Consider the following 65986-nt stretch of genomic DNA (forward strand, 5'->3'; position numbering starts at 1 on the left):
CCTTCAACATTGAAAAAAATTTCCTCTGGTAATGGCGATGAGCTAGTGACTTGCACACATGCACGCGCAAATGTAAGACGAGTTTTTGCTGCAGTTGGAGCATCCACAGCAATAGGTATACCGATACAACTAGCGAGTTTAGATATACCTTCCGGTGTCCGGAGAGATAGGGGAAAGTTCAGGATTTTAACCCACAGAGGAATAGATGGAAATTCCTCACGCTTTGGCACAAAATCGGGTGACCACTTCTGCTAGATGAAGGGCTTACTGAAGAAGAACCATGGGCCTCTGGTCCACGCGAACTCGTAGTCTTCTAGCGCAGAGAATTTAAGCAAGAAGAAACCGTCATCCATGGTAAGAAGAGAGATTTTTCCTTTGAGCTGCCAAGTCCTTTTGATCATCGAGAGCAAGGCTTCGTAAAATGGTCGTTTCCCAATGGAATAACCGACCAGCAACAGTGTCCATTCCGGCACACCTGCGACAAATTGCTCCTCAGTGAAGTTGGTCGTGAAGTTTTGGGTGGGAACAAAGCCAAGCGAATGGGAGAAGTCAGTAAAAATTTGGGGTGCGGAAGTCAGAAGGTTCTTCCAAAGCGGCAAAATGGAAGGGATGTGGTTTGATGAAGGAGTAGCGGAGGGAACTCTTCAACGGACATGGAGGAAAAGCCTCCCGCCGGAGGTGGCGGCTGAAGGGGAGCAAACTAGGGTAACCAAAAACCCTAGCAGAGCGAGCACCTTTAGGTTTTTTTCAATTCAGATTTGTTAATGGGTTAAAATGTTTTGTACGCAATTTATTTGAATTGAGTTAATAAAATCATGTTGTTATTTTGATTAAATTTTAAAGTATATAAACCAAAGAGATATAAGTTTTCTCAAAAAAGTATTGAAGGGTTGTATGATTTGACGAAAAATGAGTATAAGATATTCAAAATATATACAAGAGTTTTAAAATTTTGATGTTTGTTTTTGGGAAAAGAAATGAAAATTAAAGTTTTGGTGTAGTCCAAATTTACTCTGTAATTATTCATTTTTTATGAATTCAAAACTCATATGCTTTTAGCTAACTCTACTCTCATCATAAGCTATCGTCTGTTGTCATCTCCTGTCACCACCAACCCCTAGCCATCACTAATGGCCACCAACGACAGCCACTATTGCCAACCATCTAATGTGTAATGCCATCAATCTAAATTGGAAGAATTGATTCATATTTATTTTCTAAATTCTAATGAATTCAAAAATCTTTTTTTTTCTGTTAAAACCCACAGAGGGGCCTACGTGTTAATTTCAAAAAAGATGTTACACAGTCCTTAGAAGAGACCTCCAGCTTGCTAAGGCTCAGAAGAGCTACAAAAAAATTCAAAATAAAACCTAAAAGCCGGTGGTCCCTTTTTCTACAAAACAAATAAGAGAAAAAGCTAGGGCTGCGAGTAGACAGCACCCAAAAAAGGAATAACATATTAATGAACTCGTTCAGCGCAATCTTCATGCAAAAATAGAAAGCAAAAAGCCAAAATTTATGAAGATAATAGGACGTATTCACCTTGCTAATCTTGAGCTTCCAAAGGTCAGTGAAGAACCACCTGTAGAAACAACTCCAAGACACGATGTTAGCAGGAACATGATAATTGCAGCAATCAAACCAGTCATTATGGACCCTTTGGAGATGGATGGCAGAACTAAACAAGATAAACCCTCTAAGATAAAGCTGAGAAGTCTTAGCAACAGAAAAGTTCCATTTAATCGCAGTGATAATCGTAGGCAAATCATTCATAAAAGCTTTTTTATAACAAATACAGAACCTCATAGGTAACCCCCAAAAACTCAGCTCAAAGATAAGCTTACTGATATTCTCCTCTATTATATGAAAATGAAAAGATTTAAAGGAAACATTATGATGCAAGATCGGGTAAAGCACCATAAGAAACAGAAAACCGTTGATCAGCAGCATGCAAAAGTTCCACCTAAATAGCGCCCCTTTAGAACCATAAAATTGCTCCAGAAAACCCGTAAAAAATAAAAACTTATGAATCAAAACAACCTGAAGCATCCCAAAACAGAAACCAAAATACACCCTCACACAGGAGAGACAAGTGGTAAGCAACTCGGACCAATGAGAATTCCAATGAAACGCCCAGAAATTCATAACAAAATACAAATTCAGCCAAGCTTCAAAGTCAGAATAGAGGGTAAGATTAATACCATCTTTCCAATAACAATTACGAAAACCAAAAATCTTCCAGTCGTTCATGTTGAAATACATGGGAGTAGAGGCAGGATACAAAATGTTAACAAATAACCAAGTAGTATCCAAAGTAAAATAATCATTTAAAACAAAATGAATAACATAAAGAGTAACAATGACAGTAATGATAAAAATATAATCCAACAGACAAGGAAAATCCCAATTCACCATATGGCAGGTAATCATAAAGAGATAGAACTTTGAATTCTTAAGATACAACAGAGCAACAAGACACCTAACAGAGCAATGCCAAGCCAAAACCAGAACAGGACACCAAAAATCAGAAGGGCAGAGTGATACAATCATGAAATGAACATCAAGACAAAACCTCTAAAGAAACAGATAAGAAAATCCACAAAACCTCCATAAACAGATTAATGATTACGAAGATAGGGAAGACCCATTCGATCAAGTCTAACAAACCCTTTTGTCTCTTTAGGAATAGTTCGTTCATCATAATCAACAAACTGGTTAAGAGAACAACCCAACTTGGCTAACGAATCCGCAGTATCATTCCCTTCTCTGTAAATATGAGTAATTTTAAAATGAATCCGGGAGAGGACATTTTTAATGTTTCTGATAATGTAAAAACTTTTTGGATTAGAGGAAGTGTTACCATTGAGATAATGAATAATAAGCATGGAATCAATTTCAATCCATAGATTAGAAATACCACTAGAGATTGGCTAAATGGACACCAAAAAATAAACTTTCTAGCTCAGCTAGAATAGCATAAGAGGCATTCAAATGGCCGGCAAAAGCAATGATAACCATCCCCTTAGAATCACGAATGATACCACCACAACCCGCAACATTAATACTTATAGAACCATCAGTATTAAGCTTAAACCAGCCCATATCAGGTTTCTTCTAGTAGATAATTCTATCACAGCACCTTTTAGAAAAGGGAGTTACAGTCACCCCAAACTCACTGGCTAACTGATGATAGCCTTTAAAAGAATCAGAAGTTAACAAATTGGCAACAAAAAGTTGGGTCACCTTAAATTTCACTTTAGATATTACAATACTAGCCTCCATTTTGATGTTCTCATGCTTGGAATTGTTCTACTACTCCAAATAAACTAACATATTAAAACAGGAATAATGTTGCAAATATGGCCTTTAGTAGTAGTGAACCAAATCTTAAAAACGTCAGCCATAGAAGTGATTTGAGAATAAGTACAAATTTTAAACAAGCTATCAAAATAAAGCCAAACTTTCATAGCAATAGACCCTTGTTAAAAAATATGAGTAATATTCTTAGTATGACAAGAGCAATGGCATTTAGAAACAATGTAAAGGCCTTTTCTTATAAGAATAGAGTCCATAGGCACATAATTCTTTAAAATCCTCCACATAAGAAAGGAATAAGTCGAAGGGATACTAAGATTCCAATAAGCAGCAAATAAATGATTTCTGGGCAATTGATTTTTAATGGAATGCCAAAGTTGTTTAGTGTTAAACTTACCATCATTGGAACAATTGAACAAAATACAATCTTTACTCTCCATATTAATAGTAATTTTGCAAATAAGAGTGAGAATAAAGTTAGGAACAATATGCCATAATAATTCAATGTTCTAACCATCGTTACCAAAAAAATCCTTCACCTTACAAGTCGAAATAGAACGAGTATTTAATAGATTATCAATGGAAAAATTACCCAACCATTTGTCTTGCCAAAAGTAAATGTCACCAGCTCTCAACCCCCATTGTATAAAATCTTCAACTTCCATTTTGATTTTATATAATCTTTTCAAATTGAAAGTCTCCTTGTTTAAAAAAATAGTTCACAGGATGTTTGCCCACACAATACTTAGAATGCATAAATTTCGCCCATAAACTCTTTTTAGCTCTAAAAGAGTACCACAATTTATGACTAAAAGTCACAACCATGTCATTAAGGGTTTTAAAACCTAACTTGCCTTCTTCCAACGTCCCATAACACTTATGCTAAGATCCCCAAATGATAGACTTATTATCATCCTTAGTGCCCCACAAAAATTTATTGAATAAAACTTCCAGTCTCCTACAAACATTTAAAGTCGAGCATATAGTATGAAGCAAATAAATAGGGATAGAACTGAGCACATGCTTAATAAGGACAAGTCTGCCACCATAAGAAAGATAATTGTAAGCCCAAGAATTAAGCTTGTTTTGAATAGAATCAAAAATATCATCAAATAAATTAGATCTCTTCTTTCCCTTATAAAGAGGAGTACCTAAATATTTTAAAGGAAGAGACCTTTTTCTTAAACCAAATTTTCTTTCAATCCTTTGAGCACGAACTGTATTAATAAAATTAGCAGGAATAAAGCAGCTTTTAGACATATTAAAAGTTAAGCCACTAGCTTGCCGGAAAACTTCAAAAAACTTAAAGAGAATATCCAACGATTTAATAGAACCATTAGTAAAAATAATGAAATCATCCTCAAAGCTCAAATGAGTTAAAGGAAAACCATCACCAGTTCTGAAATTTAAGTTAGGGTTCATCCTGAAAAGGTGATTCATGCCACGAGATAAATATTCCATCGTTATAATAAAAAGAGCAGGAGATAAAGGATCTCCTTGTCTAAGACCATGAGAGGATCGAAAAGAAACCATGAGAATTACCATTAATAATAACAGAGAAGTAACTATTCTCAACACAGTTCTTAATTAAATTAGAAAATTATAAGTTAAAGCCAAAAAGATTAAGAATGCGATAGAGAAAGTCCCAATTGAGATTGTCATAAGCTTTGGTAATATCCATTTTAAAGATAATGTTACCACCAACCAACTTCTTGTTTAAGTCATTGACTAATTCTTAAGCAAGAAAAACATTGTCAAAAATTGACCTACCTTTCACAAAACCAGATTATTCAGGGGAAATAAGGTTAGGTAAAAATAAAGCCAGCCTACTCATAATAATTTTAGCAATGAGTTTATAAAACACAGAACATAAACTAATAGGCCGAAAATCATTCCAATAATTAATATTCTGAGATTTGGGAATAAGAGCAATAGAAGTAACATTAAAATATTTAGGAATTGGAGATCCTTTAAAATAATCCACAGCCGCATTAACCAAATCCTCCTTAATGAATTCAAAAATCTTTATTATTAATTTAAAAATTCTATTGAAGGTCGCTAAAATTATATACATTAAAATATAATTCTTTATTCATTCATTCATTTTAACTATGGTTTACAATAGTCATAAGATCATTCAATACAATGATCTATCTTTCATCTCTTGATTACAAAAGAATAAAATAAAAAATATAAAAAAATCAAACATGGAAACCCTAATCAACCCCACTTTGCAATATCATGTATCTTTTCCTGACCTAAATATGATAAAATAGATTCTGCTAGGGGTTTTTTCCCAGCCATGCACCTTGGTGGCACCGCCCGTCGCACCTCTAGACGTTGATGTTGCTCTCAAGGAAGCTGCTCCTCTTCTTTTTTTTTTTTACTATTATTATGCTTTCCTGTTAGATTTTGCGGTTGTTCTCCCAATTTCTCCACCTCGGTCGTTCTTCTGCTAGATGGCGGCCAATTGCTTGAATGATTTGGGAATTTTGAATGGGTCAATAAAATCTCGTTTATTTTTAGATTCCCTTTTTGGGGTGTCTTCCTCTATTGATTTTTTTGATCTCAAAACCACTACACATCGTGGTATGCCTTCATTGTGGATTTTGGAGGAGGAGATATTGGTTCTTGCGGCACCTTTTGAATTTTCTTTAATCAGAATCTTTCTTGCTCGGAGACCTCACTATAGGAAACTCATCAAATACCGGTGGCATTTCTGGTGTCCAAGTGGCGGCCAAAATTATCGGGAGTTATTCAGACGATAATCATGACTACCGATAATAAGTTACGGCATAACTGCAAGAATTTATGGCTTTCATTTGGCCACCGTCAATTGCCGCTGAAAATTTACATGTATGACGTAGTTATCGGCTACTTTACCTCCTATTTTAAGTTACTAAATTTTGGCGGCAAATGCCACCGGTATGTGACCTACTTCCCCAACCTGTCCACTTCCTCATTTCAATTCATCTGCTTCATTTTGTTCCGTCCATAGAACGCCCTATCATCGCTGCAGCTCCATCACCCTCCATCCTAGTCGACGTTGGCCTTCAGCTCCTTCTCCTTAGCCGTAGGTGATCTCCTCTCATTCCTTGTTATTCTTCCTTACTTTTATTACTTTACCTCTGCCCTTGTTGTAGGAATAATCAATTATATAGATGATGGTAAGTAGGTTTGTTGCAACTTGCTAGTTGAGGTTTCAATTAGGCATTAGACTCCACACTAAGAACAATGGATGGTTTCAACATTTAATTTAGGTTCATTAGATTTGGGTTTTTTATGCTATATGTGCAATGCTAGGTTCATTAGATTTAGGTTTTGTATGCGATATGTACATTTGATTTTTGTATTGGCTCATTAGATTTAGCTTTTCTAAAATATTATTAAAGTCAAAATTGCATAATATTATATTGGGACCAATAAAATAATGGAAATAGGATTGGTTTAATTGGTAAAGAGTTATAACTTTCAATCAATTAACTCATCCATACATCTATGCATGTCATTTAATCAAATATCATTCAATATGACATGTCATGATATCATGCAATTATGCAGTAAATATTAATCAAAATCAATTAAATCATAAATTATTTGGATAAGTAATTATACTAATGATTCCTCTAGGTGCATTCCTATCATCATGCTCAATCAAACTGTAACTCTAGGTCATATTGGTTATAGTGTTGGCATAACATAATGTGTGGATTCTCTCTAACTTTCACTAGTTTATTCACAGATCATTTATGGTATCCTTTAAATCAAATAATCTCTATTTATAGCCCTGTCTAGACTGCTCCAATGTAGACACTTATCTTCATTCTTCAAATCTTTAAGGATAAAAATCTACAATCCTATGTATTATCCACACTAGAAACACTATTTTGTCAAAGAAAATGCTGACATGGATGTTTTTCTTTCATAATGAACACACACTAGAGAATTGAAAACAGATACCGTGGATCCTACCTGATCACTGGATCTAAAACTCTTCTTTTCACTAAAACTCCCTCACTCTTATCTTCTCCTACTCTCTTCCTAATCATGTATTACTTAAATTGATAAATTGTACATTAGATCATTCTCCACTAACCTTACTCTCTCCACTAACAACATATAGAATATTTATCCTCATATTGAGTCAAATTATACAAATGTGTCTGAAATAGAGCTGGTGCAACTGGACCACTAGACTCTCTCTAACTTATGAGCGATCTCCTTGTTGGTGAGCCCACCACAAAACCAGAACAACTGCATATACTATAAGAGATATAAAAATATACGTAGGGGTATTATCCTCTATCTCTCTATCAATCTAAAGGAACTCTCAAATTTGGGCTCAGATCATCGATCAACTACTATCTGTGAACACTCAGTTATCATGTGTTCAACCTTCCCACACTAGAAATACTTCCATATCATTCGATAGTACTGACCAAAATAATAATTGTCACAACTTTGACACACAAGTGCCCAACTAACAAATCTCCTCTCAACTGATCAGGGAGTTCAACCTCCCTTGAAACTTTTTCTCTTGCTAGTCCATCCACTAGCACTCAGTCTCTCCGTCTAACAAAAAAATGCATGCAAACATAGATATAATTATGAATAGCAAGACATGACATCCAACTAGTTACATAGTGTTTTCATGTTTTTTGTAAGAATTGTCACTCATGCCCGTAGATGTATTTTGTCCCCTTATGATTCCCCATATTGTATCTTGTATTAGGATTACACCTCACCCCAAAATTTAAATGAAAGCTCGTTGGTTCACCCTCCCGTATAAGATATCCAACTCATGCCATCCTAAATTATTTTACAACTAGCCAATCGTTCTTATAATGACGCATTTATCTTATATCAATCATATTATTTTCTATATAAATTCAATATCATGTCTAAAATGCAATAATCTAAAAATGCATGCAAATCTATACACGATATATTTATTTCAGCAAATCATAACTATTAAATTACTCAGAGAAATTCAATAATAGCATAGTTAAAATGCTCATAAGAATTATATTTGTCATATTCAAAAAGTTACATGATGAAAATTTGATAAATCAAGAGAAAAATACATTTTCATCAATTTGGAGAGATTAAAAAATTCATCAAACATAAAATCATTGAAAATAAAGGTATGATTCATGTCACCTACCACGATTAAAAGAAGTCTCGGGATAGAATCAATGGAAGAAAATAGCTCGAATAGCACTAAATGAAAATCACATATTAGCGATAGAAAATTGTTAAGTTTTCGACAAATTTGAAAAGTTTTCTACGGATTTCTAGTGAAAGCTTTTTTTATGGTAAAACGAGTTGAACACAGCACCTATGAGATTTCATGTACTCAACAATTTTGTTGTGGAACAAAATGTGTTATATATTTAAATAGAATAAAACATAAATAAAATTTTTAATAAATTAAAATAAAATACTAACATGAATAAAAATTTAAAATAAGTTATTAAATTAATAATTAATTATTAAAAAGTTATTAAATTAAAAATAAGTTATTTATTAATTTAAAACTTATTTTAACTATTTAAGTTAATTATTCATTTTCTCTCCTCCCTTCCTCTTCCTTTTCCTCTCCTTCTTCCGCTTTACCCGAGAAACCAAGAGAAAAAAAATGAAGGGAGAGGAATGGTTGAGTGGAAGATTTATATTAAAAAAATATAATTATGTGCCTAGTGCCGCAGTGCTTTGAACCTGATGCCACAGCAGTGCATGTCACTCTTAAAGTTATTATAGAACAATGAGCTAAGCATCACAATAGATTTTTCTCGACGCCGCTGCACTCTCAAGCACGGCGCGTCGCAATGCTTTAGCCCAATTTTTTAATTTTAAAATTATTTTCATAAATGTTATGTCATTACATAATATCACATGTTGCCCAACGTTGCCTACCACATGCAGCCACCTCCATCGTTCAGTTTTAGAATTCTTTCATTTTAATTCAAACTAAAAAAAAAAAAAAGATCATCTACATTATAGAATAACTCTTTAAGTATGTTGTACCCCTTTTTTTGGTTGAAATATATTTTGGTTAAAAAAAAAAAAAAACCAAATTAGTCACTGCTAATTCACCACACAAAAGCTGATCCAACCAATTTCACGCCATAAATATACTCACATTTGAATGATTTGTACTGATGATATTTTCAACCAAAAATTAATTTCACAGTTTGAATCCGTTTGATATCTGGCCGTTTATTATTGTTGAGTGCTTTGAGATTCGTTATTCACAACTAAATTTGTGTGCAAATTTATACCTCCCTTTATAACTTTATTCAAAGCTTTAAAAAAAAAAGGAAAAATAAATAGATATTAATTAACCACAAATGTATATGGTGTTGCCGCGTGGGATGCCCCCCTCCACTCTCTTTTTTCATGTGAAAGAGTGGGGTACGGGCTTTGCATAAAAATCTCCCATAAAAAAAAGAGTGGGGCCCTTGGGCTGTTCTAGGGGTGAATTATTACGTCCGGACATTCAATTCAGACATGCCCCGTCACCCAAATACACTGGAGTCCGGTGTATTTGAGTGACGTGACTCATCTGAATTAGTGTCCGGACAAATCTGAACACCGGACGTAATAATTTGCCGTTCTTAGGGCTATCATAGATGGCGGATGATCCTCTTCTGCTTAGCTATTTTGTTGATGATCATATTAACCAAGATATTTAGAGAGAGAAAGGGAAGGTTTCTTGTAAAGTGGAGAGGTAGGTCTAGCCATGAACAAGTGTAAGCGTGGGCCTTGTAAGAGAGAGCGAGAGAGAGAGAGAGAGATAAAGAAGAACTCTAATAGTGGACCAGTTAGTATATATCTCTCTCATCACCTTTCTCGCTCTCTCGTCTCTTTCTTTGCTGGTCATCATTTATTATTCAGATGATGAAGAAAGGGCTTGGTGCCCAACAACAGGAGTGGTGCAAGACCATTATTAATATTGTTTCTTATTACATCTTAATAAATGGAAAACAATATCATCAATCTTCACAGGACCACACCACATAAAAATATCCAACTTCTTCATTACATTTCTCATAATTCTCTCACCTCCTCACAGCCTTCTTTCTCTTTCTATCTCCATCTCTATCTCTGAATGAATGAATTCTGACAAGCTAAGCCTTGTTTCTTTTTATCCTTTTCTTCTCCCCCACTTACAAACCTGACAGAAAAGCACAAAGCCAGCTCCCCTCTTCCAATTCCTTCCTCCCACCTACGATTTTAATTACCAAATATGGGTATATGAGAGATGAAATAACTCAACCCGGCTCATATTTATAATCAACCTCGCCTCCTTATGCACATTTATTTATTAATTCTACCAGGAGGAAGCAGTGATATCGGTTGCAGGGCGATGCCGATCGACCAACTCCTCTTTTGAGATGCTTCTCTGCCTTCTGCATGCCTTCTGCAGTATTCCCATTGATGAAAGAGAAACATGCTGAGAGAGAGAGAGAGAGAGAGAGAGAGAGAAGTAAATGATTCTTCAAATGGGAACGAAATTCTATAACGGATTTCTTATGTTTTATTGGGACTGTTGGGAAGTATAAACCCACAGCCGAATAAATAAGAAAAAAAAAGCAGCTAAGAAGAAAAAAATCAGAAATCGAGAAACAGCACACCAAGAAAATCTTTATAAAAATAGTGAGAAATTATACAGATGTTTTTTCTCATTTCTCTTTGAGTTCAAGTCATCAAAATTTTGAGGTGGTGAAAGTACATGGAGATGAAGGAGAATCTTTAACATGTATATTATAAATGTTACTTCTACCACCACGGCAATCCTCTACATAGCAACGACACATTGAGGGGAAGGTATGAGACTTGCTAATTGAAAGTGTTTGTAGTGAGAATATAATTTCAAGGACAATTATTCAAGAATTTCACCTTAAGACAACTAAAATTCCTCAACCTTATAAAATCAATTAGGTCAAAAAAGGAATGGATATAGTGGTCGCTGAAATGTGTCATGTTATCTTTTCTGTTAGCAAACATTATATGTACGAAATTATATGTGATGCATTAGATATGGATGTGTGTCACATCATCTTTGGGAGACCCTGAAAATTTGCCATAGGAGCTATACATGATGGATAGGCTAATGTGTATTCCATTAATTAGAAGTGTCAAAAGCTATGATTTCCACAATCAAGCAATTTAGGTGTGTTGTTAGAGAAGGGTTGAACAACATCTTATATACTTACTCGGAAGGTTGTAATTTTGTCTAAGCACAATTCGGAGGTACTATTGCCACTTGTGGTGAAGGCTTGTAAAGAAGGAGCATCTCAAATACTTCTATTTGGTCTCTATAGATATATGAATTGTTGATTAATTTTACAGACTTGAGAGACTAAGACAACAAATTATTCCTTAATTTATCTAAATGTGAGTTTGCTACTCCTCGCATACATTTTTTTAGATTTCGTAATTTCACATGAAGGGTTACATATGGATCAACGCAAGGTTGGTACAATTGTCAATTTGCTTTCTCCCCAAGTCATTATTTGATATTCACAGTTTCCATGTACTCGCTAATTTTTATCATCGATTTATTAGAGGATTATGCATTTTGATGAAACTAATAACAGATTGTTTGATGGCACCTATTCTCAAGTGGACCAAATACCAACAACATTGTTTTGAATCAGCAAGGCTACTCTTAGCAATGCCCTAGTTATTTCCTTACCTGATTTTGAAAAGCCTTTCCAAGTGGACATGGAAGCATCCTCCGTTGGAATTGGTGTTGTTCTTTTACAAGGGAATCAGCCTGTGAAAATTTTTAGTGAAAACTTGAGCCCTATTTGCAAGAAATAGTTTCAACGTCTCTTTCTCTACTTTCCCTCGGGTGATTCTGAGGCGATTCTAGAGTCTGGGCTTGGCGCTCGTCTGCCGACGATCTTATTGCTCTTATGGTGATATTCTTCCCCGATTCTCATACGTGTGGTTCTTTCCTTTCCCTGGGGTTTTTTTTTTTTTCCTTTTGGCTCGACTGTTTTCCTTTCTCGTGTTCTTATGTGTTTTCTTTGGGAGCTTGTGGCTTCTCTGTTTCGGTTTGTTTCTCTCCGGGTTTGTTTGTCTCTTTCTTGGTTCTTCAGAAGACTGGTTTGGTTGGCCTACGGAACTCATTTTAGGTGGGGGGAGGTGGGGGTGGGGGGGGGGGGGGGGGGGGGGGGGGGGGGGGGATGACGACCCCGTCGTCATCTATCCCTTCGGTAGCTTCTGTCCCGAATGGTAAATCTCGATCGAGCCTCTTGTGTCTTGATAAAGATGATAGTAGGTGCGCCCCTAATCTGTTTTACATCAGGAGAAATATTAAAGATGAGTTGAAGTCTTTTTCTTACTCTTATTCTTTCATTAAGGTGAAAGGGAATGCTGTTGCGCAGGCCTTGGCTATTTTAATTTGGGTATTATGCTTAAGGATTATAATTATCTTCCTCTTGATCAGTTGTCTGTCTATGTTCAAGGCCTTGTCAAATCAGATCAAATTGGTTTATCTTATGTCTGCCATTAATTTTGAGTTATTTTTCGGGTGATTTTGTTTTGTTCTAGATGCTCTGTTTCTCTTCTTATGTGCGGGCTTGTGCTGTGAACCAGTTATCCTTTTCCTAGTTCTGCTCGCTCAATCTATTTCGGTTGTTCTCAGGTTTACTATTATTTTCTTTGTGCTTTGTCTGTGTTGGGTTGTGCTTTATACTAAGTTCTGTTGGTTGGTGTTGTTGCTGGAGCCTGGTAGTCTCTATTCTTGTCAGGTTGGTGTGAATTTTTTGTTTTGTGGCCTGCAGTTGGTGCGGGTGTGGAGTTGGCATTATCTGGTGTATTACATGGTGGTGTAGGGGATTTACTTGGGGAATCTGTGCAAGAATTGGCTTTCAGTTAGTTGGCTGGGTGTGGTCGTCCGGAATTACACTGTTCTCCTCTCTTATGGGAGGTTGTATTTCTTTCCCTGGAAGCCGTAGTATGGTTTGCTGGTGGTACCGTTGGGCTTTTAATGCTTTTAATGTTTTCTATTGCAGTACTTTTTGTTGTTATTTTGTGGGATTCCTGTTATTTTTGCAGGTTTTCTGTGCAGGTAACAAGAAATTCAAGATTTTTGCTGTGAAGCAGTTCGTGCAAGCTCGTTTTTTTTTTTTTTTCTTCCCTCTTTTTGGGTGCTCGTTCTTAAGCACCGTAGAATATACCTAGGTTGTTCTATATTTTTGTGTAGTAAGGACCTTGTGCTCGTAGGTTTTTTATTTTTTATTTTTGTAGCTCTTATTAGCAGTAGAGAGCAAGAGGTCCTTTTAAGGACTTTGTATTATTTATCTTTAATTAACGCGTAGGCCCCTCCGTGGGTTTTAATTTAAAAAAAAAAATTGCAAGAAATAGTTTGTATATCTGATCAAAAATTTTATGCAGTTGTTTGCGGTTTAAAGCAATGAGAGCATTATTTACTTCACCAATACTTTCTACTTTGTAGTGGTTATCAAGATTTACAATATATTAATAGTCAAAAAAAAAAAGAAAAAATCGTATGCATACTAGCTGGATTGTCTTCCTACTTAAATTTAGTTTTGTATTCAAGCACAAGTCCAACACGTCAAATTGGGTAGCAAATGCATTGAGTAGATGAGCTACACTGTTGGTCTAACTACAAGCCGAGATCACTGGATTGGAAATTCTAGCTGAATTATACATAGATAATGATGATTTTGTTGAACCATGTACACAGTACTTACCAGACCAACCTACTAGTGATTTTTCTATAAGGTATGAGTATTTATTCAAAGCTATTTGTTTATGTATACCAAGTCCTCCTGGAGATAGCAACTAATTAAGAAAATTCACTGTGGTAGGCTTGCGGCTCATGTGGGTCAATATAAAACTTTTTGCTTAGCTTCAAAATTGAGTTTATTGGCCACATCTTTGATGTGATGTCACTTGATTTGTAGAACAATGCTTCATTTGCCAAATTTATAAAGGGACAAGTGAAAATTTTGGTTTGTATTCTTCACTTCTTATTCTTATTCTATTTGTAAGGACTTAAGCCTTGATTCTATGTTGGGATTACCTAGAATCAAACATGAAGCGAATTCGATTACTGTTCTTGTGGATCGGTTTTCCAAAATGAAATATTTTGTATTGTGTAAAAAAATGTTTCATGCTCTCAATGTAGCACAATTTTTTTAAAAAAAGTTGTGCGTCTTCATGACTTACCTAGAAGTCTAACTTATGATCATGATGTGCGATTTATGAGTCACTTTTGTCATGAATTATAAAAGAAACTAAACACAAATATTAAATTAAGTTTGGCTTACCACCCACAAACGGATGCTCAAAAAGAGGTTGTAAACAAGACATTTAAAAATATGAGTTAACAGTACAACCTAATTAATTGTACAATCAAATTTCACTCCAAATTAACAAAACAGAGACAAATAGTTATTTTTGGTTACAACTCTTACTAATGATTGAGGAAATAAATTCACAAATATAAACATGAATGTTAATTATAAGCCATTCGAAAAATTATTTTTGCTTTTACTAATTACATACATAAAAGTAAAATAGATGCTCCACGTATAACATTATCCTAGCATCTGAGATTTTAAGAGATTTTAAGGGGACCCGAAAGAAGTTCTATGCTAAGCTGGATATCAAAAAGGCCTTCGACACTGTTTCTAGGGAATTTCTCATAGCTAGGCTCTTGCAGAAGGGTTTCCCTCAGACTTTATTAGTTGGATCAAAGGTTGCATATTTGTTGTTCATTTCTCAATTTGTTTAAATGGCTCTCTTGAAGGCTACTTTAAATCCAACTCGGGACTCCGATCAGGGTTGCCCTTTATCTCCTCTACTTTTTTGCATCGTTATGGATGGTTTATCTAACATCCTTACAAGATCTTCTGACCCCTGTCATTTTAAAGGAATTAATTGCAAAGACACCTACATCAATCATTTGATGTATGTTGATGATCTTTTGGTTGTGGGTGACTCATCTAGAGAGAATGCAGCTAATCTTGACAGATGTTTACAACATTTTGGCTCTATATCTGAACTTCATATCAATGCCAATAAAAGTGAAATAATCTTCTCCAACAACTTTCTAGAAAATCAATTAATCTGTGATGAGCTTGGAAATCATAACATCAATACCTATCTAACCTATTTAGGTATTCTGATATCTCCAAAAAGGCTTAAATCCTCTCACTTCCAACCTCTCATGAGCAAAATTCATGCTCTACTTGCTGGTTGGAAAAACAAGATTCTTTCTTTTGCAAGTAGGGTTCAATTCATAAAATTTACTATCATCAAAATCTTAGCCTACTGGATTAGGGGATCCATCATACCAAAGGGTGTGCTACTATCAATAAATTATGCTCTAGATTTTAATTCCATAACAATATGGTGGAAAGGAAGTTGCATCTTATATCGTGGTCTAAAGTCACTCTTCCCAAAGCTGTTGGTGGACTTGGCATTCCTTTCTTTCAAGCCCTATATTTTGGAGTTTTATGTTCCATCATTGGTAGATTCTACAACAATCAAAATCTTTTGAGCCTCTGGTATAAGGCTAAGTATACATCTCCCTGGAAACCTCCCCCTATCTCTGCCTCCAAATTTTGGCATAGAATTACTGATGCAGCACACAGAAACTTAAATGGTTTCTAATACATGGGCTTCACGCCTCGAGTTTTCCCCAAAAAAAAAAAACAAATAATTTTTTTTTTCTTTTTGGGGTGTAACTCTACATAATTATTGAATTTTAATTAAGGAAATATATCTAAGATAAAATGGTTGAAAAAAATAAAAAGATATGTCATATGTGGCTGCAGCCTGCAGGGAAGCCATTGTTGGCGGGCGGGAAACCCGAAATAATTCCTGCCCGAAGAAAGAAAACGGGCACCTCGGGCAGCAGTCCCACCACCAGCCCCTGCATTCTGAGAAAACCGTTGAATCGTCGCTGTTCAGTCGCTTTCTGTCCATGGCATAAGAGAGAGAATCTACAGCTTAACCATGCCAAAAAGAAGCTCAGAACCTCAAATTTATTGCTGCTACACTTTTTACTGCTATGTCACCTTCCACGCCCCATACTTTCGTCACAGAACCATATAAAAACCATTACTATATATAAACTTTTCCAAGCAGCCAGTGCTTAATTAGCAGCTGCTCCAAACAGCTGGCCACGTTTTCGAAATCCGGATCCCATCCGACCTTCACAAGAAACTATCAAAATTTGATTTTTTTTTCTAAAATTTATCTCCTTGATGAGATTTGCATAAGAATTCATATAGCTCTGCATGAAAATTTGTTTTTGGTCGTTAATTTGCTAATAACAGTAGCAGATTCCATTCATGCCTCCATTTAAGAATACATAAGCAGCTTACATATTATATTGCTTACGAACTGAACAGGTAATGCTTCTTTATAAAGCCTAAGCAGCTCTCGGCTTTGGGTACGGCTGCTGGGTACAATAATTGCAATAAAGAATATAATAAAATGAGGAAATATGCTCAGATCTTTGCTTTATAGGTACTATCGAGAAAATAGGAGGTAGAGAGAGAAACAGATATCGAGTAATCGAGATAGAGATGGAGAGAGAGATAGGGTGGGGTTGACGCTGTAATCGTCGACTTTTAAAAGAGGTAAGAGAGAGAGAGAGCAGAAGGGGATGGCTGACACAGGTTAAGAACCATGGGCTTTACCTATATAGATGGAAGCCTTTTCTGCGGGAGCCGTTCAGATACTGACACGGCTGAATCGAAAGCAATTAAGTAAAAGCAGAAGAGTCTCATGTGCCATCAATGGAGCATTTGATATACGTATATATGCGATGATTTTAATCCTGTCAAAAGTAGCTGGAGATGTAATTATGCCAGCTAAATTAATCACTATATATGAGAGATAATAATTCATTTCATGATTATTTCTTAAATTTTGTCGTGCTAATTCTGAAATATTTAATATAATTTTTATTTGAAACCGACAGATAACCACAGTGTTAAATGATAAGAAGCCTTTTTTTTTTTCATCTGTAATTTAATTATTAGAGAATTCACCCATTATGAATGATTTAGAGAATATTTTTTAACTTGTGTGGGTGTAAATAGTATTTCTTATCATACTGATTTACTGTTTTTTTAATAATAAAATCATGAAAAAATCAGTTGGTTTCATCATAGATTTGATGGATTGGATTCAGATCTCATATAATAATTTGAGCTTTTATCTTAGATTTAAATATTTGACCGTTATGGTTTAAATTTAATATTGGTTAAATCATGTGTGGGATTTACTATTTAGCCTATTTTTAATTATTAGAATATTTGTGATGTATTTCTATTTAGGAAAATTGGCATTGTAGTTCAGGGCCCAACAGCATAATGGGCCGTAGCCGAGAAAGCTTTGTAGGATAAGCAGATGATCTGATGAAAAAATATTGGGTTAGGGTATTATAATATGATTTTATCAGGTTTGCTATTATATTTATTTTTTCATTAATATTATAAATATATATATGTTTTATATTATACTAATTTGATATAAAAATATATATTAGAATACTGTTGAAATATTATAATTTCAATATTTAAAGGTATTCTAGGATATGAGTGATATATAATTAAGTTGAGTAAGCTAGTTTAATTTTAAATTAAATATTCTTATTTTGATTGATGCTAACTTTGAATTAATATTTTTTTTTAATTTAAATTGAGTTTCAAATTGATTGATTAAGCGCATTAACATATTAAAATAAATTTTTAATCCTAGTCAAAACACTTTTTAAGGAAAAAAAACTTAAATTTCATATATCCAAATTCCACTTTTAGTAAATTTAAATTTAAAATATCCACATAGACCAGATGAATTTGATAAGCCCAATATCAAACAATTTTGATTTCATTAAAATACTCAAATGCTAAAAAAAAAATTAATGTTATGGGATTATATTCTAGACTGTTTAATGGAGTGCCAAAGATTTTGACATAAATAATTAAAATCTTCAAATCAAAAATCCATAAATAGGTCTTTATTCTACACTTGAAATGAGACTTGAATGTGAATAAATTTTTATAACTTAAAGAATCCTAAAGTAATATCCATTATAAAGCACATACGATCAAAATTGACCTCTCACTATTGACCAACATCAATGACCATCGGCTTTTGTCAACTAACATTATCAACCATCAACCGACAATCTCAATAGTCTCCTAATAGCCTTCACTATCCATCATCACCCAATATGGATGTCAATCACTCATTATTCTTCCTCTAATATTTCTGACTACTCTCAAAGGAGATAAAAAAGACAACATAGAATTCTCAATCCTATCTCCTCATATTGAACTAAAAACTTTTGTAGTAGAAAACTATTTTAAAAAACAATAAGAAAGCTGCCCCAAACAAAACCTAATTACAGAATAAAAAATATCAATCCCGACAGTAAAACTCAAATAAAAAAAAAAAAAAAAAAAAAACTAACATTAGGAGCTTGTAGTTGAAGATCAATGTCCTCTTCGACACAATCATTCTAGATCTCTACCCAAAAGTAACAAAAACTCCCAAGTTATTTTCACTTACTTGGCCTTTGACATTGCTTATTCAATTGACATTAGGAATCTTTTATCTGATAAAACAAAGGTATTTTTGGTTTCAGTTAATCACATAGTTTGCCTATAATCACATAGTTTGCCTATAAACAAAAAATACTAAAAACTTTTTAATAGAAAAATTAAATTTTTGTACTAAAAACCTGTTTTAAGAAGCATTAAGAATACCGTCCCAAACAAAGCCTAAAACTTTCCTTTGAGAAAGTTGCTTGACAAGGGAATAATTACCCCATTAGTTTCTTAAAGTAACATTAAGTTTAGCTTAAGTGAGAAATCCAGCAGGTTCTGTTTGCCAAAATGAAGAATTCAATCAATGCATTATACTTAATTGCAGGAGATATTTCTTGGCCTAATATTTTTTTCCAATTTTCCTTGCAGAAACATAGACAAACCAAGCTTTTATGTGTTCAAAGAACCATTTTGACCTGCTTCTGCCTGCTATAGAACATTTAGGAGGAACCGAAATCCTTTCATGTAGTTCAAATTGTGGGATATGTTTTTTAATGCTTTTAAAAGCATTTTTTAGTATTAAATTTTCTGGTTAAAAAAAATATGATAATAATGATTAATTAGTATGAATATAATGATATGATGAATAAAAAAGAAAAATAATAAATACTAAAATTAAAATCACAAGAAATAAGTTCATACAAAGCAATTGAACAGAACTGGAACTCATTAATGCAAAACAGTGAAAGTACCAATATTTAGGCCTAGGTGTTTATTGCACCTTGCAAATAATGCTCAGCATCAGCAAAGACAACAGTGTAAATCTGTCCAGATGATCTCACTACATGGCACAGGCTCAACCAACCAATATGAGTCATGAAATTAATTTGCTCATGACAATGGTTTTGACCCTCACAACATAGATACAAAAGTCTAAATAAAAATATAAAAAAAAATTACTCACGCAGTTGCACAGAGTTAAGTTTTGTTTGGAACGGTTTTCTTTCTGCTTCTTAAAGAAGTTTTCTAGTAAAACAAAAATTAATTCTCTACTAAAAAGTTGTTTTAAGAAGCAGAAAGAAAACCGTCCCAAACGAAGCCTAAATTTACACGAGAACTTTTACCTTTTCTATGATCTATCCCAAGCTTCAAGAAATTTACTTCATGCATCATTGAAAATAGTGTAACAACATATTTAATCCACAGGTTTTGGGAGCCTCAGATCTATTCCAAGCCTAGCTTAAGAACTTAATGAAGACCTAAGAGTTAAAAACTAAAAATTAGAAGGTACATCAGAAGGTTTTATGAATAAATTTGCTATGCTCCAGGGTATCGTTCAATCAATTATCCAAATTTAGCACAAAAATATTTCAGAACCAAATGTTCATGTTTTCAATTCTAGTTTGTTTCTAGTGTTAGTCGGATTCTTTTGATTCTGTAAGCTGGGGATGGGTAGCTCCAGCTAGCCCAGGACAACAAGAGTGAGAGCTGCAGTTGTGATACCCTGGAGAAGAAAATATAATCGATAAATGTCAAGAATTAAATGCCGATATACAGTAATGCAACATGAACAATGGCACAAAATAGTATCATAGAAATAAATGCAAGGATTATGCAGTCCCACAAAGAAGAGAATCACTCAATCCATAAGAAGACATCAGCCCATTGACAAGTAGCAAATATCGGAACAGGCATTATACTATAATATCATAATTCATTAGATATTGTAAATGTCAAATACTATATGCAAAAGGTCTAGCAGATATTGTCACAGGATGGGAAGTACAGGACATTGAAAGAATGGTTTTGAAATTTATAAAGGACAAAAGAATCCTACAAATCATGTATAATATCTTCCAAAAGCAAACAAAAGCAGTATAGCGCAAACAAAAGGAAATCGACATAAAAATAAAGAAAAAGAGGAGAACATGCTATAGCCACCACATTGAATTGCTTCTGTATGGTTGTCAGCAGATGTCATCACCATATTACCACTGAATAGCACCATTGATCGATTTTTTGCATGTGATGCCAGTAAAAATACTACCTGGGCCAGGAAAATAAAGGAATAGGTCATGCAGATTTAGGTTTCATTTGAGACAACTTTCTTCCTGCTTCTTAAAGTCATTTTTTAATATAAAATTTAAAATTTTTGCATTAAAAAGCTACTTTAAGAAGCAATAAGAAAGTCGTATCAAACGAAGCCTTAATTTGCAAAAGGAGGGGTTCTTTTATAGAAATCCTTATAATTTGATTTTTTAAGGACAATAATTTCAAAACTTTGCAAAAAAAGACAATAATTTGCCCTATTTTACAAATCAGAAGAACCAATCCTCACAGGCATGCCAAGTTATCTAAACTATGGCATATACGCATAGGTTTCTTGAAACCCTGGAATTCCCATATTACCATTAAAGTTATACCTAAGTTGCATATCAAAATTTCATAACAAACTCTAGAAGGAATGCTAGGGTTTCAGGAAACCCAACATTAAGATAAGTTTTTAAGAAACCCCAACATGTACGCTATGTTTGGTTGTCAGTATTTGCAAAAGGAGCAAACTACTACCCTTGTAAGGCAATTTTCAAAACTATAGTCCTCCACAAAAAGGACGAAAGAGTTGGGAGTTTTATACAAATATCCCTATAGAGGATTGAAAAGATGAAATATGGATTAAACTAAATATGGATTACTAAGAAAAATGATTGTATTAAAAAGCTCCAAGTCCAAACAAGGAGACAGCTAATCAATGATCAAAATCCTAAGATTTAGTTTTAAGGTTTAGCATGCAAGATGAAAAGTAATATACTACAATGAATATGTGCTGAACAATAGGTTCAAATAAGCGTACATCACTTATGGGAAGATGTTGAACCTTAGTAAAGTCATATTTTAGATTAACATATGTGTGCACTCCTATTTTTCACACCACACATAATTTTATATGTATTCTTAACTGACTTTGATTTATGCTAGCATAAATATTTTCACCTTCTGCCCAACAAAATTAAGTCTACCAACACTTCATTTCATATATCAATTTTGAAATGCTACAGGTTCATTTCCATGAATTATCTTTCTTCATTGTTATAAATTAATTGCTTTAGATGCGGAGTGATAAACTGATAGGAAATACTCCCAAGAGAAAGTGACTTTCCTTGTCCAAATTTGAATTTTAGTAAGGTTCAAACCAGAAATTAAAAAGAATTTGGTTGAAATACTAACGAAAAAAATAACAAGATACAATGGATCCTCAATTGGAGAGGAGGATCTGGCTCTCACAAATCTCTAGATGCCGCTAGAACTCAAAAAAATCCAAAGAACTCTTCAACTTTTAGAAAAACACCAGATAACCCTAACCCTAGGGACAATAATCTACTTAAAGCAAAACAACAAACTTCAAAATCCCTAAACAGTCCTTTACTTCAAATTTTTCCTCCTAAACCACCTCTTAATTTTTTGCATTAAAGTGTGGGACCTACCCCCAAAGGGGACGAACACTTGTGGAGCTAGGTGAAAGGAGTCCGCTTCCTATAGACCTGGACCATTCCAGGTCCAACCGATCTATCATAAACCTCTTCAAGTGTAGAGGTTTTAAATGATATTTATTAACTCTAGCAACAGTGGAAATATCAGCAAAGGTAGAGTCTAAATCCCAGTGAATGCTAACTCAATTTTTTATTTTATTTTTTTTATAAGTGATGAGATGCGCATCTTAAGTGAATGCTAACTCAATGTTTGCACATTTGATTCAATATTAGGGAATGTGGAGCATCAAGAAGACAATTTGAGAATATGTCAAAGATGAAGAAACTCATATAGACACATCTTTGATGACGATGAAAAATACGAAAGGGGAGAGAATTTTTAGAGACCATCTAATATTTGGTGTTACAAAGAGAGAATTGAGTAGCATAATGGGAGCAAAACATATGAAAATGATGAACAACCAGTTGACAAAAGGGCCTGGCCACATATAAGCGACAAGCATGAGACAATTACTGAGAGTTAAGAGGATTGATTAGATAACGATTCATAATAAGGAATTCATGGGATTTTATGGAGTGCTAAAATTTCTAATACGATTTATTTGAAGGGATGGGGAAAGAGATCTTATAGATTTGAAGACCAATTCAACTTGTCTAAACTCATTAAAAGGCCCATAAAAGCTTTTGTAGTTATATATATATATATATAAGGGATGATTAAAAAGATGTAAACTTAAGGGATCAATGTTGTTGAATAAAAAACAACAATATACAGAAGTATCAGCATAGCCTAAGAGATGGTGGGAGATGTAAATATCGTCATTATCAATAACGTTGGGTGGGACGCTTGAATTTTTTTAGTTTAGTTTTCTTTTTTTAAACCATCCAACATCACTTTGATACTTAACACAACTTTTTTTAGTACTTCTTAACATGATAGGGACATTTTGAACAGCATTTACATCTTTGCTTATCTTTTTAGCTGATATCCGCTATGCATTAATAACAGGTTTTACACTCAAAAATCATGATTTTCCTGTTGTGGATTGAGGATTGTATGATTTCCTATAATTTCAGATACAATCTAATGAGATGTGTTAAAATCAAACAACAAATACATAAAATTTAAAGATTGCAAACTTATACTCTATTAACAATTATTCATTATCTTTAGTGAAAATTTGTAGCCATAAAAGTTCACAAATTCTTAATGACATGGATCAAAATTCAGCTTCTCTACTATTTTGCTTTTTTACTTCTTCAAGTCACGAGATTGCCTAATAAGAATACTCAATATCATTAAGTTGACCTCCTACCAATCATAAATCCTGCATAATTTGCATCTGTACAGGTTTCCCCTTTTGAATAAAGTTCTTTTGCCTGAAGTTCCTTTCAACAATAAGCCTTTATCCCACTACATGGGGTCGGCTACATGAATCATTTTTCTTCATTATGTCCTGTTAAGGGTCAAATTCTCATTTAAATTGTGGGCTCCAAAAAATTCGCGACCTCCCCTCACAGCCAAAGTCTTAAGGCCAACTTAATTAACTCCAAAGCTCACATCCCTCTAACCTTCCTACCCTCCAAGGCCCAACGACCCACCCTCATAAACCCAAACCTATAGCAGCCCCTTTGTTTTTTTAATTATTATTTATTATATATGATTTCTATTATTATTATTATTTTATTATTATTATTATTATTTAAGAGAAAAAGAAGAAGAAAAATATAAAAAGAAAAAAAAAAGAAAAAAGAAAAAAAGAAGAATCCTCGTGTGCACATTTTTGGACGCCACCTAGTCGCCGTTGCCACCTCGCCGAAGGTACAAATGCTTTCTCAAACTCAAAATCCTCTAAAATCATGTTCTTGGTGCTCGCGACACACTAGAAAATAACCTAAATATGCTTTTCTCTATGGTGGTGGGAGGGAACCCAATGCGATGCTTGCGGTGAGGCAAGTATATATTGTACGTGCTTTTCTCTAACATGGTGGGGACAACTTTAAGTATCCGTGTATGTGTCATCATGCCTACGAGAAAAGAACCATGTATCTCAAACAGGTACCCCCGAAGACCCATAGACGCATTTCTCTGGCATGGTGGGATTGAAGATCACGACCGCGGTGTCGTCTGACACCTACCATACACGTTTTTCTCTAGCATGGTTGGAAGACCCAGCTCCCAAATGTTGACCTCATTATTTGAAGTCAATTTACTCGGAATCCATCTTTAACTCCTAAGTCTTCGTAACATAGCATAAACGTCGCCTATAGGATTTCCCTTAGGTGGATACCCATTGACGTAACATTGACTCATCCTTCTAATTTGAACTAATTCGACTCATCTTAAATCAATCAAATTCATATCGTTATCAATTGAAATTCTTCGATATAAATCTACGCAATATCAAGTTTAATCAGCTTGATTCGAGTTTGATTTAATGTAGATGGCTCTAATAAGCGCAAATTGACTCATCGCAAGCCAATCAAACTAAAATAACATTGGTCAAATTAAATAAATGCATTTAAATTAATCCAATTTAAAATGTCAATTAACTTTCTAATTCCATTAAAATAAGTTCTTTATATACATTTTGAAGCTAATTAACTAAAAATTTGGCATTTGAATTTAAATTAAAACAATTTTATTTTTCGTCAATTGAATTAAAATTTAAGTTAAAAAAGAGGTGGTTTTGGGTTCGGTTGGGTAAATCTAACCGCCCCTTCCACGTTCACCTCTCCCCCTTTTCATTCGCAAAACCAAACCCCCCACCTTGTCTCCTCCCAGTTCGTGAAACCTCCTCTCCCATCCCTTCTCTCTCGTGTGAGAAGCTCCAAGAGAAATCCCCCTCTCCCATGGCCTCTCTGTTTGGCATGACCCCCTGCCCTAACCAACAGAAACCTGTCCCCCTTTATAGGCTCTCTCGCATGAGGACAAGGTCGGAGCCCTCCTTGCTTCCATCCCTCACTGATTCGAACCAAGCAAAAACCCTAGCTGGACTCCTAAATATTGTTTTCTTGAATTTTGGAAAAATATATGATATGATATCAAAGGTGGAAAGTTCAAAAGGCAAAAGCCAACCGAGCCGATGTGCAAGCCCGAAAAAAAGATAGTTTTGATTTAGATAATATTTTTCAATTATTTCAATGCTAAATTATTAAATGTACTATAATCCTTTAATTTTTTTATTTGCATAAATTGCAAGTAATGGTACCGATCAAAAAAGGAAGTTGACTAAAGGCATCAGTCGCCTCTATCCAACCTGGTGGAGGTGCTACAGTCGGATATCACCGAACATTGGCTCTAATTTATATGAGTATTTTGAAAACTTAGATAGTCTTAAGACTCAAAACACTTGTTGTGTTTTGTGATCTCCCAACCATATGCCCCTGTAGAAACCCTAATTTTTATCTTATTATACATTTTTAAATTGAATTAAATTGCAAATTACTTTCATTATGTAGCTTCAGCACTGATTTTATTAGGCATGGGTAAACAAGTTCGGTCTAAAATATGAGGAATAGGCTGGCCATAAATGATTTCAAAAGGGGTCTTTCTAGTAGATCAGTTAATAGAATTGTTGTAAGCAAATTCGGCTTAGGGTAAAATCAAATCCCATTGAGAAGGTTTCTCACCAACAAGACATCTAAGCAAGTTTCCTAAACTTCTGTTGACATCTTCAGTATGTCCATCTATTTGTGGGTGATATGCACTACTGAATTAGAGAGTAGTCCCTAACTTTGACCAAAGTGTTCTCCAAAAATAACTTAAAAACCTAGTATCTCTATCAGAGGTGAAAGTCCTGGGTATGCCATAGAGTCTCACAATTTCTTTAAAAAAAGATCAACAACATGTGAAGCATCAAAGGTTTTTTTATAAGGAATGAAATGTGTCATTTTACTAAATCGGTCAACAACAACAAACACAATCAAATTTTCGAGCAGTAATTGTAGTCCTAAAATAAAGTCCATGGAGATATCCTCCTAGGGTTTATTCGGAATTGGAAGAGAAATATATAAACCAATGTTTTGAGTTGTTCCCCTAAAAGATTGACATATTTTACTTTTTACATTGTTTTACAAATTTGATGATTTGTTTTCTCATATGGGGTCAATAATATTTTTCTTCAACTAAAGCAATGGTTTTTCCTTGGACAAAAAGTCCCCCCTAATCCTCTACTGTGAAGTTCTTAAACAAGTTGTTCTTATAGTGAGCTTTGGGTGATACAGAGTCTAGTTCCTTTAAACAAAAATCCTTGTTGAATGATAAATTGAGAAGAAAGATTAATTCCCGAAGTGCGACATGATTCTCAAATATCTTTAAAATCTTGATCAGTGGCATAATTTTCTTTTAAGGAATCAAATGAAGTTATGTTTGGGTAAAGGGTTACCGTCTACTTAAAGCATCAGCAACTTTATTGACCACTCCAGCCTTGTGTTTTAGATGAAAAGAATATTCTTGCTGGAAAGATGTCCATTTGACATGTCTTTTACTTAAGTTCTTTTGAGATCCTAAAAATCGGAGTGCTTCGTGATCAGTATTTAACATAAATTCCCTTTGAATAAGGTAACATCTCCAAAATTTCAAGGCCTGGACAATTGCATAGAATTTCACATCATATGTTGAATATCGAGACCGAGAATCATTTAACTTTTCACTAAAGTAAGCAATGGGTCGACCTTCTTGACTAATTACAGCTCCTATGCCAATATGGGATGCATCGCAGTCCACCTCAAATATTTTATCAAAGTCTGGTAAACTAAAAATGGGTGATTAGCTCATTTTCATTTTAATTAGTTGAAAGACTTGTTCAACTTCAGGTGTCCATTTAAAATTTTCTTTTTTTAGACAATCAGTGATGGGTGCAATTAAAGTACTGAAGTCTTTCATAACCCTACGATAAAAGGATGCTAAACCATGAAATCCTCTAACTTCACTGATATTCTTCAGGGTTGGCCAGCTTTGGATAGCTTCAATTTTGACAGGATCTACCTTAATACCATCAGCAAAGACAATATATCCAAGAAAAGTTAACCTTTGGGTCATGAAAGAACACTTTTTTAAATTGATGTACTAATTTTGCTCTCTTAAGGTTTATAGGACTTATTTCACATGTTCAAGAGTTCATTAGGGTGTTTACTATAAATCAGGATGTTGTCAAAACAAACTACCACAAAATTTCCAATGAAAGGTCATAAAATATGATTCATAGTCCTCATAAACAAGCTAGGGGCATTTGACAATCCGAAAGACATGACTAACCATTCATACAGACCTTCTTTCATTTTGAAAGCTGTCTTCCACTCATCACCAGGTAGAATCGATCCTTATTTGGTGATATCCACTTCACAAATCAATTTTGGAAAAGACTTTTGCACCACTAAGCATGTCTAGCATGTCATCCAATCTAGGGATGGAAAACCTATATTTGATAGTTATCTTATTTATAGCTCAACTGTCTACACATCCGCTAGGTTCCATCTTTTTTGGGTGTAAGCAAGGCTGGAACAGCACATAGACTCATACTTTCCTTGATCAAACCTTTATCCAGAAGTTCAGTCACCTGTTTATGTAATTCCTCGTGTTCATTAGGACTCATCCGATAGTGAGGGAGATTGGGTAAAGTTACTTCAGGAATTCGGTCGATGTGGTGTTGAATATCTCTCATGGGTGGCAATGATTTTGGTAACTCATCAGGAGTTATATCAAAATATTCTTTAATCAATGGTTGTATTGCTACGAGAATTTCAGTAGTTTGCTCAAATTCTTTCCCTAACACTAAATAAACTATCTCAAAATTTTTTAGCTCATTTGTGTTGAGAAGTAATCTAGGAGTGGTTGCTTTTATTGTTGATTGGGTAGTTTTGGTAGGAGGGTCAGAAATATACTTCTAGGGGTACAAGGTGAATTCTTTGTTGTTTCAAGTGAGGGTGTAAGTATTCTTTCCCCATTGTGAATTGTCTTGTGATCAAATTGCTAGAGATGACCAAATAAGATATGAAATACTTCAAGGAGCATGATGTCACACACTACTTGATCTCTATAAGAGTTTCCAATTGAGAGGTTAACAGTGCATTGTTGTGTGACAGGGACCTCTCCTCCTCCTTTAAACCAGTATATCTTGTAGGGTTTAGCAAGTGGTTTGGGTTTTAGCTTAAGTTTGACTACCATCAATTGTGGTACAAAGTTTCCTGAGCTACTACTATCAATCATAAGGGTACAGAGTTTTCCTTCAACAATGCAAGTGGTTCGGAAGATATTTCGCCTAAGCCATTTGTCCCCGGTGTCAACTTTGGTAGTTAAGACCCTTTGAATAACTAAATATTGGTCCCCTTGATCACCTTTAACATCAATCTGTTCTAACTCTATCTGATTTTCTGGTTCAGATTCAACTTCCTCCTCATTTTCTAAGTCATCCTCTTTCTCAATATAATTGGTCCAAGGAGGGATATTCTTTCTACAGTTGTCGAAAGGTGTCCATATAAGCCACATTTGTAACATGGTCCAATTGGCTTTGGTCCTATTACACCCTTTCCTTTATCAACGGTTTGAGTTTCATTAGATTTTGTTCGCAGATTTGGATTTGAATAAGAAGCTCCAATGGAGGTTTGTGAAAATTTGATTCTAATCTCACTAGATTGTCGAAGCTTAGTTGATTCAATTGATTTATTATTATCTCTTTGTTGTTATTTTTCAATCTTTAGTGCCATTCGATAAGATTCATCGAGTTTAATTACATGATGTAAGTTCAATTGATCTTGAATAGACCACTTTAATCATTGATGTATCGAGTTATGGTTCGTTCTTCAGATTCATTCAAGTCATTTCTTGATTTTAGTTTGTAGAACTTTTTAATGTATTCTTCTATGGGTTGACTCCCTTGACGAATATTATTTTAATCTTGAAACAGAGTTCAGGAATGATCAAAAGGGAAGAATCTCCTAACCCTATTATTTTGAAGATTTTTACACCATGTTAGAGCATGACCCATCAGTTTTAAACTAGCAAACCTAACTTTCTAGTTTTAAGATTTTTTTTTATTCAAAAAATTGATCCATTTTTTCTATCAATTCAAGAAATTGTTCAGGTTGCATCTTACCTTCAAATTCGCTTACATCAACTTTAATTCCATGATCTCATTGTCTATTTTGCCCATTTTGATTTCTAGGAGTTTCAACTTCACTTTCAGTGTTTTGTGCATTGTTCACATTTAAGGTAGTCAAAGTGTGAGCTATAGCATCCAATTGTTGTTGTAGGTTAGCTATTTGTTACCTCATTTGTTGTCAATCTTGATTGTTTTGATTATTCATTTTATTTTTGAAAGAGAAGACTCACACACTAACCTAGGCTCTGATACTAAATTGATGGGAACTATAAAGATCTAAACCAAATGGAGAACACAAAAGAAAGTAGGACATGTATCAATCCAAAACTTCGTAAGCAAATCACCAAAATGAACATGAAACAAATTGATTTTTTTTTTTACTAAAAAAATACCCTCATAACAACCAACTAGTAGTCTCCTCACATATAACGATAATTAGGTAAATAGAATGCTCAAGGACATGCAAACCAGTGGTCCACCACAGCAACTTTGATCCAACGTCCGCCACAACTCCTCTGACAAATACTAACAAAATTGACAAACCAATACTACTCACACTTTTAGAAGAAGGTTACAATGGGGTGGAAACTTGTGGAGAGGAGAATTAGATAGAAGACTCGGAGAAAAAATAAGTAGAGAAGAAGTAGCTCTCAAGCTATAGAAGAAACCCTCAAGTTTTAGAATTATTTTGATGTATAACTACAATGCTTGAAAGGAAAGTTTGCACAATAATTTAAAGAGCAACACCATTTAAGTTATTAGCAATCAAAAACAACAAAAGAAAACTAACAAGCGGTCACATCCGTTTAGGCCAAGTTACATAAGAATGCTAAACCAATTTAAAATATTTAGGAAATTCAAAGCAATGCAAACGAAGTAGTTTTCAACATAAACCCTGTTGACCTCGATCTTGGCTCGAATGTGCTCGAGCACTTTCGATCGATTTAATCGAACCCCGTCGAGCCCAATTCGAACTCGAATCGACCCGGCTCGAACCCGAACCGACTCGAATTGACTCAAATTTTGGACTCGAGTCTAATCTGGTTTAACCGAATTAGACTTGAATTAGCTCAATTTAATCACATCCAAATCCATTTGACTTTCCAAAGAATTTGAATTCATTTCCTAAATCCAGTAATTGTGTCGACGGCTTCGATCAAACGAAATATTTGTTTCAGCCCAAATCCCGCTCCTCAGTCGATCCTCTGCGACTCGGGCAGACATCGAGCAGTGAGCGAGCTTCTTCCAGGAGGATTTCGAAAGCCGAAGCGAGACGACGAGAGGCGGGCTTCCTCTTTCGACGACAGTTTTGATTTACTCTAAACGAGTGCTCTCGGCGGGGACAGACACCCCCCGCGCCCTCTCTCTCACAATCTCGCTCACGCCCCTACTCCCGATCTTCCTCCTCCTGCTCCGGAACTCAGGCGCCCAGCTCTCCCTCTTTGTCTCTGTTCTGTTCGAACCGAAGCAAGGAGGCCGAACTTCTCACGGTCTCGCTCTCTCTCTTTCACGACTCTCTCTCGGTTCTCTCTGTGTTTCGGAAGCAAGGAACCTGAACTCCCTCTTCCGCTCTCTTTCGTTCTCTCTGGTCGGTGGGAGCACGAAGGAGCGCCTAGCTCTCCCTCTCCATCTCGCGAACTCCGACTAAGCTGAGGCTCGTCCGACCTTAGCTGGGGTCGAATCCCTGCATCGAACCCAAATCCGACGCCACCCGGACGGATCCCGATCACCCTCTCGAATGGACTTGCTCCTGTCGCCTCTAGCCGTCGGTCTCTCATCCCTTGCAAGGTGAGTATTTCTCTCTTCTCCTTTTCTTCTTCTTCTTCTCCACCTCTTCTTCTTCCTTCTTTTTCTTCCCTCTTCCTTAATCTCCTTGTTCTACTTTAGCTACCATGACATCCTTTCATTCGAATCTAGAAGTTTGAGAATAATCTCAATTGGCTGCAAGTCCTACCTACAGGGAGTTTTATTTTGGTTTAGATTTAAATGTGGATTGAAGCTTTGAGGCGTGTATGTCATTACACCTCTTGCTCCATAGATTTCTAAGTGAAAATATTCATTAACTATGTTAAAATTTTACAATAGCTTGTGATGATAGTAGTTGGTTTTATCGTATTTTGTTTTACATTTCTTTCTAACTAGTTGATTTATTTTGTTTTGAAATGAGTAATTATTATGGGAGCTTGTATTTACTCTATACCACGTGATTTAGAAGTCTTAGGTGTGAATTGTGGCAAGGCTTGTGAACCCATGTTCTTTCTCCATTAAAACTTTGCATATCAAGTGTTCGTTGAAATGCTCCCAAAAGAAAACCCTAAGTATTTGTTTGTATTAAGGCTTTTTGTAGTGAGTTCGTTAATATAGAAGCTTCTTCAATACATCGTCCAGAGCTAAAAAATCAATTTGGTTATTTTGTGAAGTATGTGTAGAGCCAAGGTGCTCTTTCATAAGTGTTTCTCATTTAAACTTAATATTTTTTTTTTTTGTGATGGTCGTATTAGTTTTGGGAAAAATGGCATGCGAATGAATGTGTTGATTCATGATTATTTGGAGGGCGAGTTTATTTGTTTATTGGGTATGTGGGATAGGTGCTTTAACATTACTTATTCTATTTGATAAATGATTTAGAATACTATGTTTAGGTTGTTATAGATCATGAAAAAGCTATGTTATTTGTCAACATTTGCACCTAAAATATTTATTGTTTCGCTTACTAAGAAAAATACATGTGTAAACTTGCTTGGAGGAAAAACTCATTTGAAATCTACTTTTTTTTTAATCGCACCATGTTGTACATCATTTGGAGATATTTTCCATGTATAAATTGTTAAAGGCCATAGGAAATTAGGTTGTTCTTACACCAAACCATGCATATTAAGTATTTGGTGAAATGCTACAAAGAGAACTTAGCCTTTTTTTGCTTGCATTGGAGTTTTTTTTACACGATAAGCTAGTTCGTTTAGAAATTGCCTAAATACAGTGTTTGGAGTTTTGTTAGCAAAAAAATCTGAGAATAAAACCCTTCTTTTCTTATGTTCATTCTTCCATGTTTTTTTTTTATTGAAATGATTTATCATGTGAATAATGAGTTTTGTTTTGTAAACTACTTAAATGGTGCCAATCTACTAGGTGTATAAATGGGATCCTTATGCTAGCTTGTCTCATATGGTTTCATGAATAATGCATATCAAATGTTCGTCCAAATGCCACTAAAAAAAGTTGTAGTATTAAAAGATAGATTTGTCTCTATTTATTTCTTTCATCAGATTTAAAAAAAAAAAGAATTTCAGTTTCTCTTTCTTTTTTTTCTTGAAGTATAAAGATATAAATCGTTGAAACTCTTAAGGGAGAATATGAAATGCTACGAATCCTTGAAGATTTACGACATGAAGTCTACTAGGAAGCATGTTAAATTTGGTTGTGAAAATCGTGGGGTTCGATTACTCTTTAATAAAACGCTACTTCATAAATCGTGAATATACATGGAAACTTTGTTATCTATACTTGTAGCTACTTCCATGTATGGCTCCCATTGCCTCATAAAGAGCATTTAGTTGTAGTTATCCTATTCCATAAAAAAAAAAAATTGGAGAAATATCTAATGATTGAAAGTTTTTTTTTTTTACCAAGCAATTTTCTAATGGTTATGCAAGCATGCTATATTGACTTTCAAGGAATAGATTATTGTATGAAGTAATGATTCATTTCTTTCACCAAATATATGTGTTTGTGTTATTTACAGTAGGGAGTTCAAGAGAGCATTAGTACCTTGTCCTCTTTCTAGTAGCTTTTGGTTGTGAAAAGTTGTTGTTTTATGGATTTAATGTGATGCTAATCTAGAATTCTTAGCAAATCGTGATGATATACATTTGATACTGAATGAGATCCATATGGTTATTAAGAACAAAAGAAAATCTGTACATGCTCCATGTTCTAATCTTTGGAGGTATATGGTTTGGTTGCAAAGTTGTTTGATTTAGGTTAATTTCTTTTTGAGAAATACAGGAATGGTGATATTCTTCTTGCTTCTCAATAGTGGTTAACTATGAAAGTGTAGTTTTGGAGTATAGACTGCATAGTAGGAAGATTTGAATGAGATTTATGAGTTTGTTTCCTCTCATGCTTTATGTTGATTGAGATTTTGAAGGCATTTTTGATTCAAGTGCAAGGTCGTATGCTTTGTATTAAAAGATTTTATGAATGGATCTTTGGTTGGGAGCCTTTTTGAAGGTTTTGCGAGTTCTTTTTGTATAATAAAGTTTTATGACGAATTTTCCGAATTGTTTTTGTAATTTTTTTTTCTTGTGAATGTTTCTTGATAAAGGGCTTTATAGTGCCCATTCATTAAAAAAAAACTTCCACAAGTTTACCCCACTCCAAATGAAAGAAAAATGCACTTGATTATTGGTTGTTTTGGTAGGATTTTGTGTCAAAAGAGAGGATTTTGATAGATGATTTTTGTAGAGTTTTGTGTCAAAACAAGAAATAAATTTTGATAAATGATTTGTGTAGAATTTCATGTAGCTTTTCATTCAAACAAAACTAAAGAAAATTTCATAAATTAGATTTGGATTTAATAAGTTTTGTAGAGTAGATTTGTATTTGTAAGTTCTTTAGACCTCTCTTTCTTGAAATGAAATGATATATCTTGTCTAAATTGTGTCTCTTTTGTTAATGTTTGCTTTTAAGATGTATTGTTGGAAGAGTGTAGTTGATAGAAAGAGAAGTGATGTTTTAGGTCTAGTTTGTTTTCTTTTTGGAACTTGAGCTTCTCTTGTTTGCTTTGAGTTTGGTAGGGAATAGCTTGTGTAGTCATGTCGGGTTTGTATTAAGTGCCTCATTTGGATTGTGGGAATAACAAAGGGCATTGTTAATGTTGCTTTAGGGTACACTTGACTTCAAAGAAGTGTACCCAAGAACAACAATGCCTACATCCCTTTTTGTATTTAATTTTCGTTCTTTTTCTTTTCATTGCACCTAGCTGTCTTTTGCTTTACCTTTAGTTTTCTTTGTCGTTTCTTTCGTGTTTTGATACTAAACACTTGCAAAATGAGGAGAACCCAAATCACAAACGACTCGACCGGTATACAAAAGGTACGTTCTTTTTTTTATTGCATTTTTATTTCCTTATATAATTATTTGCTTATAGAACTACTCTAATACACATCTCTTTTGTGTTTTGCGAGGTACCTTTTGGAAAGCAATGGATAAGGAGCACTGGAGCACTTGGAGAGGGAGCTAGGACAACCGAATCCGAGCATCAGTCGCCCCTATTCATTCCGGTAGGGGTGCTACGGACGGAACCACCGGGTCATAGCCCCCGGTGCTGTAAGCTTTCTTAAAAACTTAGAAAACCTTTAGGGGCATAGATGATTGCACGCCTCCCACCCTTAGGGCCTTGTAGAAACTTCATTTATAATTAGGATTGCTTTTACTTTTTTTTATATCCCTAAAACCTTTTGACATATGCATAGAAGTCTTAAGAGTTAGAAAACAACACCACTTTTAGTCCTACAACTTTAGTGACATATAAGGACAAAAATTAAGGACCGAGTCTTAGAAAATATAGACTTAGGATGCATGCTCCCTATAGGATAGAGACATTAAAACGAAAACTTAGTGACACGCTTTCCTAGATTTAGTTTCTTTTTCTTAATCCACTAATAATCAATCAATCAACTTTAATCTAATTCTTAAAATCTGTTAAAACACTTAATTCTTAATCAAATTATAATTAACATTTATAATTATTAAATTATAAATTCAATACATAAATCAAAGTCAAATATAACTAATTTAATAATTAACACATAACCAATCTAAAGTCTAAAATATGTAGATTTAATAAGGAGATCAAACCATAATATTAAAATTCATTAGAATTAAAATACTTCTAAATATCAAACTTTACAATAAATTTTAAAATCAATCAACAAATCTCTTTTTTTTAATAAAACGCCTAATCTATATTTCTTTTCTAATTTACAACAAACTAAAATAATATAACAAAGTTAATTATCACTGGGTAACCCAGGCCTACGAGGCTATTAAGTTAGCCCCAAGGAGGGTGAAATAAACCTCACGGCCTCGGTATAAAACAAAGGTGATAATTAATCAAATATTAAAAATAAAATTCTAAAATCAATTTTAAAATACTAAGATTTGAACTTTAACCAAAATCTCCTTTGCCCTTTCAACAAACAAAAAAATGCAAGTAACTTTAATTAAACTATCCCATATAGGACCTACCAAAACCACACGACTTACACTTAGATTGATTTGCCAGGACACGACTACTAGTTTTAGGATAGGTTGATGTTCTGTCTTTCTTTTCTGTGCTGTGTTGTGACGCTCTGCATGTGACCTGTGTGCTGGTTGTTTTTGTTACTTGCTTTAGCTTTTCTGTGACGTATTTTCTAGCTTTCTTTCTGCATTGTTGTTGTGAGCATTAGAATACCCATAGATTAGGCACGCTCTTTTTATACTAATACTGTCTTCCTGCAGATGGCCGTTCTCACACAGCGCTAAAGGGGCTAAAATTAATAATAATAAATATATAACTACTTTAGGTACCTGCTTCAGCTGCTTTGCCCCCAATAATCAGAGCACAACCAAGTGTGATTTATTTTTCTGCATTTTCATTCATATATAACTGCGTGGATGATTTTTTTTCTTGAATGAGTTTTTATTATAACTGCTTAGGATAACCCCTGCAGAAGAGTCTAGATTTTCTCTTTTCAGTGATGTGATGTATTTGATAGTAGGCTTTGTGAAAATCATTAAAATAAGGCATTTTAGATGTATAGGAGTCCAAAGATAAAAGAAAACCCTTACAGGGGGTTTCCTTTTTCATTTGAGCATCCTTTTGGAGCGTTCACTACAAGGAGCCCGAAGGACTGAAGATGATCCAAAGACGAATCAAGGAAGTGAAGAAGAAGACTAAAAAGATAAAAATGCCTTATTTTAAGATTTGCGTCGTTCCCGGGTTGTTGTCGGTGAAGCCCGGCCACCCTTACTTTTCTGTACTCTATGATGTAATATTGTATGCCACTTTCCATGGACACTCTTTTTCGTGAGTTTTCTTTGTTTTTGCTGTGTTTTCTTTACTTTGCTTGTGTAGTAGAACTGGCATGCTTTTTATAGGTTTCTTTCTTGTATGTGCTTGTGCCTGACCGTTAGGCTCTTTTAGGGATAAAAATTCTACTCGTAATTAATAATAAAAATTTAAGATTAACTCACATAGAAATATAACGATTCTAGGGAATAACCGGATTCCTCCGGGGTCGCATGCACGCATTCTCTCTTCTTTTAGACAAATTCCCCGCCTGCGGGTAGAGTCCGGATAATCTGGCCTATGAGGATGAAGTGCCGGACCTAGGGAAGTTGTCTTTCTAAAAAATTATTTTTATAAGCCTTTTTAAAACTTCATATATACTTGATTTGGAGACTTTGACCAGTATAAATTGCATTAGCAACTAATTAAAATTAAAACTTAATTGCATTAGTTTAGGTGCATAATATCATTCATAAGTGTGGGATCACTTAGGAATTTCTCTAGTTGTCAATCACAAATTCCAATGTCTAAACTATCCTCCGATCTTTCATATGGACTGGATAACATGAATTTTATACGATTAGGTGGTTTTAGCTGGCTTCCTCTTTCAGGCGAGGAGTGAGTCCAGGATTGCACTAATTAGGTTATATATGTTAGTATCGTATGTACGATACTACATCTTTTATAGATTTAGGATCTAAAGGTGAGTGGTACGAGTGTACCATTATACGCCTTATTGGTGGCTAAGCTCTCCATTCTTTCGAAAGTTATAAATCATACTCATCCGCGTCACACAGATGACGCCACCTCCCTTTTTCTCTCGTGCTTTCTTGAGATGTGTTGCCCCTTTCATTTCTCCAGTTTTCTCTTCTTCAGACCGGCCGAATGCTGACTGAACCACGCCTGATTGATTGAACCAAGTTGGGACCTTCTTCCCCTTTGATTAGGAAAACCTAGAAATCCCTTTGCACTAAATCCATTAGAGAAGATAATTTAACATCCTTAATCGAGAGTTTTCTTAGACCGAGGTCTAAGATGTAATTAACTACGGGGGCTTGCGCCCGTAGGAAACCGATCCCCACAATCAAATAAACCCCATTCGAGCTTATGTATCGAATGGGGGAAATATCGTGAACTTTTGGGTTATATATATTATTATCCATCGAGGTTGGTAGGTGAAAACCGCTACCCTCCATGGCTAATCGTATGTATAACTCCATCTGCTCTTCCATCGGCCTGCTTGTGTCGATTGTAAAGGCCTACGACCATTTTGTCCTAAGGGATAGTGTGATCATACCCTTTGCATTCGAACCCCATGAGCAGAATCCTTTCGGAGACCCACAAACCCTAATCTAACAAAGAAAGCTTAGTAACATAGAAGAAAACAACCCTACGTTTACGAAGCGGAGGCGATAAGTGGTTCACAATTCCTTGCTTAGAACATCTCCTACAAGGTTAGTAGAATAGGATGATACATGAACTATGAGAGAAGTTCACCTTCATTGAGATCCCACGGTGATGCTCCACTCGATGTCCGATAATTGTTCAACGGTTGCATCGGCTAGGACAAAAAAAAGGATGCGATCAACGTATTGTTCCACAGAACCGTTAATCTCCAGGTTGAAGTCAAAGGAGGTGGACTGTAGTAGGTCGACGTCTCCTTACTCATTGTAAACAATGCTAGAATCTAGTTCCAGGTCAGCCATCCATGCTAAAAGTTGTAGTTTCAGACCCTGGGAAGTTCTGGCCAGCAAGGATGGGCCTCTATAATGATATTATAGTAAAAGGGGCTGGTGAGAATTACGGGACAGCGGGCTGTCCTCCTAGGGCAGCAGTTAATGAGCTTTCCGGTAGGTGGAAAACCAAAGTCAGGTGCAGGAATTTCTGGGAGCAAGCTTGAGAAAGAAATCGGAAATTGGATGGGCTGTGAGGGAGGGTTTTGGTGGAAAGAAGCTTGTCCAGATACATGGGAAGAAGACGGATAGCTGAAGGAATGATTTGGAAATGTTTCCAAGTGGGGAGGTGGGTGATTTGAGGAAAGAAATAAGTATGGGGGGCCTTGGGAGATTTCGGCTAGGGAAGATAGAGGCTAATTTGAATTTATTTCCAAGCGAGGAGGAGGTTTAGGAAATAAATCATTGCATTTATTATAGAGGGGAGACTGGCGGCTTAATGATGAGGGAGGAGATTGGGGATATGAATTGGATTACTTATTTAAGGCTTTAGGAATTAGGAAAGTATTTTAATAAATCTGATTTGAATTTTGAAACTCAAAGGGATTTAATTTAGGAACTTTCCTAAACATAGATTCATGCAAATAAGAAAGGATTTGAATCTTGAATTTAATTAATTTGGATTCCAAATTAATTTAAACTAAATTAGAAGATCCAAAGGGAGGCAAGTGGAGTGGGGCCGGCGGTTTAGCCCAATATGGCCGTCGGCTAGGGGTGAGAGGGAGCCAGGGAGAGAATTAAGGAGGCTTTAACGCGTCCTTAATTTTGGGGATTGGATTTAGAATGAATTTTAGGCCAAGTTACATAAGAATGCTAAACCAATTTAAAATATTTAGGAAATTCAAAGCAATGCAAACGAAGTAGTTTTCAACATAAACCCTAATCTAACAAAGAAAGCTTAGTAACATAGAAGAAAACAACCCTACGTTTACTAGGCGGAGGCGATAAGTGGTTCACAATTCCTTGCTTAGAACATCTCCTACAAGGTTAGTAGAATAGGATGATACATGAACTATGAGAGAAGTTCACCTTCATTGAGATCCCGCGGTGATGCTCCACTCGATGTCCGATAATTGTTCGTCGGTTGCATCGGCTAGGACAAAAAAAAGGATGCGATCAACGTATTATTCCACGGAACCGTCAATCTCCAGGTTGAAGTCAAAGGAGGCGGATTGTAGTAGGTCGACGTCTCCTTGTTCATTGTAAACAATGCCATAATCTAGTTCCGGGTCAGCCATCCATGCTAAAAGTTGTAGTTTCAGACCTTGGGAAGTTCTGGCCAGCAAGCATGGGCCTCTATAATGATACTATAGTAAAAGGGGCTGGTGAGAATTACGGGACAGCGGGCTGTCCTCCTAGGGCAGCAGTTAAAGAGCTTTCCGGTAGGTGGAAAACCAAAGGTGCAGGAATTTCTGGCAGCAAGCTTGAGAAAGAAATCTGAAGTTGGATGGGCTGTGAGGGAGGGTTTTGGCGGAAAGAAGCTTGTCCAGATACATGGGAAGAAGACGGATAGCTGAAGGAATGATTTGGAAATGTTTCCAAGTGGGGAGGAGGGTGATTTGAGGAAAGAAACAAGTATGGGGGACCTTGGGAAATTTCGGCTAGGGGAGATAGAGGCTGATTTGAATTTATTTCCAAGCGAGGAGGAGGTTTAGGAAATAAATCATTGCATTTATTATAGAGGGGGGACTGGCGGCTTAATGATGAGGGAGGAGATTGGGGATATGAATTGGATTACTTATTTAAGGCTTTAGGAATTAGGAAAGTATTTTAATAAATCCGATTTGAATTTGAAACTCAAAGGGATTTAATTTAGAAACTTCACTAAAAATAGATTCATGCAAATAGGAAAGGATTTGAATCTTGAATTTAATTAATTTGGATTCCAAATTAATTTAAACTAAATTAGAAGATCCAAAGGGAGGCAAGTGGAGTGGGGCCGGCGGTTTAGCCCAATATGGCCGTCGGCTAGGGGTGAGAGGGAGCCAGGGAGAGAATTAAGGAGGCTTTAACGCGTCCTTAATTTTGGGGATTGGATTTAGAATGAATTAATTCATCTTAATTAATTCAAAATCCAATGAAGAGAAAATTTGAAAATTTTCCTAAAATAGATTTTATAATTTAGGAAAGAATTTGAATTTTAAATTTAGAGAAATTTGAATTTAAAGACCAACTAAATTATGGCAATCCAAAATTAGGAATTATTCAAAATAGGCAATGGGGGTTGGGGCGGGTGAGGCCGGTGGTTTGAATGGGGGCGGTGGCAAGGTGGAGATGTTGGCGGTGTTTTGGTGGGTGGAAGGAAACGACTAGGGAGAAGTAAGATCATGAAGAAAAGGTGGGAGATAGAGTTAAGGGAAATCGAAGATATGAGACCACGAACCCGGCCATCTCCAAGGTTGGTGGGTGATGCGCCAATCTCCCTCTCCAAGGGATCTCTCCAACGTTCTTTCCAAGAACTCTCAAATGCTCTCCAAATACAAGTGCAAGAAAATTCTCATAATAATCATTCATTTTCCAAAATAGAACAAAGGGGGGCTTTAAATAGCCTCCTACAATGACTCAAAATAAAAAGGACTAATACGCCCTCAAGGGCTTACAAGACTCATTCCCTTAAGCAAGGGTAAAAAAGAAAACTAATAAAAGAAAAATTACATCAATAAATCATAAAACGTAAACATAAAAAAATACATCGGTTAAATCATGGCTGTTGATCTACGGCCACGTCTTCGATAGACTTTCCATCCGATGTCCCCATCATCTTTTCACCTCCAAAACTCCCTCTACAGCAGCCCAAAACACCTCCTTAAATAGGAAAGAAAAGGAGGCTAACAGTCAGCCACAACCGCCCATACAACCAAACAAAAAAGGGGAAAAAAAAGCAGTATTTAAGGCACGGCTGAAGCCCAGAATCCGAACCACCACAGCCAGAAAAATCGAGAAAGCCAGGGAACAGCAACAAGACCCGAACAGCCAGGCCAAGGGAATCGAGAAAGCCACAAAAAATATAATACTTATATCTAAGAAGTTCAGAGGCACTCAAAATTATACTACATTGAACATTAAATTTTAAACTTAAATTAATGTTAAAATTGACCAATTGGCTTAGAAAGTTATGAATTATATTACAATAACACAAGATTGAGAAAATGCCTGAAGAATTTAAGGACTTACCATATAACTAAAAAAACATCAGATTGAGACCCTAAATAAGATGAGAACCACCAATAAGTACTAACTCGAACCTAAATATAATATAATACATTAAACTTGCAAGCTTAAAATCTTAGTTGAGGTTAAGTCAAAACAGTTTTAATCTTACAATCCTTTCTATAAATGATGCCTTGTTAAACTCATTTAAGCACTTTTAAACTATGCAATGCTTGTCTTAGTGCATATACAAGATAAGCTAAACTGTTTTTTAAAAAACAAAAAGATAAGCTAAACTGTTTTGATTTTAGGAAAAAAAGCTTACAGTTTAGTCACTTAAGCTATGATGTCTAAATCTGCGACTATACATATGTTATCATAAAGAAAAAAAATTTATTTTATGGACTTTAGTGTGAGAATTTTATTTCTATATGAGACTCATAGTGCTATGCATATCATGTTCATCAACTAAATACATGAATTTAATGTTGATTTATGAGCACGCCCATTATGAATAAGCAATCAGTCAAATATTGAGATAAGAAGGATTTGGATTTCATTTTAATTTTGAAAAGTTAGTTTATTTTTTAATAAACTATGCAATTTTATTTGAAAATATTATTCTATGATTGATTTTAAGATTGCATATATTTTGCTAGAAAGAAAATTTATTTTTCTAAGAGCATCGTATAAAATATCCAGGCCATCCCTAAGCAAAGCAATAAAAGAAATTTAAAAAAGGTATGCATTTCTAATATACACTCAAAGCAAACAAACAACCAAACATAAAAACTTAACCACATAATAATATACAAGTCTTCTATTACAATCAGGAAATAAATAAAAAATGGCATCTGAGTTACCTACCTTATACAACCCAATTGAATTTAGACCCGAACTTTAAGCCTTTAAGCTTTGACTTCTGAAGCATAATGGGCTTCACTTTGAGATTTATTCATCTGGTTCACCATTAACAATTACTTTAGTTGTAACCCACAAGCCTATATAACTTTCTAAATTTATGAGTTATATTTAAAAAGTAAAAAAAAAAATAATTATCACCAAGTCAAATATTATGAAGCTTATATAAACACAACTAAAAATTGCCTAACACTTCTGGTGACAGGCTAATTTTTTAACATGTTGGTCATGCCTACTCATAGTTTTAAAGTTAATAAGAAACGCATGCGAGTAAATTTTATTAGATAGTAATTATTTAATTATTTGTCATTTTTTATAATGGTTATTTGCTTTAAACAACATAATGGTTATTTGCATTTTTTATAATGGTTATTTGCATATAATATTTCAGTGTCTGAAAGACAGACAATCCATTAAATATTTCACACCAATCATCACAAACACATGCACAAAAAACAAATCTAGTCCTATGATGCCCAAGGAATTGTGCATTATATGTGTAATGGTTCATGTGACTGACACACTATTATTTGAGGCATTGTTTATTATGGAATAAAAAGAGACTTGGCTTTAAATTTTATGGGAGGTTTCACTTTAAGTTAATTCTCCTTAAAACTTATTTTTTAAATTTTAAATGTATTTCATATTTTTAAAGGTATGAAAAAGCATAGAATAATTATTGATAACTTTGTGATAATCAGTCATTCATGAAATCCAATGATCCAAGGATGAGGGTATTCCACCTTTTGGGATAGAATGGCACATCACTATATAAAAAAAAAAACATAAAATTTATAAATTTTAATTCTCTTAATGTTAGGATAAGAGAGAGATTTGCTTAATAGAGTAAAACAAGCATATCTAAGAGTTTTACATAGAATGTGAAATTCATCTAATTGGAAAAATGAATTTCATATAAAAGCTCTTAAAAGAGACTTACAAGTTTGAATTTTTAATTTTAAATGAAGGATGAGATCACTTATTTTGGCTAAGTGATAAAAACCTAGAGTTTGAATCATGAAGAGATCACCTACTTTGTTAGATCAACTAAGTGGACTAAAAGGAGGGTGTAATTTCATATGGTTTTTAGGCTAAGAAAAAAATATGATTTGATTTATAATATTGAGGCTAATGGTTAAGGGATTTCCTATAACTTTTAGGCTAAGAGGGAGAATGGAGAGTTATAATTTTTGAGCTGGGATTATAGAATTTTCTACAGCTTTTAAGCTAAGGGAGCATGAAAATGTCATCATCCACAAAGTAATTTATGATATTTCATTGGTTAGAGCAACCAAAAGAGTTTTGGAGCTCAATTTTGTAAAATTTTTGCTCCGATCAGCCCGCCAACTTCAGTACATGTTGAAAATTATGATCAATTACATTTTATTTGGTTCACGTCCCTAAGGGGAGGTACACATTGACGCTCATGGAGTTGTTGTGCCTCGTAATTTATCCAAAATTGTAATTTCACATCGATAAATTTTTCAAAACTCTGACACATTTTTGGACTCTGTAAGCTTTGACGTCCGAAGATGAGGGTAGCTGATATGTTAAAAAAAATTCTTCTTGATCGGGTATGAAACTCAATGCAAATTTGAATTAAATTTTTGCAAAATTAAATTTGGGACCATCAAAACTCTAGTTTCAAAAAAATTATTGTAAAATTAAAATAGCATCTAGATCACCCTTCACCTAGAGGTAATATAATACGTTCATCACAGATCATAAAAAATGATCACAAAATCAATCATATCCAATCACACAAAAAAACATCACACATCAACCAATATGAAAATGATTATCACATTTTAGAAAAGTACAAGGAGAATAATACTGTCATAAACTACTGATAGAGTTGATTGCTCTAGCAAACAATTATAAGTATGAGATAGATTATGCGAGAGTCAACCTATTAGGTAAAATTGAAATGGTCAAGCCAAGTTCAATGGGGGTGTTTAGGGAGTGTGGAGCCCACAAGTAATTTAATCTTCATATGGATCTTTGAGCACATAGATTAACTATTATAATAATTAGATTGATCCTTAAAAAATTGCAATATAAGAGCATAAGAGGATCATATCAAATGCTTTTTATCCTAGAAAAAATCTAAAAAAAATCATGATTAAATTTTCAATTAAGTAAAAAAAGAACTACAACTCACACAATTTGTATCATATTAATTTGAGAAATGATCCCTAATTTTGGAACTACAAATCAATGAGGGATCATAGAATTTTGTGAGTTTAAAGATAAAAATTTATTTCCTTATTTTGAATTCAGCAAATGTGAGAGAATATGATTGGAATCCTATATCTAATTAGAGGTTATTTGTTGATTTTGGGTTAAATTAATAGGTTAGGAAACTTAGAATTTAGTCCGAAGGATCCTTGGTGCTTTCTTTAATTATTTAGAACTTAAAAAATCTCAATGGGAGTCCGAAAATGCACCAATCAAAGATAGGCCATATCAGGATGATTCAAGTTGATTTTTGTTTTTAGTTGAGTTAGAATGATGTAGAACTAAATGCGTACGTAATTATGCAATGTTGAAATTAAATGCCTTTAAATTAGAGTAACAATAATTAAGTTTACTTTAGCAATTTAAACAAATCCTGAAAATAAGAAAGAGGTGATTTAAGCTTAGGCCAAATTATACAATAAGAGTTAGAATCATGAATGATCAGTTCCAATCAAGCTTAGCATAGCATGAGGGATTTTCAAAGGAGATCCCTAAATTAACATTTAGATAAGTCACTTATTGGATCCACTCACTCATACTCTTGATGTTTGGCTAAGCGGAGACAACTTGCACAACCTTTATGATGCCACAATTGAGAGAAAACTTCAGAAGGGATATGATTAGAAGAAGAGTTCACCTTCGTCCGGAGTACTGGAACTTCTTGACAGCAAACAACAACCTTTGGACGGCAGAACGGCAAAAGAATGTTGCTGAAATTTTAGTACAGCAAGCTCACGTGCTCAAAAAATCTGGCAACAAACACAGGGAGGCTTTGGACAACAATCGAAGGGGTTGAAGCAGCGACACGACTGATTTTGCCTTGTGAAGATGGTACAAGTCTATTAGAGCCTTCTGCATTGAAAGGGGTTAGACACACTGAGGAAGGAGGGAAGGAAGTTTTGATTGAGTGGAAAGATCTACCGACACATGACGCAACTTGGGAGACTTATGAGATCATACAAGCTCAGTTTCCCGCTTTCAACCTTGAGGACGAGGTTAATCTTTGGGCGGGAAGTGATGATGGACCGGTCCGGTCCACAGCAACACCGGCCCAAAAAGGGTCGGTTCTCACTTACTGCATGCGGAGAACCCGCCTGCCTGGGCGGACAGCCGAAGGGGAGAAAGCAGTCGGGTGGGCCCAAGGGGACCACCAAATTGAAGAGGAAGGATGAGGTGTTTGCCCTAGGGGTAATTAGGGGATTTTGAGGGGTTTATGTGAGAGTTAAAAGTGAGTTAGGGTGGCTTTTTAGAGGGATCTTGTTTTGGTGGCTGTTTTAGCTTTCTTCTTCTCTAGGGCTTGGGAGAAAGCTTCTCTTCTCGAATTGAGAGCATTGTATCCGTGGAAACTTGTAAGTCTTTTGATATTCAAGTTATTGAAGTGTTTGTGAGTGTTTTCATCCAAGAGATTTCGCTTTTTTCCACTGTTTTTGGGCTGTTTTCCCTGGATTCCGAAAATTACAAACTAAGCTCCATCAGAAACTTAGAATTTAGTACGAAGGATCCTTGGTGCTTTCTTTAATTATTTAGAAGTTACTTAAAAAATCTCAATGGGAGTCCGAAAATGCACCAATCAAAGATAGGCCATATCAGGATGATTCAAGTTGATTTTTGTTTTAGTTGAGTTAGAATGATGTAGAACTAAATGCGTACGTAATTATGCAATGTTGAAATTAAATGCCTTTAAATTAGAGTAACAATAATTAAGTTTACTTTAGCAATTTAAACAAATCCTGAAAATAAGAAAGAGGTGATTTAAGCTTAGGCCAAATTATACAATAAGAGTTAGAATCATGAATAATCAGTTCCAATCAAGCTTAGCATAGCATGAGGGATTTTCAAAGGAGATCCCTAAACTAACATTTAGATAAGTCACTTATTGGATCCACTCACTCACACTCTTGATGTTTGGATAAGCGGAGACAACTTGCACAACCTTTATGATGCCAAAATTGAGAGAAAACTTCAGAAGGGATATGATTAGGAGAAGAGTTCACCTTCGTCCGGAGTACTGGAACTTCTTGACAGCAAACAACAACCTTTGGACGGCAGAACGGCAAAAGAATGTTGCTGAAATTTTAGTACAGCAAGCTCACGTGCTCAAAAAATCTGGCAACAAACACAGGGAGGCTTTGGACAACAATCGAAGGGGTTGAAGCAGCGACACGACTGATTTTGCCTTGCTGGAATTTCAGGACAGCAACATAGAACGCCCAGAAAATCTAGACAGCGGACTTGGAGTCAAGATTTTAGGTGTAGGAGGTAGGTGGGGGGCGGACAAAGGTAAGGGAAAGGTGTTTTCTTATTGTTAGTTCAGATTTTGGTGGATGTAGGGGAGGGAGATTTGAATTTCAAACTCGTTAGATTAAGTGGGAAGGGAGGGAAGTGGGGGCCGGCCAATTAAGCTTGATTAGGGATTAGTTTGGGTAAGATAGAAGAGAGGAGGAGAGAGGAGAGGGGCGGCTATTACCTCCTTAATTGGAGTTCCAATTGGGGAAGGAAATAATTAAGAGAGAGGGAGAGAGGGGCTGGCCAAAATGGGGGAAAAGGGAAGGTGTCCACATACATTGAATGTGTTCATATTCATTGAATGTGGATTTGGAATCAAATCCAATTTAATTTCAGATTTGTAATAATTGGGAGTGGGGGGCTTCCTAAAATATGTTTATATCAATTAGGAAGGGTTTTGAAATTCAAATTCATTTGAATTTGAATTAAGAAACCTTCCAAATTAATAAAGTGCTAAATTAGGAAATACAACTACGAGAGCAAAGGGTGGCCGATGGCTAGGGCTTGGAGGGAAAGGTCAGCAGTTATGGGAGGTGGTGGGTTTGGGCTAGGTGGGGCTAGGGCCGGTGGTGTTGGGGCTTAGGGCCGATGGTGTTGGGGCTAGGGCCGGTGGTGTGGTGTTGGGACTTCAAGCAAGCTCTCTTAAGAACTCTCACAACTCACAAACAAAGTGCATGAAAATTTTCTTCATATTCATCATCCCCTCAAAAGATGAGGAGGCTTTAAATAGCCAACATATAATGAAGGAAATAAAAAGACAAACATGCCCGTAGGGCTTACATAGAACTACTCCCTCAAGTGAGGGTACAAATGAAAAACATAAATGTAATAAACTCAATACAAACATAATAATAAATCTAATACAACTGATGACTCAAAAGTAAAGCGGTGCAATCGTGGTTGTAGATCGTCGACCCCATCTCGGGTAAACTCTCCATGGTCGGCTGTCCTCATCATAGAATAACACTAAGATTTTCCTAAGGGTAAACTAATTTCTAAGGGGTCCTGAGGTTAGTGCGGTAAGTACTTAAAGTTTTGAGAAGCTTCAAAGCACCACACAAAAAGAAAAAAGTCTCCTTACAGTGCTATTTTTTAAAATATTTGAATTCATTAAAATAGGATCTATCATTTCTATGGCTTTCAAAGGATCTTAAGATTATTGTTATTATAATATAAGACCTTGGGAGCACATAAAGGAATTTAGATTTTTAAGGAATTTTTAGGAATCAAGCAATTAATTATTTTTATTTTAATGCTCTAAATTTGGCAAAATATCCAACAAAGAAGTTGATTAACCTTACCTATTATTGAACTTAAAATATAAATCTTTAGTAGGGTGTAAATATATGACACAACTTAAAAATTATAAGTTTGAATTGACCTGCTCAATAAATAGTTGTGGGCTGGCTCGTTCAATAAACGGGTCATATTCGGGTTGACGTACCAACCTAAAATTAAGTCGTTTAATCCGTATATATTTGATAGCCATAAGATATCTCACTTATTTGATGTTATTTATAAATAGAGTGTGACTCGTCCCTATAGCAAAACCAAAATCTCTCACACAACACTTCCTTCACTCTAAATTTTTCCTGCACTTCTCTCCTCGATGTTTCTTGTCGCAACGTTGCGGACCCTCCACAACTCCAGCCTCCATGTTGCACGTCACTCGATACTCCTCCAATCCTCCTAGACATTTCCTCTCATTTTGTTCTCCCATTTGAGGATGAAGTAAAAACATACAACGAAACAAACAAGAAATAGAAAATGCAACGGAAAGAAAGAACACTAGGATTTAACGTGGAAAAACCTGAAACAAAAAAAAATCATGGAGCCACACCACACCAAAAAATTCACAATAAAAGTTTGAGAGAAATAGTATAGATATATTTTCTCTCTTGCTCTCTCCTCTCTTTTCTCTCTTGTACTGTTCTAAACTTAGAACTAATCAAGAAATATAATACAACCACCAAGGGACACAACCCTTAATGAAAAATAAGAAAGAAATTTGGCCAACCAGCCTCACAGCACTGCGGTGCCAAGTTGGAGCACCATGACGCTCAACTTTTTGTCTCTAGTCTGTCTCACATAGCCGTAGCGCCAGGGTCTGGAGCGCCGCAGTACTACCATTCTCTATTTTTCTCCAAAAAAAAATATGTAATGCTAAGGCGCTCGGGTGTATAACACTAGGATAAAGAGGCCCTACAACCCTCCAGCGAGCTCGACATACTGCATTGAGGTTTGGGGCACAATACAACATGATTGATCAATCAAATTCCACACACAACTAATAATCTCTCACTTGGAAACTAATTGCAATCAATCCTTCTCCCGATTTGTAACACCAATCATAATTCATGTAGTGTTGTTCACCCTCACTCTCATCTTTCATGAAGACTAACTGAAGCTAGAATAGCTTCAATTTATTAACTATCATTGTCTTTATCAGCATGTCTGCAAGATTCTTAGTCTTATGAATCTTCTTTAAAGATAACTGACCACCTTCCAAAAGTAATCTGATGAAATAATATCAAAGTCGGATGTGCTTCGTCCTAGTATGGAATGCATATTCTTAGCTAAATGAATAGTACTCATGATGTCATTATGCAACTTCTCATTTTTTCCCCTTGCCAAGTTCAGCCATGAAACTTTGCAACCATATCATCTCCTTGTTAGTCTCAGTAATAGTAATATACTCAGCTTCTATAGCTAAGAGCACAATAATCTTCTGTAATTTGAAAATTTAACTCACTGCAATCTTTCCCAAAGTAATGATATAACCAATTGTGCTTCTCCAATCATCAAGAACTCCAACAAGATCAAAATATACATATCTCTGTAGATCAATCCCTACATCTCCAAAGCAAAGAACTTTGTAAATTGATCCTCTCAAGTATCTGAGAATCCACTTAACCACCTCACAATAAAGTTTGTCAGAGTTACTCATAAATCTGTCGACTACTCCCATTACATGTGTTATATATGGTCTCGTACAAAACATAGAATACCTCAAACTTCCAACTATTGAAGTATATGAAATTCTCTTCATTTGTTCTTCCTCTGTTTTAGATTTAGATGATTGTTCCTTCGATGAAAATGACAATCCAAGGGAGTGCAAATTAGCTTTGCATCACTCATGTTGAATGGTTTCAGCACATTTTCAACATATTCAATTTGAGACAACTTCGGAATTCTTGCACTTCTTTCCCTGCAAATTCTCATACCAAGATTTTCTAATAGATCCTAATTTTTTTATTTCAAACTCCTTTAATAACTGCTCCTTCAGATATCTTACATTCTTCATATATAACCCTGAAATCAGCATGTCATCTACATACAAAAGCAGAATGATATAATAGTTATCAAAATATTTGAAGAAGCAACAATGATCTGCTTGGCACTTCGTGTACCAATTATCTGACATAAACCTATCAAATCTCATGTACCATTCATTATCTTGGTGCCTGCTTCAGCCCATATAGGCTCTTTTTGAGCCTACACACCAAATATTTTTTGCATGTGACTACATATCCCTAAGGTTGCACCATGTACAACTCTTCTTAAAGGTCAAAATGAAAAAATATTATATTTACATTCATCTGCTCTAGATGTAAATCCTCCACTACTATTATGCTCAGCACAACTTTGATTGTAACTATATTCACCACTAAAGAGTAAATTTTAGTGTAGTCCACTCCTTTTTGTTGAAAAACTTTCACTACAAGTTTGGCCTTCTAGTGTTTGCTACCATCAGGTTCTTCTTTTAGCCTATAAGATCACTTATTTTGTAGTGCTTTCTTGTCATTTGGTAGCTATATCAATTCCAAAGTCTAATTCAACTCAAGAGAATGCATCTCATCATATATTGATTGCTCCCACTTCTTTGAATTATCAACTTGAATGACCTCATTATAACACTCTAATTCACCACCATCTATCAATAATATATAGCATAAGGAATAAGAACGCCTTTATGCTGATCTTAAGATTATATTGGATCTCTTGACTTCAATAGCATGTGTTTGAGAAACTCTTTATGCTTCAGCTTGAACACACATCCTGTCTTTGTCTTCTTGATCATCATCATCCTCTATCACAACATGTTTGAAAGAACATCCAGGAGTCTCATTTATATTATTATATATTTTATTTTATTGAATGCAACATCTCTGCTCCTAATGAATTTTTTATTTTAATAATCCCAAAATTTATAGCCAAATTCATCCAAGTCATATCAATAAATATACACTTAATATACTCCTAGATCATGCAGCAATATGAACATAAGATGAACAACCAAAACCCTTGAGGTGAATTAACCTTACCTCCTTTCCACTCCAAGCTTTCTCAGGTAATCTCTCATTCAAAGGAGCTGATAGTCCATGATTAATCGATAAACAACATTATTCACTGCCTCTGCCCAAAATTGGTTGGGTAGACTTGCATGCAGCCTCATGCCCTGGCATGCCTAATGATAGTTTTATTCATGCGCTATGCAACACCATTCTGCTGTGGAGTTCTTGGAACAATGAACTAATGCCTAATTCCATTCAAAGCACAATACTTCTTGAACTTCTTGTCACGATACTCACCACCATTATTTAATCTAAGACATTTGAGCTTTATACTAGTCTCAATTTCAACCATATGACATTCCACTTCTTGAAAATATCAAATACATCTTACTAATTTTTAAGTACACTCATACATTTTTGTTGTGATCATCAATGAAAGTGACAAAATAAAGAGAACCTCCAATAGAAGAAATTGGTGTACAGGATCCCATAATCAGTATGCACTAACTCCAAGTTCTTTGACATTACTTTTGAATTAGTTTTTGAAAATTTCAATCTTTGATGCTTGTCATACACATAATTTTCACAAAAGTTTAGATTTCTACATGTTAAATTAAGAAGTTTTCCTCTATTAAGAAGTGAACGCAAATATTTCTTGCTCATATGGCCAAACCTACGATGCCAAAGACCTCCATCAACATTTGAATCTACTACTGATGTAGTGGATCGGCGGAAGGATTGGATCTGCTAGAAGGAAATTTCAATCCAGGGAATAAACATAAACTTAAAGCTTCAAAGAGATACTATTCTTCATGATTCCGTTCTTGCAATACTTTGTTTATATAAAAGAAAAAGAACATTCTAGAAAAACATATACCAAAACTTATAAAGGCTCTATTCCTGAGTATTCTACTAAAGAAGTTCCTACATCATACTCTCCTTGCATCAAAAAGTCTCGACTCCGTCGAGGCGAGTCATCGTGGAAGAGGGTGGATATAGCAATCCTCATGGGTAAAATATTTTGTCTCTCTCAATGAAAGCACCATCTTTAGATTATTTTTGCTCACTATCAAAGGGTTTGAAGTGGTTGGACTCTTGGAGTAGACCATTGAGTTTGGATGGCTGAGACAATAGCACTTGAACTGTAGTTTTAGGCGAAAATTTGGGGTTTTGTACCAATTCTTGCAGGATTGTAATGAGAGCTTCTCGTAATTAATGGTGCAATTGATCTTCATCTTCTCTTCTTCGGTCAATCTATTGTAAACATCATGTGCAATTTCAGCCGTCATTCTCAGAAAGCATTCAACTACTTTGACAAAATCCCCAGCTAAAAAATAGGCCAATATTAGAATATTACATGAAACAAAACTCCTTTTCTCCATAAAATGAAAGATCTTCTATGCCTGCTCGAAACAATCCATCTTGTTATATGTCGTCAAATAAACACTCTTGATTGCAAAATTATGGAGTTGCCTCCCTCCATCTACAATTTTTTAACTTTAAATGCTTGAATCATGACCACCAATGTCGCAGAATTGGGCTCAATGCCAGAAGTTCTTATTGCGTGGAACAGTCTAAAGGATTCTAAGACATCCCCAATCTAAATATAACCAGAGATCATATTGGTCCAAGAGACCACATCTCTCACGCATTTCATCAAACATGTTACGTGCATAGAAAATATCTTTACAACTAACATGCAAACCAATCAAGGCGTTGAAGAAATATCCATCATCACGTAACTTTCTCATACTAATAGACAGAAGATCAAAGTTTTGATTTTCCAGAAGTAAACAGATCATTTACTTAGTGGTGAAGTGGTCATGCGGTCATGCCTGATATTCAGCCAATAGAAGAAAATGGAAGCCCATTTTAGAAACTAGTAAACTTTTAAGTACCTGATTGATTACGAAGTTAGTCAAAACAATATCAATGCTCTGAAGCTCAATTATTTATACATCGCAATTGAAGTTCCTAAGCTTGAACTATACTTCCTTCTTGGGAGCCATCTTGACTAAGGTTTCAAAAAACTCAGCAGCGCCCATTAGTATTTCCATGCAACAAGGTTTCAAATACTTCCTCTCTTGTCTCATTCAATGCTTGTAAGAGTATCACAACGTTCTGGGACTTCTTTGGATGGAGCATTCTATCTTCTTGTTTCAATGGTGGAAGGATCGCTCTCCTGCTCTATTCGTTTGGAAGAGGAGCAGTCGAATTGTTCACAAACAAAGCTTCAATCATATCAAAATGGAATGAACTAGATTTCGCCTTGACCCAAACCATAGCCTAATCAGAGCTTGCTCGGACTTGATCTCAATGCAAGGGCTTCAGCAAAGGCTTTTCCTCGGTATCTAAATCGGCTTCTTCCTCATCAACGGGCCTCAAAGATGAACTTCCGCCGCCACTAACAAACCGAACCTTAATTGAATGATGCACGTCAGCACGAGCAGTATCCTCCAACAGCAAGGGCTTTATAAACTGGCATCTTGATGATGGCAATGAAAGCAATGGTGAATAAGCCACCTCATTCAATTCATTAATTACTCTACTAAAATGAGGATGAAGCAATGGAAGTGGCAGTTTAGTAATTTTCCATCTTCGGAGGAGGCAGCAGAGGAGGATGAGTGTTAGGTGAAATCTCTTGTTTGACAACAGAAGGCAAGTAATCAAATACCTGCATCCTTGGAAAAGATCTCCAGGTGGAATCGCACAGGAGCAAATCGGAATCGTTGGTCTGGTCACGAGATGAAGTGGGAATGCAGTTCTGGTCGCAAGACGAAGCGGAGGTGGAATAGGGGTCGGGCTGTGGGAGATCAGTTTGGATGAACACGGGAGTGGGTTTGGGATCGCAAGAGCGGAGAGGGAGTGTGAGCAAGAGCGGAGTAGTTTTGGGGTCGGCTCATGCTAGAAGGTCGAAGATGTAGGCAAATTTGGAGGCTGAATAATGGACTTTGGAGCCTCGTGTGAGTGTGGTCGAGACGAGGGCAGTTCCCGAGCCGACGTGAAGAGGGGCAAGTCGACAATTTGCGCACGATGACAACTGTTCATGCAGCGGTGGGTGGATTTCTCCATTGGAGTGGAAGGTGGAGCAGAGGATAGTCGAGCGGCGGATCTCGCCATTATAGTGGAAGTTGGAGAGAAGGATAGTCGGGCGGCAAATCTCACCATTGAAGTGGAAGTTGGAGTGGAGGATAGTCGTCGACTGCCCATCTTCTTCGATGTCGATCGTCGTCAACCACCCATTTTTTTCGGTATCGGTCATCATTGACCGCTCATCTTATTTGGCATCGATCTTCATTGACTGCCCATTTACTTCAGCTTCAATCGTTGTCGACAACCCATCTTCATCGGCAGTTCTTCACTCTTCGTAAGTTATAGGCTCTGATGTCAACTAATGCAGTGGATCAGAGGAAGAATTGGATCTGCTAGAATGAAATCTCAATCCATGGAACAAACACAAACTTAAAGCTTCAAAGAGATATAATATTCTTCATGATTCCCCTTCTTACAATACCTTATTTATATAAAGGCAAAAGAACATTCTAGAAAAACATATACCAAAGCTAATAAAGGCTAAATAATGCCTAATGAATACTCTACTAAAGATGTTCCTACATCAACTACTCTAATAGAATCTGATCTTTTGTTTATAATATACATGGTTCCTTCAATATTGTCGCGAGCTATAATCATAGCCCATTTCATCACCTTGCACAAATCTCATATGAATGATGTCACATAGCTTGAATTTACAAGATGACACATAAACTAAGTTCCTCTTTAAACAAGGAACATGCCTAACATGTTTCTGTCCAACAATACAAAAGACTTGTCTCCCAAATACACTTCTCATAGATTAGGGCTATAAAAAAGGGTTTTCGGTTCGGGTTCGAGTCTAACCTGAAACTGACCCACCTTTAATTGATCCAATCTGAACTCGACCCGATTACACGAACGGGTAAAAAACCTGAACATGAACCCGACCGGCCCCAAACTCAAGTAGACCCGACCCGACACGCTGACCCAAGCGAGCGCAGAGCAAGCGAGCGTTGAGAGCGGATCACGGGGTGAGGGTGAGATCACGAGCAAGCAAGGGCGATGGAGAGGCCACGAGCGGCGAGGGAAAGACCAAGAGCAAGCTAGTTGGAGCGGTTGCAAGGCAGGCTGCAAGCCAACTGCAAGCATAACGCGGTGAAGGCGGGACTACAAGATGCGGGTTGAGGGGCACACAGGCCTGCACGTAGGTAATTTTTGGGCCATTTTTGAGTTAACAGGTTGACACGGACATGACCCGATTTTTTAAAAGGGCCGGGAATTAGAACCTGAACCCAACCTGTTTGTTAAACAAGTCGACCCAAAATCAAATTTTCTAGGTTAAGTTTTCGGATCATGTCAAAATTTGACACACCTAGCCCAGATCACCTTGAGTGTATCTCTTCAATACCTCATTGTTAGACTTGCATAAAATGAAGCACCTGAATCTATAATCTAAGATTTAAAATTATCCAAAAAATAAAATCAAAGAATATGTTTGAAACTCTTCTACATAAACATTTGCATAGTGACTTTATCTTGACTCCCACCACTAGCCTTCTTTGAAATTGTATAATCCTTCTTCAAGTGACCCTTTTTTTATAGTTCTAGAACACAACTTTTCCTCTACTTGAAGTAGATTTTTCTCTCTTGGATTTAGATCTTCCTCTAGTAGGATTTATATCTAAACTTCTGTCACATCCCAAGATCAAATTTGAAAGAATTATATATTTTTCATCACTTAAATAATCAACTAGAACTTCAATGAATTCATTAATATAAATCATTATTGTGGAAGCAACTAAAATCATATAAATCATAATATAATTGTCAAGCCTTATAATCAAATTTGAAAGAATTTCTACTTTATATTTTTAATCATTTACCAGAGAGCTTCTATAAATTATTCGTATAATTCAATTTTTAACGAAAGTAATTAAATATCATATATCAGGAAAATATTTCTCTATATTCATTCTCCTAAAATTATATAATAGTCCGGAGATTAGTAAAACTAATAATCAATTCATAGCTCTTGTCTATAAAAAGAATACAAGAAAATTAAAAATAAAAATAAAAGAATAATCTGAGGATCCCTGACAACCTCACTCCTGGTCTTTATTATTTTCCTGACCTGAAATTATTAAAATTCATATAATTAGCTAAAAAGCTCAGCAATAACTCAAATTCACTAAAGCTTCCAATGCAATGTTTAAATAATTAATATGCATGCTTAGTTCAGTCAATATAATCAATAGCAATCTCATCAATGATCAATTATTAATTATAAGGCTTAAAATGATCAATAAAAAAATTAAGAAATCATTTCAATGAAATATATGGATCAATAGTCAATATAAAAATCAATAAATCCATAAAGCAATCATACTTAAATTATTCACAAATTAGTAAATGAGTCAAGACATAAAGTGTCAATATCATCAGTCTTATTTATCTTATATATTATTAATCATATGTATCATATATAGTCAATATATATATTTGCACCCATTATGACCCATCTATCAATGTTTTTTATGCACAATACAATTCTATTTATTGATACAATCAATGTATACATGCTTCAATATATGATTTAGTAAGGTAGTACATCAACTTTAATGTTGTGTTTTCATCTGTACATATGTGCATTCATATCATTATCATTTTAATTACATCATCGTTATTATTTTATCATATTAGGTATCTTTCAATAAATCATTAAGAGTCGTCACCCTGTATTCATTGGCGAATCGATCATTAATTACAAATTACAATCGAGATAACACCACAAACCATCTTTAAAAAAAGCACGCCGGCCCACCCTCCTGCGCAAGGTATTATATTTTAACAATTAATCTGAATTAATTATAGCGTTAAAAGCCACTCTTTCTTGCTTTCATGAAATATTTTTTAATGTATAAAATGCAACATGAAATGTTCAGCTCTATAAAATGCAGGAAAATCTATATATTAATTTATAGCTCAGAAAATCATTACTTTCATTTTACCTTGTAAAATTAAATAATATTATAGTCAAAATATTCATAAAATCTGTATCTATCGTATACAATAAGTTACACAGTGAAAGTGCGGTAAATCAGGAGAATACATTTTTATCGATTTAAGAGAGAATAAATCCGTTAAACTCAAAATAATTAAATACTAAAATGAGATTTGAATTACTTACAATGATTAGAAGACATCTCTAAACATAATTGACAAATGAACATGCCCCAAATGTCTTCTCTCTCCTCCCTCTCTCTTCCTCTCCCTCTCCCATTCTTCCTTCCTAAGCACATCACGGCTGTGAGGGGGAGGGGTGGCTTAATGCTTAAGATATTATGATTTAATAATTAATATATTTTTTAAGTGGCTTAGCACCATAGCATTGCATGTTGAATCAAAAATTATTGTAGAATAGAGTGTCGACGCCGCAGCATCGATTTCCAACATCGCTATTCTCTCATCACAACACTGCAACGCTCTAAAACACAGCAACATTGCACTCCAGTTCAAACATAAATTCAGTTTATTTTATTTTTTTTAACCTTTACATATTTTCGGGTTAGTACAATCCCTTCCTCTGGCTTTAGCATTAAGAGCAAAATTTGTTCAACGTTCATCTTCCTACTAACCTTTTCATTAAGTATTAACCCAACAATTTCCTCAATGTTCAATTTTGAATTTCCTAAAGAGTTACTCAGCAGTAACCAACCCATTTCAATTATCTAGCAATGAATATAACAGCAGTAATGCTCTCACCATATCATCAAACTTAATGTCAACTGAACACAATTGACTCATCACAGTGTTCAAATTATTCAGGTGTTTTGACATTAAAGTGATGTCTAACATTTTCATATTTAATAACTTATTCATCAAGAAAATTTGTTTGAGGCAACGACTTCTCATACATTTTAATTAGTACAACCATGAGATCGATTATAGTCTTCTCATTTACTATGTTGAATGCAACATATGAGGAAAGTAAAAGTCTAATCAAACCTATGGATGCCCGGTCAAGAACCTCCCACTCCTCCATAGTTATTGAATCAAGCTTCTTGGTGATTCCTTACAACAACAAATAGAACTTCTTTTGGTACCGCAAATCTTCAATTTGCATCCTCCAAAATACAAAGTTCGAACCATTGAACTTCTTAATCTTGTATTTTGCTTCATCAATCATTACAAGCACTCGAACTAAAGAGTGTGACTCTGATACCAGTTGTTGAGGGAAAGTAAAGCATACAATGAAACAAACAGGATATAAAAAATGCTGCATAAAGAAAGAACATCATAATTTAATGTGAAAAAATATGAAATTGGGAAAAAAAATCACGGAGTCACACCACACCAAGATAATCACTATGAAAATTTGGGAGAAAATGAAAAATAGTACAGATTTCTTTTATCTCTCGCTCTCTTCATGTCTCTCTTCTCTTTTGCACCGTTCTAAACTTAGAACTAACCAGGAGATACAATACAACAACCATCGGACACAATCCTTAATGAAAAACGATAAAGAAAACTGCTCAGCCAGCCTCACAACGTCATGTTGCCATACTTAACTTTGTGTCTCTAGTCTAATAAATTGCACTGCGGTGTCAAGGTCTAGAGAGTCACAGTGCTACCACTCTATTTTTCTCAATCTCAAAGAAAAATATGCAGTGCTATAGAGCTAGGGTGCACAGCACTGAAGCACAGGGGTGCATAACACCAGGGCACCAGAATCCAAATAGGATAAGGACCTCCTACAACCCTCTAGTGAGCTCGACATACTGAATGGAGGTTCAAGGCAACAATATAATACGATTGGTCAATCATATTTGACACAAAACTAACACTCCCTTCTCTAATAACTCACAACATCGATTGACCGATGATAGGTAAAAGCCACTGATGGTAAATTTGTGCTACCACTTTGATTATCAAGATAATGGTTTCAGCTTTGCTAAAATGTGCTTGTTCACCTTTTAAGTTGATTTTGGAGCGAAAGAGAAGTTTTTTGTGTCAATTGAAAGCTAATAAGGATGTAGAGAATGATGTTTATGATTTTCTAGAGTTTATGATAAGAACATGTATAACAATAGAAGCTTAGTCTTTGCAAAAAGTTCTTCTCCACCTGTAGCTAAACGCATACAAGCAAGTATTTATTGAGCCAAGTTGTTTTAGTGATATAATGACTTCAATAATCTGTATTGTATTATGTCTTTTATAAAATAATCAATACTAAACCAAGATGTTTTAGCAAATTTGTTATTACACTTCTTGATTATGTTCTATTTAAGCCATATAAAAAAAAAAATTGTTTTAAATATAAATGGGTTAGTGGGTCAGGTCCAAAAAAATGGGTTTTGCCCATAGGTCAGTTCGAGTTCAGGATTTCGATTCATTTATTTAACAGGTTGGATGGGTTCAAAGCGGATCAATTTTAGGTCAGACTCAAACCCGAGCCGTTAACCCATTTTTGAAACGGCCAACTTTTGAGGGTTTATAAAAGATCTCAACATAATTTATTGATTTTTCAAATTAATTAAATTCATTTTTGGGCATCCATCAAAACTTAAGAAATGATTACATATCGAAACAAATACAATGCTCCTACAGATTGATTTTATAATAAACTAGATCTTGATAAGAAGTAAATGCAACTTATACAGATTAAAATCTATGTGCAGCCATTTGATTTGGGATCCAATGACTACGAATAGCCTGAGGTTTAATATAAACGATGCATGGCTCCAATATGAATGCACATTCATGCATTAGGGAGTTTATCTGACATGAGTCCAATAATCCGGCGCTTCGCAACCCTCTTATTTGAGTTCTCAAATAAGAACTCATAGATATTCATCCGATTTACATGGGTTAACTAAAAGGGCATCAGGGTTGCTAGCTGAAATCCTAAGCTAAGGGTGATCTAAATGGACCTACGGCTGGGGGAAATGGTACACACACAATCATAGCGGCAAAATAGGTTACCTAAGTTTGAGAATTTGAGAATATACCTCACCGGAGCTAGCCTCCCATGGTTTCTGCGGTAGTACTAATAGAAGAGACGAATGCAACTGAGAGGAAAATCAGCAGCTGTTTGGACTATTCTGGACGTCCCCTCCACCACCACCTCGTTGAAGTTGGTGAATGAGGATGAGGACGAGGAAGGATAGCAAGTTAAGCTTCAGAACGACCAGACTAGCCAGCCAAAAGCAGTCAAATGTCGTCTCTGCTTTGTTTCATCCAACTGAAATTCCAACTGTAAGAGGGTAAATAAAAACTCTTCCCGATTTCTTCCAGGAAAACTTGAAGAAGAAGAATAAGATGCTTTTCTCTCACATTTTCGCGTAAGAACCGAAGGCAGCAGGAGTTCTCCGCTTTCATTTCTATCAGGAACAACCTCAAAACCTAAAACTCTCTCCCTCTCGGTTAGGGAAGCCAAAGCAGCAGGCCAGCAGCAGCTCTATGCCCCATAAATTAGAATGCTTATTATAATACATATTTTGTAGTGAATGAATACTTTCATTTTCATTGTGCATCTATATCGGTGCTCTTTTTTATTGCGCTGTTAGTGTTGGGGGAAGTGGAACAGCCGAACAGGCAAAGCAAGAGAAATAAGAAATAAAAAATTATAGTGAAAATAAAGAACACTTGAATTTAATTTATTAAAATTTGAAATCCGAAAAAAATTACAGAGCCATATCACATTAAAAAAATTCATAATGAAAATTTAAAAGAAATATTACCGTTCTTGCTTCTCTCATTATCTCTTTATCTCTCTTCTCTCTTTTAATGTTAACTAAAAAAAACTAACTAATAAGGAGAAAATATAAACAAAAACCTCTAAAAGGTGCAATCTTTAATGAAAAACAAGAAAGAAAACTGTCATCTCACAGCGCCGTGGTTCCTTTGTCTCACGTTTGTCTAATAGCGTCGCAACACTGCAGTGCTAAGGTTTAGAGCGCCACAGCACTCCACTTTCTATTTGTCTCCAAGAAAATTATACAGCGTCGCATTGCTCGGATATATAGCGTTGTACAATTGTATAGAAAAAAAAATCTATATACAAAGCGCTTGAACCCAAGTAAGAAGAGAACCCTCCAACCTCCCAGCGAGATCGACCGATGAAATTGAGATCCGTGAAAATTTTAGATAATATTATTTATATAACAGTGGTATTTTTTATTTTTTTTATTTTTGATCTTTTCCCTGCTTCCATAGGATCACTTTTCCTTGAGAATGGACTGCAATTTGAAATTTGACTAGAACATGAAGCTTGAGGTTTTTCAGATTTGCAGTTGATAGAGCCGAAGGGATTAAGGTTTCGTTTGGGACAGTTTTTTTGCTACTTCTTAAAACAGATTTTTAGTGTAAAAATTATAATTTTTTAACTAGAAAGTATTTTAAGAAGCAGCAAGAAAGTCATCCCAAACGAACCCTTAGTGGATTAACATCCATGGACTTTGTTGCACCATACCATTGCAGAATCAGCTTTTGTGCATATCAGTACCTGTGGCTTCCATAATCCTGCTCCAGTGACTCTTTGACCTTGCGTTGTTTCAAATTTTCAACTATACCAGTTAGAAAAAGAAAGACGCCAAATTAGTTAAAATTTCTTCCTCAGTCTTCTCATGTGCTTAATTTAATGCATAAAACATGAACGAAAGATAAAAATCAAACTCCACTGAACTTCAATTATTTTCATCTTATATGTTTTTTTATTGAAGTGCTCTATTGCTCTGATGCCAATTATTTTCTGTGCTTTAAACAAAAATGCAGAATAATGCCAGGTTTCTTTGGCTCTGTAAGCAGCAGTAGGAATACTTCTCTTGATTATATTTTAACATCAAATATGACCTCATCATACAATAGAGACAAATGAATTGGAGAGCTGCTATAAGGTCATCAACCTATGCGATTTCATAGTATGTTTCATATATCTCAATCATTTTTGTGGTGGATCTTCTGTATGACTTAAAAAGTGTTCATGGTCTATATGGATCACCAAGGATAATAGTGAGACAAGTATAACTCTCCTTGGCCTATTGGTTGAGAGCTTAGGCTTCCAACTAAGAGGTCCAAGGTTCGAGTCTTTGTGTATGCGTTGTGTGTGTGAGTTTGCCTTAAATGGCCTAAATGTCCCAAAAAAAAAAAAAAAGTGTTGGGGGAAGTGGAACAGCCGAACAGGCAAGCAAGAAAAATAAGAAATAAAAAATTATAGTGAAAATAAAGAACACTTGAATTTAATATATTAAAATTTGAAATCCGAAAAAAAATTAAAGAGCCATATCACATTAAAAAAATTCATAATGAAAATTTAAAAGAAATATTACCGTTCTTGCTTCTCTCATTATCTCTTTATCTCTCTTCTCTCTTTTAATGTTAACTACAAAAAAACTAACTAATAAGGAGAAAATATAAACAAAAACCTATAAGAGATGCAATCTTTAATGAAAAATAAGAAAGAAAACTGTCATCTCACAGCGCCGCGGCACCTTTGTCTCATATTTGTCTAATAGCGTCGCAACACTGCAATGCCAAGGTTTAGAGTGCCGCAGCACTCCACTTTCTGTCTGTCTCCAAGAAAGTTATACAGCGTCGCATTGCACAGATATATAGCGTTGTACAATTGTATAGAAAAAAAATCTATATACAAAGTGCTTGAACCCAAGTAAGAAGAGAACCCTCCAACCTCCCAGCGAGATCAACCGATGAAATTGAGATCCGAGATAATATTAGAACATGATCGATCAACATAATCAAATTCTACACAGAACTAACAGTTAGTAATAGGCGTGAATGAAAATTTTAGATGAAATTATTTATATAACAGTGGATTTTATTTTAACTTCTAATGGTTTGGTGTCAGCTTTAGCATAGACGCATAGTATAGATAATATATAATATGAGAGGCGAGGAGAAAATCCTGCTTTTGTGCATATCAGTACCTGTGGCTTCCATAATCCTGCTCCAGTGCCTCTTTGGCCTTGTGTTGTTTCAAATTTTCTTTAGTCTTTTTTTACTTCAACTATACCAGTTAGAAAAAGAAAGATGCCACATTTGTTAAAATTTCTTCTTCAGTCTTCTCATGTGCTTATTTTAATGCATAAAACATGAATGAATGATAAAAATCAAAAGAACTTCAATTATTTTCATCTTATATGTTTTTTTATTGAAGTGCTCTATTGCTCTGATGCCAATTATTTTCTGTGCTTTAAACAAAAATGCAGAATAATGCCAGGTTTCTTTGGCTCTGTAAGCAGCAGTAGAAATGCTTCTCTTTATTATATTTTAACATCAAATATGACCTCATCATACAATAGAGACAAATGAATTGGAGAGCAGCTATAAGGTCATCATCCTATGCGATTTCATAGTATGTTTCATATATCTCAATCATTTTTGTGGTGGATCTTCTGTATGACTTAAAAAGTGTTCATGGTCTATATGGATCACCAAGGATAATAGTGAGACAAGTATTTTTGCGACCACCTTATATATTATATTGCATAATGAATTAATAAGATGGACATTTGAGCAATTTCAGCATTGAATGGAGACTATCAGTAGGTTATTCTCTATTGTATTGGAAGCTTTAGTGAGATTATCAAAATACCCCAAGGGAGATTTTCTATGAGAGTTGATATATGTCATATTTCAAGGTAGATGATCCATTGATGAATGCATGTTGATGCTCATGTTCCGAGTGCTGAAAAGGTCACTTATATTGGAAGATGAGGTTCAACAATATAATATATTATGCTAGTTTGTGACTTCAACACGTGTTTCACTTTTTCATGCTAGGTAGTGCGCATGACACCTGAAGTTTCAAATTTGCTACACCTAATTAAGAACATAAATTTCAAATTTGCAACACTTAAGTTTGTGACTTCAACATGTGCTTCACTTTTTTTCATGATTGCATTAATTTTTGGCAAGCCTTCCCTGATTGATACGGACGCTTCAGCTACCGACATCAGCATTGTCTAATCACAAGAAGATCGAACGGCTAAGTTCATCAATGAGAAATTGGGTTTGCTACAACAGAGGTGAACTGTTTATAAATTGGAATTATTTGCAATCGTTCGCACGCTCAAGCAGTGGGAGCACTACCTTCATCATCAGGATTTTTTGCTATTATGTAATTATCAGACCTAGCATTGCTTACAGACCCATAAAACATGTAGCAGGATACAAACGAGATGGATTTTATTCTTGTAGAAATTCAATTTTGTGTTTAAACACTGAAAACAAATAGAGTGTCCGATGCTTTAAGTCACTGCTCTTCCTTGATGGTGGCTTTACAAACCAGTAAGAACTACGGGCTGCGCATTCCTCAAGGAGCTTTATTAAGCTGATCCAGACTTCACCAACATCTACAATAAATGTTTGAAACATCAAACCATTGTAGATTTCTTAATCAGACAAATTTTTATTAAGGGGTAATCTCGATCAAGGAACAGCTAATATAGGACTTGCACTTGGGTAGTCTCGCCTAACAAAAACTTAGTTCTACTTTAAACTCTTTTCTTATGGTGAAAACTTCAACAGAGATTCATGGATTGCTGCTCTGTTTGTCAAACTTGCACAGGAATGCACAAAACACTAGCTTATACAAGACGTTACTAGTGTTTGGTACAATAGAAACCTGCTATACTATTTTTTTCTGGTGGGGTAATTTTTTTTTGTCAGTTTGCTTTCTTCTTGCTTTCTATTTTCTTGTTTAGGTCACAAAACCGACTACTCCAACCACGTTCAAACAAGCTTCGACTCAACCTCACTGGCAAAAGGCAATGGAGACAGAATTCCGAGCTCTTCTACATCAAAACACCTTGTCTTTAGTCGCACCACCGCCCAATACTCGCATTATGGGCTGCAAATGGACGTATAAGACTAAACTTCTTCCCTCCGGCCAGCTAGACCGCCACAAAGCACGGCTTGTCGCATTAGGATATGAACAAAAATTTGGTGAAAATTATACTAAAACATTTAGCCCGGTGGCCAAAATGACGACTATCCGAATGCTTCTTACACTCGCCGTCAACCGCAACTGGAACATTCTTCAACTCTATGTCACAAATGCCTTCCTACACGGAGATCTTCCCGACGCTATCTACATGCGTCAACCACAAGGTTTTGAAGATCCTCAATTTCCAAACCACGTCTGCAAACTACAAAAATCCTTATACGGACTCAAACAAGCTCCACGTCAGTGGTTTCAGAAATTTACCACCTTTCTCCTCGCACGTGGTTTCGGGTTCAGTCGCTCCGACCCCTCTCTCCTAATTTTCTCCGTAAAACACATTCAAATTGGAGCTGTACGGACATTGACCTTTTGGACACTAATTTCTGTTACTGCTTATTGTTACGGAATACAGATACTAACACTGCCTTATAATTGAATAACTAATATACTGGCGAGAATGATTAAATGATATGACTGGATAAAATTGGTTGTATGATAAAAATAGAATGGTTGATTGATATAGGTGATCGATACATATAACATATTTTGATTCATAGATAGATTTTCTTTATAATTTACAACATACTACAATATCAAGCCTTTGTCCCACTACGTGGGGTCGGTGATAATTTACAACATACTATTTTACTTTTTTATTGTATTGATTTCCAAGGCTTTTAAAATCGGACCGGACCGGCCGGTTCAACCGGTTGAACCGGGAACCGGCCGGCCGGCCGGTTTCGGTTCGGTATAGAACCGTGTTAGCAGAAAACCGGCTGCAGACCGCTCGAACCGGCGGTCCGACCAGCGAACCGTCGAACCGGTTCTGGTTTGCTTTAACCGGCCTGCTCGCTAAAAA

The 65986-nt window shown here is 35.3% G+C and overlaps 1 long non-coding RNA gene across 1 annotated transcript; it reads right to left on the minus strand.

The window, feature by feature from the left end:
* Positions 1–20010: 20010 nt before the first annotated feature.
* Positions 20011–60739, minus strand: LOC110102464. The gene is made up of 3 exons (XR_002303835.2): positions 60501–60739; positions 60176–60408; positions 20011–20367 (listed from the first exon to the last, which is right to left on the minus strand). It is a non-coding gene; the product is annotated as an uncharacterized LOC110102464 (long non-coding RNA).
* Positions 60740–65986: the final 5247 nt, after the last annotated feature.

This window comes from Dendrobium catenatum, unplaced genomic scaffold (genome assembly GCF_001605985.2).
Source record: "Dendrobium catenatum unplaced genomic scaffold, ASM160598v2 original_scaffold_252075, whole genome shotgun sequence".
In the NCBI taxonomy this organism is placed as follows: Eukaryota; Viridiplantae; Streptophyta; class Magnoliopsida; order Asparagales; family Orchidaceae; genus Dendrobium; species Dendrobium catenatum.